This window comes from Lycorma delicatula, chromosome 2 (genome assembly GCF_047948215.1).
Source record: "Lycorma delicatula isolate Av1 chromosome 2, ASM4794821v1, whole genome shotgun sequence".
Taxonomy (NCBI): Eukaryota; Metazoa; Arthropoda; class Insecta; order Hemiptera; family Fulgoridae; genus Lycorma; species Lycorma delicatula.
In genome coordinates, this window is record NC_134456.1 from 206,218,722 (window position 1) to 206,281,260 (window position 62,539).

Below are 62,539 nucleotides of genomic sequence, written 5' to 3' on the forward strand. Positions count from 1 at the left end.
AATGAGGTTACGTTCCCCTTGTTAGGTGATCTAATTTGGTCGACTTATTTGGGTGTAGGTCTAAATTTCTATGTCGCGTAAAACATAATTTTGATTGGTATGAGTGAAAAGAAAAAAGAAAAATCCACATTTTAATAAATGTTTATATATTTTACATAATAAACTGTTTTGTCAAAGTTTAGAAATTGCATTGCAAAAAAGAACAATTTTCAGTATATACTATGAATATTTTATCAGAGAGTAAAAACTTGGGTGCCTTGTTTGTGCCTGATTACAGTAACAACTAAATTATATGTGACAGAGAGGCCAATAAAATGATTTTCTTGAAGCATATAAAATGAATAAAACAAGGTCCTGTTCTGAAAAATATGTGAATTACCATGGTAACATCCAGTACTTGGTAGATACCTCACGGTTAGCTTTCTTTCTTTACCGTAGATAGGAAGCAAGAGTCCTCAGGCAACTCTATTGAGTTATTAACTTAGTAATGAAGTAGCTACACCACTAACTATTACAGGATGCGAGAAAGGCAACTGACACAATTTCCATGGGGTGCTTATCCAAGAAAAGGGGGAGCACATAGGGTAGTATACGTAATCCAGAATCAATCTTAGTTATTTTATTGCATCTCTTCAAACAACAAAGTCCCTTATAAAATAATATTTAGAAAGTTATATCAATGAAAATTTTACTATTTAAAAATGTCTAACTAAAATAGAGTTATGTGCAATAAATACATATTCCAACAGAGATTTTCAAAGAAAGCTGGAAATTACAACGATCATGCTAACAATTTTTTTTTAATAATAATCTTAACTATTTCTATCACCATTAGAGAAATGTGGTAAGACAGGACTAAACTAAAAATGACAAACAAATATATTTCAGTTTAAAATTTATCTTTTATTATGAAATACAATCCTTTTTTTTGATTTTGTCACTTTAGTAACTGAACACACAATCTGTCTAGGTATAAAGCAGAGTGTTTTTATTTGATCATCAGAAAGTTGGCAGGGACTAACAATACCATTACTGAATGATGGAGCTTCAATACCACCTACATTTTTACTTACACCTTCTATACATTTTGGCTGGGGCTGAAAATGTTGGTCACTGAACTCTGCTGCAGTAGTTATATTAGGATGGTTGGGTTGAAATACTGCAATCTGTCCATATGTCTCATTTGATATCTAAATAAAAAAACAGAAAATACTGATATTATTAGAATAAATATAAATTAAAACAAATCAAATTAATTAACCTAATTTAAATAACAAATATTTAGCGCTTTCAAGAAAATAAAAAATGACCAACTATTTATGTTTGTTAGCTGTCAAACATTTAAGTTCATACACAAAAGTCACAACATAAATTTTTATTAAGCAGTAAGATTATTAAAATTGGAACTCAGTAAAAATAATCACAAAACAGGTATAAATTTACAAGTGGCAATGCTTTCAAGACTGATTACTGACTTGAACACAGACACTAGTCTTGCTTAATAGTCATAGTTATAAGGAAAATATGATCTGCAATCATGAAAACTATAAGAATTTATTTGTCCAGTTTAAAATAAACAATAATATAATACACATTTTTATAATTTGGAACCCAGAAGCTAACAGTTTGCTTACAGTATTTACAGTTTGCTTAATAATTTTATTACTATTACCTTCATAATTATTACAGTACTACTTAATTGTAATCAAATTGCAAAGTATTTTATGCATTAGATAATTTAATTACCAAATTAATCAATACCATATTCATGTTGTACTCCTGAATATATAAGTTTCCTTATAATGAAATGGATTTTCTTTAGCATCGTTTCATGAATCTAAAAAATAAATACTTTTTTAAAACCCAATTACGAGAGGTGAATCAAAAAATAAGTTACACCCTTGCCATGTTCTTGAACTAAAAGGGATATATTAATGCATTGCGGTGGCAGCACTGACTGTGGTGTCTTCATGCTCCCACAGCAGCAATTCTGTACAACATTCAGTATGTGTGTTATCTTTTATTATGAAATACAATCCTTTTTTTTTTATTTTGTCACTTTAGTAACTGAACACACAATCTGTCTAGGTATAAAGCAGAGTGTTTTTATTTGATCATCAGAAAGTTGGCAGGGACTAACAATACCATTACTGAATGATGGAGCTTCAATACCACCTACATTTTTACTTACACCTATACATTTTGGCTGGGGCTGAAAATGTTGGTCACTGAACTCTGCTGCAGTAGTTATATTAGGATGGTTGGGTTGAAATACTGCAATCAAAGACTGTGGTGTCTTCATGCTCCCACAGCAGCAATTCTGTACAACATTCAGTATGTGTGTTATCTTTTATTATGAAATACAATCCTTTTTTTTTGATTTTGTCACTTTAGTAACTGAACACACAATCTGTCTAGGTATAAAGCAGAGTGTTTTTATTTGATCATCAGAAGGTTGGCAGGGACTAACAATACCATTACTGAATGATGGAGCTTCAATACCACCTACATTTTTACTTACACCTTCTATACATTTTGGCTGGGGCTGAAAATGTTGGTCACTGAACTCTGCTGCAGTAGTTCTATTAGGATGGTATGCCACATTGTCAATGTGGCATGTCCTCTAGAAGTTTTGTCCTGCATAGAAGTATGTTCAATAATCCAATTTTTGTGGGCAAAAAATTACAATTGTCGAGATATATGGTGAGAATGGAATGTCACATTCCAAGATCACAAAATGGTGCCAAATGTTCAGAAATGGAAGAACAGATGTGAGTGATGAACTGCGTGTGTGCTGGGCATCCTTCACTGCAAATACAGCGGGTAATGCGGAACACGTGAATGAAATTATCTTGAGTAACCGGCGCATTAAAATTAGAGAGATTGCAAATGAACTTAACATCAGTTATGGTAGTGTGTTAGCGATTATTCACAATCAGCTTGGTTACTGTAAGATGTGTGCATGATAGGTGCCACATCTGTTGACCGATAATCACAAACATCAACGTTTTGCGTCTGCTCTTTCTTTTCTTCAACGTTATTCCAGGACTGGTCCACAGTTTTTGAAAAAGAAAACCATCACAGGAGATGAGAACTGGGTGCTTCATAACACTCCTGAGACTAAACAAGCATCACATGAATGGAGAGACAAAAATTCACCACAGCCAAATAAATTGAAAACATCCCCACATGTTTGAAAGATTATGCTGACAGTCTTTTTCGATTCTGAGGGAGTTGTTTACACTGAATTTATGCCTCGAGGAACAACAATCAATGCTGAATCTGACTGTGAGACTTTAAAAAAATTGCTAAGCCATTAAAGATCAAAGACCTGGAAGATTGAGTGATGACGTCATTTTCCTTCACAACAATGCTACTCCTCATGTGACAAAGGAGTTGCTGCAAAAATTTGAGTGGGAAGTATGGCTCATCCACCTTATAGCCCTGACCTAGCACCCTGTGACTACCACCTGTTTGGTCCTCTCATGTGAGACCTGGGAGGGCAGCATTTCGCTAAGGATGATGAACAGAAGACATCCTTAAATGGCTGAAGGAAATTGGACAAAAGTTTTGAGAGTGGAATTGAAAAACTTGTCACGAGATATGAAGTGTTTAGAAAAACTTGTGATTATGTCAAAAAATAGATAAAAATATGTAGTTTTTGGTTCAATAAAAAAAAATTGTCTTATAGCTATATGTTTGTTTCATAGAGGGGGTGTATGTAACTTACTTTCTGATCATCCCTCATATAATAAATGGGGAATGGTATCCTTAGTAATTATAAACATGTTATATAGAGATACAGTGTTATTCTCCTTCTACCTTTGTCTATAAGACATTAATGTGTTCATGTTAACAGAAAATATCTTATAACTGTTGTAGAAGAAATACATTTTTTCAACATCTAACATTGCATATATTTTTATTTTTTAAATTTACAGTGTATATTAAAATAATTAATTTATATTTACCTGAAGCAGCGAAGATGAAGGTTTTATCGAAGCATTAAATTCTTGACTTCCACTAGCACCTATTATTGAAGAGCTCCCTGGAGGATTGGAAAAATTTCCACACTGTGAAAATCTCTCTTCAGTTAATGGTAAAGCTGGATGTTTTCTGCTTCTCTGCGGAGTTCTATGATTAGATATTAATAAATAATTCATTTAAACAATACACATATTTATTCCACAACAAACATCAGTCAATAAATAAAACAAGTGCTAAAATTAAGAATCTATTATTAAAGTTCAGTAAAATAACATCATCAAAATAATTTCTTTAACCTATAAGCAAATAAGATAAGCTAAATAATAAAAATAAACAAGTAGGAATGATGTAGCTGAAGTTTCCTCCACTTGCATAGAGCTTATATGTATAGCTATAATATAAAGGCTGTTAAACAAAATTTGTTGATTGTAGGTTATATCATTCCCAAGGTATAAGCAAAATAAATATCACTGAAGGATGTATGTATAACACAAACATTAATGCGAACATTTTTATTCAAGATTCTGGTACACTAGTAATATACATTAGGTCTTGGTGTCTGAAAATATAGACACAAAATTTCAAGGATGGTCATCTTTCGATTATAGCAATGCATTTCCTCTGATATTCAGCATAAGTATCAACAATACTTTGTGTTATAAGGAAGGAATTGATTGAAGACCACATCCAATTTTATAAAATTAGCCCTTAAACCTTTCATTTTTTTTTTTTATAATAATAATGAGTAAAAAAAAAATAAAAGAAAAAGAAGCAGAGAAGTTTGGCTCAAGATTTACTACATCGATAACGGTTTCAGTTGGGTTAACTCACAGTTCACAAGATTAACATTACTACACTGAAGTAGGGAATTAAAAATCTTGTTGTGTTAACAGTTAAAATATTTAGAATCAATTAAGATTACAACAAATGACAAAACAGTGACTATATAAAATGCTCTAATAATATTTTTTTTTTTTTTTAAGTGAAAAGAAAAGCTTATTAAATCTTTTGTAATTTTGTTAAAAATTCTTGTGCCAATTACAGAAAATATGCTCTTAAGAGCAAAAGAGTGAAAAAGAATAAGGTACGTGAAAATTCTAAAAAAATCTGATATTTAATGAGGATGCAGAATAGAAGACTAGCAGAGCAGGTGATCTAGCCAGAATACCAGGTGTTTTAAAAAGGACTTCACAACTTTAAAATCATATAAAAATTTATTTACATACTTACAGATTCAGTTGGGGTCTCATTTCTTAGCAAAACATCAAGTTTTGACTCATGCAGTTCATTAGTACCAAATTCAGCCACAGCGCTGTGACTAGTGTTGTTAAAAATGGATATATTTACCAGTGGGGAATATGCTCACTGTATGTTCTAGTTTCCTGATTTCCAGTCAGAAACTGCAGTTCAATGTAATTTTCATACAGTACAGTAGGGAGCCTCCTAGAGCCTCTTAACCACCCAGCCATCAAAGACAACTGGATGCTACATCATGACAATGCACTTTGTCATACTGCACTCTCAATTAATGAGTTTTTGGCAAAGAAAAACATTCCTGTAAGTTTCTCAACCACCTTATTCACCTGATTTCAGTTCCTGCGACTTTTTCCTGTTCCTGACTAATAAAACACGTCAAAGGACACTATTTTGGAACACTAGAAAACATTTTAAAAAATGTAACCGACCATCTGAAGGATATGCTGAGTTCCAACACTGCTATGAAGAGTGGGAAAACCGTTAAAAGCGTTGTGTGGCTTCCCACGGTATTTTGAAGGTGAGTCCTTGCATAATTGGATTGTAAATAAACCCAAGTTTTTCTGAACCAGTCTCATTACTTTATTTATAGACCTTGTATAATAATGATAAAATGGAAGAGATGATTAAAAATATTTGCAAGTCAAATAAAGACAAAAACGAATCTTTGAATGTGGAGAATCTTTAAGTTATCGAGCATGTAGTTTCCCATGTTATCAAAAAAGAAAGCATGATAATGTAATTTGAAGATGTAATTATATGTTTTTAAAAGGTTTAAAAAAGATTAGAAGGTTTTAAAAAGACTAAAGGTTAAAAGATTAGTTAAAGAAGATTAGATTTGAAAAAGATTAGGTTTAAAGAAGATTAGAAAAAAAGATTAGTTTAAAAGATTACGTTTAAAAAAGGTTTAGAAAAGATTAGATGCAGTGTAAGAATTAAAAATGATACATAGTTTTGTAATAAGCATACAAAAAGAGATAGTGAAACAGGAAAATGTGTACATAATGCTCTGCTGTTAGTCTTGAACTATTAAACACAGTATGTATGCAATTTATTCATTCATTAAATTATTATTTTTTATTTATTAAACTATTCATTGAAAAATTAAATTATTTTTAGTCAAAAGATGTAGTCAAAAATCTTTTTGAATATTTTAATATATTTTTTGAAATATATTAATTTAAATACATACTATTAAATTTAATTACATTTCAATCAAAACTTCTCAGTTACCATTTTTATAAAACAATAAGTATATAATGAGAATTCTTTTACTACTATTAGTTATGCTTATGCACAACTTGTTTTTTTTATTGAGGACATGTTCAATGTTAACAGATCACTTACATCTTATAGCGAGTGGCCGCAGCTATATGATAATGGGTGTTGTTGCTGGTCTAAAAGCACGAGGTTATCTAGAGGTCGTTCCCCAAAAGTCTTCTTCCTTTCCCTCAGATTTCCTTCGCTCGAACAATTAGTACCGTAGCTCACTCCTGTATTTTGGTGGCAGAGTTGTACAGTTGTGTGATTGTACAGAACTGCAGCTGTTTAAATTAAGATTCACAGCTATAGAGCGCAAAGTGTGATTCTGATGAGTAATGTCTCTGTCACAGAGTAGTTGAGTTGATGCTTTGGGGTATTGGTTAACAACCTGCTCTCATCTATTCTTTTCTAAAAATTTTCTTTTGTAAAATAAAAGAAACACACATCTACTATACATTTAGAAAAGTAATAAATGAGTCTAAATTTCCAGAAAAGCCAAAAATTAAAATCGAGTAAAGAGAAAAGAGAAAAACCCAGAGAAAGAATGAAACTATATTGGAACAGAAGAAAGAAATCTAAAGCTGTGCAACATGATCCTTAAATGATCCAATTGGAAAAAAAAAAAAAGAAACGGATTTGGTAAAAAATATTAATGTTATCAATAACTTTACCATGCAAGTTCGTGGAATTAAATATAACATACAGATTGGTAGTGATAAAGAGTTGTTTTGGATGCTGATCGGTGGACTGAATACAGTCACAGAATATTATAGACAGTTTAACTTTCAATATAATGATATCTAACTAAAACTGAATATGTATGTTATGGTTATGGCGATGAAGTACAGGATTTTAATGGACTGTGGTTCATTAAAATTATTTTAAAAGATCATGTGGAAATTATTTTAAGTGTTCAAAGTAGAAAGAAAAAGATGTGAACTCTAAATTCAAAATTATTTTAAAATGGAATTAAAGTAGAAATTATGTTAAGAGAATTCAAAGTCAAAATTATTTTTTAAGAGAAAATTAAGGTAGTTACTCCAAATCATCACCCTTACTACTCATACATACATAGTTAATAAACACCTTTTTTTTTTGGTTTAGATAAACTAGTTGGACCCAAAAACAGATTTGCAAAAAAACCTGATACCACATTTTTGACATGATCAGCATACTTTCCCCTTTAACACAGCTGTTTTAGCTATATTCTCCCTGAAAGTAATAAATAAAAGTTCTTGGGCTTAAACTTTTGACATGTGTCTTTATTTTTAATAAATTTGGAATTAGTAAATAACAAAAATCTAGTAGTAAAATAGTAAGGTCATTATCCTTCATTAAAGTTTCATAAAAATTAAAATAAGTTTGGCCATAGTTATTTGATCACACATTACAAACATATGAAGACAGTGCTTATCTGATCTGCCTTGTATGAAATGTATATAAATTGACAAAACCAAGTATCTTGGTTTGAAACCAAGTAAAATTTGAAATTAAAAAAAAAAATCATATCAAATTTATATAAATTGTTGGACAAAAAAAAAATATATATATATATATATATATATATATATATATATATATACACAGTGTCCCATGATGAAATGGAGAAACTTTCAGGACATACTCTACTGGCGAAAATAATGAAAAACGTTCATATAAAAATAGGTCTGGAAATAAAAAGCTTTGTAAAGTTACAGAAGAGTTTGCCCAGATTTTGTTCTTCTATTAAAAAGAAGCCCACTATACTTTTTGGGACTCAAATGAAGGAGTAAAGTTGGTGGTTCCTTATGTAATTTGAGCTGGGAAATAGGATAAACATGTCCCAGAACGGTTTCTCCAGTAGTGTTTTTAAGATATCTGTAAAACACAAAATTTAGTGTCTAAAAACAAATTTTTTTAGGTTTGTAGTGCAAGAGCTTTATTAAATGTCTAATAAATGTGGAAGATGTAACAAAACTTGAAGAGAATTTAATTCTCAGCAAATTAGTGTCAAAACAGCTAGTAAAAATTATATAAAAACTTTTAAAAAAATTGATTTTTATTGAAGCACGAAAAATAAACGAAACTTTACTCCTTAATTTGGGTCCCAAACATTACAGTATGCTTTCTTTTTATTAAAAGAGCTGAAATCCAGGCGAAATCTTTTGCTTTCCTACTCAAAAACAAAGCTTTTTTCCAAATTTTTTTTTGTCTGAACTTTTGATTATTTTCACCAGTAGAACATGTCCTGAAAGTTTCTTCATGAGACACTCTGTATATTTAATAATAAAAGTAAACACACAGTATGAGGCAGTTACCTAGTTTTCTTAATATCTGTATCAGCATTTTTGTGCATTCTAATTCTTGCAGCAATCTCCCGCCTTCGCTGTATCAGCTTAATACGTGTCTCTGCAAGTGTTTCCAATTCTGGTGCATAACACGCATGAAGAACACTACCAAAGAAACATCTTTCATCCAGTTGTCGTTTAGCAAACCTAGACATTTAAAATCAATTAAACCAGCAATATTAAAGAAATAATTATAAACCTATTTTAGAAAAGTGGATTTTAAATATACAGTCACCTTAGAGTATAGCTGGAACCAACAGGTGCTTTTCATTACTTCCACAATAAAACAAAAGCGATTTCTTTTTCCTATAATTACAGAGTTTGCAATTTAGGTATCTCAGAATAAAAAATTACAGTCTGTTAAAGTACAACTATGAATGAATAGCTATAATACATAATAATAACTTCATTTTTTGTTAATCTGTTCTAAAATGACATATACCTAACAGAAAATCTCAAATTTAATGAAACTGGCCTGCAACAAGATTATAAAACTGTAGGTAGCTTCATAAAGAGAATCACAAGGAATTTTCTAGACCTTTAATTTATTTATACATAACAACTGAGAGCAAATCTTCTTTGCACTAAATCAAGTTGAATTACTTCGTTTTATATTCATAAACCAACAGTGAAAGAAGTATTTTTCAAAATCAAAAGAAGTCAACTCACTTTTGTCCTAAGAAAATGGAATTTGTACTTTATCTACTTAGTAATAGGGTGATTCTCTTAATTATAATATTTATATATATATATGATTAAATGAAAATAAATTTTGTGTGAAAAACCAAGCATGACATGAATTCAAACCCAAAATTTCCAAGTATTCTCAATTCTAAATAAACATGAATATATGAATGCAGACAAGATAATACAAACGGAATTTTATAATAACATTTCTCATTGACTTAAAACATAATGGAATTCTGAATTTAATATGTCTAAAGTACATTTGTGGTAACACAAACATAAACAAGCTTTGTGCCTGAGGCAAAGAACAAGTGTACAATTTCTTTTTTCATGCAACTGACCTATATAGTACATATGAATATGTTACAACAATTTCTTGTTTAATGAAAACCATCACAAATTAACTTCTATCAATTAGGCAAAACATGTTGGTTATGTTGGGCAAATACATGAGGACAACAATATTTGTTTCTAGAATTAATTAAATAATACCAATAGAAGAGAATAACTTCTTTACCTGAATTTTTCAGTCTCAACATTTTTCCTTTAGCAACTTAACAATTACACCAGTAATTATAAATTAACTCTTAACTTAGCCACTACATCTATAGAAACGACGCTAGAAATTTTATGTCTTTTCTATTACCAGTGTAAATAAGTAGAAACTAAACGTAATTTCACAAAAAACAGCATTGATTCTGAGTGAATTAAAATTTACCAAATTTTTACTAATACACCTTAGTGATTCTTAAAAATATTACTAATTTGGCTAAAATATATGTATTTTATGGATACTTATACACAATTCAATGAATCAAGTAAATTTTAAACTCCAGACTTTGCAGTAAATGCACAATAGATTCAATAAGAAGGGTTTGTAATATGCTGTAACAAAGTATTGACAATAGAAAATATCAGTGAAAATTACTGAGTAATATTTTCTTAATTTAACATGGTTCTATTTGTGTCAAGTTGTTGGTGCAGTCTGTGATTTTTGTTGTAGTAATGAAAATAAGGATTTTTTGCTAGCAACCAATTTGGGTGTAGAGCCTTTTATATCAGCTTGGAAAAATTCATTACATATTCTTTAAAAAAAGGAAAACAGCAATCATAATGGGGCTTTAGGCTAGGCTCAAATTATTAGGTGATAAAAATCTTTCAAAAATGTCTGTTATTTTTTTGCTTGTATTTCTGTGAGGAAGATGAAATGCTAAAAGACAATATGCTAACCAGCCAGCCAGTACGTGAGCCAATCATCAAACCACAGAGCCAAAAATTATCCTCATTCAGGATAACCATAAAAATATGAAACAATAGAAAAAGTTACATGAAGTCATTCATTACAAATGTAGCTTAACTATTTGCATCGCAGTTGAAAAAGTAAACATTTTAAGAACTGTCCTGAGGCTCTTAAAAAAAAATGTATAAGTTACTCTACAACTAAAGATTTGTGTTTCAATTTTTATTGAATGAAAAAACACATTCAAGGTGATGTGAATAAAGTGTTTTTAAATTGATCTAACAAAGTAAAAAAATTAACATTTCAAAAATGTGACATGGCTATGAAACTAAAATAAAAACTATATTATCAAAGGTTTATCAGAATATTACACATTTGTACAATTTTATTCACCCAAATAATGCTTGTATAACTTAATTGTTTCCCAGATTATGGGGTCAGAGTTATTGTAGTATAAAAGTTACATGAAAGCATTATTTTTGCACAAAACACACATAACCAAAAAATGGCCACTCATCTATACAATTTTCCATCCTCACTGCAAAAAATTTGACAAGCTGGAAATTTTGAATAGATCTTGTTTTGAAAAAGGAAGGTATAGGTGAAGTGTTGGAAATAAAGGTGAAGATGTCAAAAAAATTGATAAGATACAGCACTAAAAGCAATATTAAAAAAAGACACAACTGTGTGAAAGTTTTGAGAGCAGCAGTACATGCACCAGGCATATAGATACTAAATTTCATTTTATTAAGGATCTTATCTCTAAAAGATTAATCAAGTTAAAATATGTAAATAGAATATTAACTAAAACTTTGTACAATGTAAATTTCTGATTTTTTTAGAAAAATGTTACAATATGTAACATTTATCTTTTTCAAAATCAAAGTAAAATTAATTTAATGAAATTTAAATTGAGGGAGTGTCAGAATATTGCATATTGTATCATTTTATTTGCATTTATAATTCTCATATTACTTAATTATTTGTAAAGGATATAAAAAACAAAAAAAGAACATTCAATGTTTTAAAAAATTGAAATTCTATGGTCAAGAAGTAATGAAAAGATAAAGCTATTAGAAAAAAGACCATGCAATTTTTTTTGATTTGGAGGGAAAGCTGATGGACACTAAATTAGAAAATGATGAATACTGTAAATATACCATTTGCAAGTAACAAATTAATCTATCGGTCTGGTAACACTTAAAACAATTTTTTTTTACAGTCTACTTTCTCACGTGATCTTTTGTTAATCCACTAATTGAAAAGGACTTTTGTTAATCCACTAATTGAAAAGTATGTTGAAAGACAGATTTTTTTTATGTTGAATGATTAAATAATGGAGAATTAATGAGCAGAAATGACCAATATCCTGAATCAAAAGTTCTGAAGAACAAAAATTCTAGCAGATTTGCATAAAAAGTAGAGAGGGTAATTACTTCAGGAGTTAAAAACGTGAATAACTCAATCAAAAGGAAGGTAGAAGAATTCTTGTTTGGGAATTTTAGCACATAACATTGCTTAAGAAGAAATATAAAAAATGTACAGATCAGATCTGTAATTAACATTACAAGTAACACTTACCTAGCAGCTTGTATCCTTCTATAATGTAAATGGTAAACATCAGTGAATTTATAATCATCTTCCTTTGGATAATTGTCGATAACTGTCAAAGATTTAATAATTCCAAATTTACTGGCCAACCTGTGAAGATCATCTTTAAGCTTTATCTGAGGGACTCCAAACACTAGCAAATGTTGTGATTCATCATTGACTGTATAAACCTAAACATGACTCATCTGTCATCCACCAATATCCATTACAAGAATAACTACTATGATAAGGAAAATAAATTTTATAAAATTATTACAAATGTCTTTATATATAAATCTCAATTCAACTTTGGAGGTGAACACACCTACACCTACACCTAGAGGAAAACACCTATACCACAAATTATGGAATTTTGGCTATTTAGTTAGTAATACTAAGGTAAAATGAAATAACGCACATATCAAAAATAGTCAGAAAACGGACTCAAGCAAGGAGAGCTTTCATACAAAACAGAAGTATTCTAGTGTCTAATATATCTATAGATATAAAGATTAGAAAAATTTGTATGAAATGTAGCACTCCGCCAAATAATTTTATGAATATTTATGATTGTGAAATATGGAGAACAAGAAAGTAGAAAGGGAAGTAATACAGGCATTGAAATGTAATGATGTAAGAGAATTTGAAATTAGAAATTTGATAAAATATAAAATGGATTGTAAAGAGTTGAACTAAACTGATGGGTCATATATTAAAACAAGCGAAAAGTTAATTGGTGATAGACATGAGTGTATAGTTAAAAACTGTAGAGAAAGACAACAAATTAATTAATACAATAAACAGCTGAGGATGTAGTAATTATTCTAACTTTAAAATATTCGGGCAGAACATAAAGGAATGGAGATTAATACCAGACTAGTCAAATGACATGTCTAAAAAAAAAAAACATTCCTCTAAAAGTACTAGAGAATCCAAGAAATGCCAATTAGGTCTTAGATTTCATGAAGAGAAAATCCTGAAATTCATTTCCACGTGGGAGTGAGAGGGCAACGATTGTATATATTAAAATTGGTTGGTATTTACAAGCGACTAATGAGTAAAGGGACCAAACAGCTCCCAGGATAAGGAGCTCTTCCCCTACAAGTGCCAACGGCCTCTTCAGAGACTGGATGAACAACGGGGGTTTGAGACACTAATGCCTTGAAGGCAAGAAATCGCCCCCAAAGGTGGAAGAAACTTCTATAGGAAGTCAACAGCATTAGGATACAAAAGGCAATCAAATAACATTATATTACTTTTTCCTAGACAGGCACCAAGGTGATGTCTTCTTTTGTTAAATATTCCAAAGATAAAATGACTTCCCATTTGGATCTCCAGGGTAAATAGCAGGTGTTATAAAAAAAATAAAGCACTGAGAATAGGTAAATGAAATGTGACATTAATGCCGTCAAGTAAGTTGGAAAACTTGACGAAAGATAAAAATATATAAAATGGATATAGAAGGAATATGTGAGGTTAGATGGGTGGGGAAGAGAAAAGGTGAGAAATTGCGAAGTTACCTTATATTACTCAGGAATTGAAAGAGGAAAAAACAGAGTAGGAATAGCTGTAAAAAATAGTGTGGCAATAAGAGTAGAAAAAGTCATTTATCTGGATGATAGAGTAATGGCTTTAACCATTACTCTAATGGTTAAGGCCATTAACCATTACTCTAATGACAAAAAGAGTATTGACAAAAGATCTAGTAATAGTTTAGGTGTACATGCCAACAATCAGAGTATAAGAATAAATATACTGAAAAGATGTCAATAACACTAAGGAGTTATTATAAAACAAACAGGACTGCTGTAAAATAATTATGGAGGACTGCTGTAAAATAATTATACAGTGGTGGGAAAAGGTGAAGATGGAAAAGCAGTGAGCAAGTTTGGACTGGGAACATGAAATCAAAGAGCAAACAGGCTGGTTGAATTTTGCCAAGAGAAGGATTTGTTTATTATGAATTCATTTTTAACGAATCAACAAAGAAGATATACTTAGACAAGATCAACAGATTGATCTTGCTCTTTCAGATAGATAATTTTTGATTGAAAATAGATACAGGAAGGCAAATGGGCTTCCAGGAGTCGAGGTAGGAACTGATCATATTCTGTTAATAATGGAAATGAAAATAAGATTAAAAAGAATTCAAACTGCAATGAAGGTGAAGAAATAGAATATAGAGGGTCTAGAGGGCATAGAGAGAGTAAAAATAGGTGAAATGATGACAAAGGCAATTACTGAAAGTAAAAGGGAAAATGAACCAGCAGAGGAAATGTGATCAATGATAAAATCATCTATGACGAAAGCTGCAGAGGAAGGAATCGGTTTCTATGATGGGTAACACAAGAAATGATTCAAAAATGGAAGAAAAAGAAAATATAAAAATAATGGAGAATACAATAGAGCATTCTACCAAAGATCGAATAATGAATTAAAGAGAGAAACGCATAAAGGCTGAAGAATGCATATGAGGCTAAAAGAAGAATGTACAGACTTAGAAGATTAAGAAAAGTAAATGAAGTATGACATTATAAGAAGGTAAAACCACCACATGGGATAGAAGAAATCTTTCTTATAAAATGAGATAAAGAAATGATGGGAAGAGTATATAGAGAACGTGTATGTAGTTAGAAGGAAATGTGAAACACGGAAAGCTGAGGTTGAAAAAGAAATTATAGAAGAGAAAAAAAGCTCATCAATTTTGAGATTTGAAATTACGCAAGCTGTTACAGACATGAAAAACAGGAGTAGATGGACTTCCAATAGAACTCTTTAAATGTTTAGAAGGTGAAGGAGTAGATGAAATACTCTCAATGTGCAATACTATTTGTGATACTGAAGTATGGCCAGAAGATTTTGTTAAAACAATAAAGATATTGATACCTAAAAAAGTTGAAACCAGAAAATGTGAAGAACATAAAACTATCAGCTTAATATCACATGGTGAAAAAATAAGGTTGACAGTTATAAATTGAAGGTTGATTACAAAAAATGGAGGACAATGCTGGGAAAGAACAGTTTGGATTTAGAAAAGGAAAAAGAGAAGCTTAAGATTAATCAGAATGATTGGAGAGATATTTTGAACGAGGATGTTTTTGAGCTTGTGTTGTATAGATATGGAAAAGGAATTTGACAGAGTACAGTGGGAAAAGTTATTTGAGATTCTGAAAAAAAGAGCGTTGATTGGAAGGATAGAAGACTGATCAGAGAATTGAATATGAAGCAGAAAGCAGCTGTGAAAATAAATGAGATTACAGAAATTGGTTAGAATTAGGCAGAGGAGTGAAGCAAGGCTGCTGTTTATCACAAACACTATTCATCCTTTATGTTGAAGAAATGTTGAAAGGATATTGGATGGCCAAAAAGGAGTAAGCATAGGTGGAAGAAATATAAATTGTGTTAGATTTGTTGATTGTAGCTAAAGACAATCAGATATTACAAGGAATGATGAAAACATTGGAAGTAGGGGGTGAAGGAATATGGGAAAATAAAAGTTATGAGGTGAAAGAAAGGGAAGATGTGGATGTTGTAACTGCAGAAGGAAAAATTGAACAAGTAAAAAGATAAAGATATCTTGGGACAGTGCTAACTTAACAGTCTGGAGGAAAAATAAGATATAAGATAAAAATTAAAATAGCAAAGGAAGTCTTTTTAGAAAGAAAAATCTACTCTGCAGTAAATGGATCTTAACCCGAGGAAGGCATTTGTAAAATGCTGTTTGGAGTGTACTTTTGTACAGCAGTGAAATAAGGACGCTGGAAAAAACAAAAAAGATAAGATCAAGGTTTTTGAGACACGGGTCTAGAGGAGGATGGACAAGATATAACAGGTGTACAGAGTAACATAGAAATAATAAGAAGAGTAAATGAAGAACGATATTGGCGACTATCAGAAGGAGGAAAGGCATATAATTAGGGGAAAGTAATTATAAATACAGTTCTTAAAGGTTCTGTTGAAGGTAAAAAAGAAGAGGAAGGGATGAAGGATACTGAAGGTTATCATGATACAAAAAGAAAGCATGGGACAGAAACAGATGGAAACAGCTATGATGCCAGGGACCTGCCAACAGGCAGAACACCATATGATGATGAAAAACATTTTAATTATAGATTTAAAATAAAGATATACTACACTAAATGAAACTTATGCAGTTTGTTCCACCCCAAATAAAATTTGGTTAATCAGGTCTTTCTGTTTCAATTTAATGCGCAGTAATAATTTTTCATTGTTTGGACATTTTTTGCATTGTCATAACAGCTAAAGTTTTTTTTGGGGGTGGACAAACTGCATAAGTACCAACCTCTTTTTTAATAAATGATTCTGATACCCATGGCAGTGAACAATAAACTTCATACAAAATAGCAATTAATTCCTGATTACATGTGTGATTTGGCCAAGCATCAGTTAAACTGAAAATCCAAAACTTCCAATGTTATAAATTTGAATTTTACAGTTTAGTAATTTAGTGGAAAACTGCCTTCAATTACTAAAGTGAAGAAGACATAACTTACTGATAATCAATTTTTAATCAAATATGAACCACAGATTTCAACAAACATAGCAATTATATACTTAAGAAAATTGAAATACACAATCAAATAAGAAAAAACACAGAAGTAAAACATGCTTGGCAGTGATAAGAGCTCACTCAATTTTACTCTGAACTAAAAATACTAATTTATTTAGTTGTATCTGGATGAATTAAATAAATAGATACAATCTAGATATCAAGATTATTTAGAGTTCCATTTGTTTTTATTTAAGAATAAATAGAATCACACTCATTCTTATACAAGTATTTTTGTGAAAATAAAATTTTTGGATCCATTAATTAGTATATTTATTTGAATAAATATACTAATTTGCAACTTGTTCTGAACTATAACCATGTAAAGAAGTCTAACATCATGCAGTCCAAACATGGTCTGATGATAATCCAAGATATTTATAAAGAAAAAGTAATTTATACTAGATCATACCATGTTAATAAATTTATATTCATGGCAAAATACTGTAACAAATTTTAAAAATAAACTGAAATTAGAATCTGAAAATCTCAAAAATGTACTTCTTTAAAAGAGGATTCTACAGAATCTATCACTCACTCCTGTCATCCTTAAAATGTACCTTCTTAACCAAATAAAAATGTTTAACAAATAAACATATCAATATTTACTATTATATCTAAAAACTGTATCTGATTACAAATATTTTGAGCAAAATATTCATAACCTTATGAAATACAAATGTAGCCTATGACGTAGTATACACAACTTATACTAATTGTAAGGTGGCCTGTACTCATACTAAAAGAAAAAAAGTGTTAATCAACTAAACTCATTATTATTAACAAACTGAACCACTTAAGAATAATTTAAATAACTCAAATTTTCCTATTCGTAAATTAAATAATAACTTTGATAGGATACTGAGTCGTCGCTGAAGTACCTTCACGGCAGTAAATTTCCTGCCTTGTCTATACGGAGGCCGGTTGAGGCAAATCTGTTGTTGTTCATGATGTGGTAACTTTAAAACTAATTTTTGTGCAGAAGTCATCTTTAACTTATCACTTACAACACATAAAAAAAATATATAACCTATCACATCAACTCACTCGAAGCGAATGTTTAACTTTTAGTTCTACGGATGTTTAGAGGAAACAGCTGCAATTGAACTAATCAGCTGTTAACCAGTCTACAGAAGTGGTTCGCTCAGGCTCTGGAGAATGAGTGTGTAATTAGTGTTTTAGCAAATACATGGTAACCGTATTATTGGTAAAGATATTTTCAATATGTTTATTGTAGGTTTAACCGGTGGTATTGCGACCGGAAAGAGTACTGTTGTAGAAATGTTTAGAGATTATGGAATTCCTGTAATAGATGCTGATGTTATTGCGCGAAAAGGTAAGGTTAATTTTAACCTTGAATAAAAAAGTGATTCTTATGAATCATTTCATAATTTCTGTTTTGTTCCATTAAGACCTGAACAAAATCTCCTTTGTGATCCTTCTGAGTGAAATTAATTGTATTTATTATTTTTTTATTACAGCAATGATTGCGGCGGTTAAGCGATTTTTTATAAATAAAAAATGAATTGAAAAAATGTATTTTGATAATTCAAACACTATTTTGCTGAATTGTTCAGATTTACAAAAACTTCTAAGAAAATACTGTAGCGTGAAATGTAAATTTTATTTTTTAATTCTACATAAGTAGCCTGGAAGTTTGTATATGAGAATATGTTTATGATAATTTGTATTGGGTAAAAAGAGCTAAAACTAACTATAGTGGTATAGCAATTTACATATTTCTTTTTATTCATGACAGCCTGTTGCTCAATACAAATTAATTCTTATTATGATGAGTAGAATTTAAAAGATAGAAATTTCAGAATCTATAAGATAAGAGATGAAAAGAATGTCACATCCATGAATGAAGTTAAACCCAGTCGCTAATGATAAGAAAAGTGTGCTGACCACTATACCAATTGGCCAGCCTAGTGTTGATGTTACTATAATCATATTAATATAAATGAAAAATGGTAATTTTATTAAGAAAAGTTAAATCTATGTAAAATGTTCAAATTAATTTCACAGCTAAACATTTTGGGCTCATTATACCACGTTCCTGTAAAATTGAAGGAAACTTAAACTTAAACTTACTTTGTATACTTTGGTACTTAAAACATAAAAGATGTGATCAGAAGGATCATTATTGGGGGTTACTGAGAATAGTAGACTGTAACTAATGGAAGATGGCATACATTAACCCAATGTAACTTTGATAACGTAAAACATTCAATAGTTTTTAAATAAATTTTTATATTGAAGTTGTAATGAATGATTTATGGTATCTGGTCATAATTTCAATGTATTTTTCCTTCAGTTTTCCTAGTAATCCAAGCGTGATTAAGAAATCGAAGACTGATTTATGTATTTGTGACAAATTTTGTTAAATTTTAATTTGGTTTTTTTACAAACTTTTTAAAGAAAAATACATTATTACTTTAAGTTGCATAGTAGGACTGTGGTTGGAAATGAATTTTCTTTACATTTTGTGGTGTGAGGAGTATGAAAATACCATTCACTTAAATTGGGGTTTCCTTATATATATATGCCTATTTATAAATTTTGTGGCTTGTAAAGCTCCAAAACTACTTGATCAATTTCATTGAAGTTTATATATGTAGTAGTTAGTCTGAAATTATGGGTATGAAAATTTGATCAAGATTGGTTGAGTCATTTTTATGTTACCTCAGTTTAAGGCTGAAAAAGATTTTAGATTGTGTTGACTGTATAGTGGTCTATTTTTAATTTGTACTTATGGAATTGAGTCACTGGAGATTGTGTTGAAATTTGATGCTTTTGTGTAGGGTCTGCTGGTTAATCAAATGTATATAGTGTATTTCTGACTAAAAAATAATGAGAGCATTGGAAATGAAAAGTTGGGTCTTTTTGCGCTTGAGTTTTTTTTTTATTTCTAGTTTTGTGATTTTTTAACACTATAATAAATTGAAACTACTATTTCAGTTTGCTTGAAATTATGCAATTATATATACTTTGTTATTGAAAAGGTTTGTTATACATTATTTATTTTGAACCAGATCACTATGAACAAATTTCACCTGAACCATCTCAGTTTTTATCAAAATCTGTTAAACTAAAATTTAATGTAATGTTTTAAACACTTTGGACAAATTCTTGTATTGGAATTGTTTGTTTTCTTGTGAGGCATGTAATATTATTTATAAAACGCTTTTTCTGTAAATGAATTCAATCCCTGTAAGGCTGCTTGTAGTGTAATTAGTTACAATCAAGAACTTAATCTAATCATTAAAAAAAATCCAGTTCTGAAAATTCTAACAAATTTTTTATTTATTAGTCTGTATATAAAAGCTATAAAAGTTCAGATTTTTATGGAATGTCTTTGTTGCTATTAAAAAATGTTCACTAATATGATCCTTAAATGCTGCCCACTTTGCCTACCCAAATTTCCTCAAATAAAAAAATAAGGAATTTGATACATACCATCCTTCTTAACTAAATTTATTTAGTGCTGTGTGTCACATACTGCAGAGAATGAGGTTTATTTTGAAATTAAAAATTCAAAGAAGATTATATTTTACCTTGAACAAAGCATTACTGTTTTGTCTAGCAGGACTTCATCATGTGAAGAGTTTTCCACGTCTCAATTACAGCAACTTTGTATTTATAATACTCGTTTAAAATAGCTCTATAATTTCAAAACCAACTAGTGTGAATATATATATCAGGCATTTGATTTCTTTGGATGAAAGGACACTTCTGCCAGAATCATTCTGTACATGTTTCTGTTTATAGATGTTTTGACTAAGCAAAATGATGTTATGAATTTAAAGCAGGAAAAAGTAATATATGAATAATTTAGTAGAAAGCATCTATAAAACATTCAGAAAATTGAATAAACAATCTATGTTGTTATGCATTTAACAATTTATAAAAATGTCTTGATCACTGTCATTAATCAGAAACAACTGTTCTTTATAAAATGATTACAGAAAGACTATTTTCTTATACCCTAAACATCAGTAATTAGTGAGTGTATATTTATTGTAACAGTGTTTATGTTGGTTGAAAATATGAAACTTTCATAAAAATTCAGTAGCTATGTGGTGTAAATATTTTTGCCCATTATATGGATCACGATTATCTTTTTTGGAGTTCATTAAAACATGAAGATGAAGTGTTGATATGTCATCTCCCTGCATCTGAGATTAAGCAGCAGTCATTGGAGTGGTGCTTTACATTTACCATAAAAATTTCAAAATGTCATCATCCATTTAAACAAAAAACATGTTATGATACTGTGAGATTCCACAAAAACCAAAGACATTAAAGACCTTACAAAATGGACTGCAAGGCCTACTGCATAACAGCACCTATGCTCACAGTAACAGATTTTTTAATCGAATGTTTCAGTTGAGATTTTGCACCAAATAATTCACTTATTTACAAAGTTGAAAGAGGAACTGAATCAAAATCATTTTATATGATGATGTAATTTAAGGCATAGTGAGATTTGATTAAGAGAGCAGGTAAGAGACTTCTCATTTTGGAAATGAAACTCCTTCCGATGCTAACCAAATGCATAGATAGATATAGTACACAATACAGTTCATGACTGTATTAAAAAAAAAAAAAAATACATTCTAAAGATATTTACAAAAGTCACTCAAGTAATAGAATTCTATAAGAATATTTTCTGTTTATTTAATTGTTGACTTCTAAATACTCCTCACACACAAGAGACAAGCCATGTAACCATAAAAAGATTCAAAAAAATATTTTATTTTTACTTTTCATATCTACATTTTGAAAATACTGTTTCAGAAATCTTACTAATTTGTAAGAAATGAAAGTAATAAAGTAAAACATATCATTATAATATTGTCATTATTAAAGATGTTTACACAAATTGAACACTTTTAATGTAATTAGTTTTATGTTGTAAAATTACATTTTTATTCAGTGAAAGATGTGTGTTCATGCAATTTAGTACTTGCTCAATGTTGCTGATTGTCTTATCCTTATCAGTTTGTGTTGACCTTTGTATCTAAATTTTTATCCTTGATATAATGCGCTATTTATGTTTTGTTTGACATTTCTTCAGGTGTTAAATTATACTATACCAGAGGAAACACCATGCTACAGGTATTTTTGTTTGTAATTAAAGTTGATTGTTTATTCTATTTTAACAGATATTTGCAATGATGTTTTATATTTTCTTCCAGTTGTGGAGCCTGGAAAGAAAGCTTGGTATCAGATAAAAGAAGCTTTTGGTGATTCAGTATTTCATGAGTCAGGAGAATTAAATAGGCAGGTTCTAGGTGATATTATATTTGAAAATGTTGAAAAAAGACGTAAACTGAATGAAATCACACATCCAGAAATATATAAAGAAATGTTTTGGGCAGCTGTAAGGTGTTTTTTTCAAGGTTTGTTTTGGTTTGCATAACTATTCCATTTTACATTGTAAGCTTGATGTAATATATATTTTTTTCTAGTTAATCTATTTAATCACTCAAATTACAAATTTAAATAAACTGAATAGCCTTAATACTTTTTTATCTACATGACAACATTCACTTTTCGGTTCTTGCTTTGTGCTTAAATACTTGAATTTTTCGATTAATATTTGCTTAATAAGTTCTCTTACTGAATTTGAACCAATGTATATGATGCATTATTTCACAACAATAAGGATTACATGAATTTTTTGCTTTACGTTTATTGTCTCCATGTTTACTATGGCTGTTAGCACCTCAGGTAGAAGTGAAATCAGTTAGATTGCTTTATTTCAGTGTTATAAAGGTATACTGTAGAATCTCCAGCAGGGAGATTATAAAGGAATAATATATTACTCCAGTAATATATTTGGTTCAGTGAAAAAGATAACAGGAAACCACTTTACTTCTAATTTTTCAAACAAGTCTGGCATGGGTCAGTTTCATCTCATATCAGATCACCACAATCATTATGGTTATTGGATTTAACATATGTACAAGTTTGTAAAGTATACCTATAATTTATTTTATAAATAAATAATTATAAATAAATAAATTGTATTTATTAAATACAAAAACTCAAAAGGCAGCCTTTGCCTCATTTTTATTCAATTTTGTAAGTGATGGTTGTCAGTATACCATCACATTCTGTACTCAGAAAAATTATTTTGAATCTAAACAAATTTATTCCAAGATATTAGTCCTGGAATACTAGTGATTAAAAGATGAGATTACAAGAAACTGGTAATCTAAAAAGAGTGGAATCAGATTTAATGGGAAGGAAAATGTGGACTGATAATTCTGGAAGCACAACAAAAGACAATGGCTGATGTCAAAGAAGATTAAAAAATGGAGATAAAGGGAAAAATTGGAGAGAGTATTGTGAAGGAGGTCAGGAACCTACATGGGCTGCACTATCACATATACATTAGTAGAGGCAATAATTAAGATTTAGGGAAGCTTTAAAAATAAAGTTTTTGGTAGTGAGATTTGGTTTTGTGTTATGGTAAACAATATTTAGCTTTTTATTCATAAACTGTTGATTTTTTCTGTACTTGATTTGTCCTGAAAGAAATTACTTTGGATTTGATGAATTTTTTCTGTTTATTTAGCTAATTGATGTATGTAAAAATACTCAACTCTAAATAGTAGCGAACACCTTGAAAACATGCTTTTCTGTATAACTTTTATTTTAATATACTTTATTAGATCCAAAAATTATATGAATGAAAACGCAATAGGAATTTGAAAGTATTGACAAAAAAGAAAGTTTAATTTAAAAATAAATACTTGTCTCCATGGACTGGAAGCATAAAAGATTTAGTGTTACTAAAGCTTGATAAAGATTTACTTATGAATAAGGAGACAAAGAACAAGATATAGTAATGGAGAAGATAATATAATGGAAATATATGAGAGAGTAAGATATACACTGCATGTGAGCCTTTTAAAATTAATAATACAAAGAAAGTGGATGGGAAGAACTGTGAGGATCACCGATGGAGTATATGAAAGTTTATGGAAGATGTTGGGTACAGATTAAGAGACTGGTGAATGGTGAAATTTGTTCTATAAAACTTCAACAGTTGTTAACCAATTGAACTACTGATAAATAAAGAAGCAGAATAAGAATGCCTGAAAATTCACTTGACAAGCAGAGATAGCCAATACCAGTTTGGTCTTACGTTTTGCAGTTTGTACTGTTCAGTAAATTTGAAACAACTCATCTAGGGAAGGTTTTGATGGGGCTTCACTCCATAGTTAAAACTGTTAAATAGTTATGTATCTTTGTTGCCATAACTGTAATGGTGACCAGACATGAAACACCAGTCACTACAATGACAACAATTTTCGTCTCGCAGAGATGGACATTGATGAGTCCTACCCTTCTCTCTCTCTCTCTCTCTCTCTCTCTCCCTCTCCCTCCTCCTATCTCATACAGAAAGTTTTTGTTTTATTTAAATGGTGGTGCATTTCAGCAAAAGATTTCACGGACAAGAATTAAGATAAATAAAAATTTTTAAAAACGACTTTTACAGGAAATAGTCTTCTTAGATTTTATCTTCTGGATAATAAATTAAAAGTGATTCCCTCAGAATTAATATATTATTTAGTTTATCTGAGCTATCTGTTTTTTGTTTTTAGGTCACCAGTTTGTCATTATGGATTTACCATTGCTTTTTGAGACAGGACACATGTTAGACTATATATATAAAATAATAGTAGTCACTTGGTATGTTATCTAAACCATTAATTTAATTACTGTATATGTTCTGATAAAAAGTAAATTGAAAATGACTAAGTTTTTATTACAATGCATGTTATTTTACTTTAGTCTTATCTTTTTGAAATACAAAATAGTTTACTATTCAGCCATTATGGTAGTGTACTTGTGTGTCTTGCTTATAAGTTAATGTTTTTATTGTTAGCTCCTTTTCTGTTGAATTTAATGATTGTTATGTGCAATCTGTATTAAATTTGTCCATTGAATAATATTGTTAGAAATTTATTTTGCTTCAGTTTGCATGAGTTTTAATGCAGTTTGTACGTGTGCAAGTTTTTTGTTTAGGTATTCATAACGTCTGATTATGTTTTACTTAGTAATATTTATATATATTCTTTGTATTTGTTTTTGAATACTTTCTATTAATTTACAAAATGCATCAGTTCTGGGCACGGAATTAAAACAACCTGCAGTTGCATAATATTTTATAAAATATATATTTTTTTAAATTACTGAAATAGGTAGGTATTCAACAAAATATAAAATTGTTTGATATAAAGATTCTATTATTCGGGAAGATTTCATTTTTTTCTTATGAAAAAGGTTCTTACAATGAACACTTACACTTTCAGTCCAATTTTTTTTAATGTAAAATGGCATCCTTTTTATACTGGTGGAAGTAATATAAACATCTTTTATTTTCTTTATAGATGCACCATATTGCATTATGTTAAAAAAAATTAAACTTTCCTTCTTTATCATCTCTCATGTTATTGCAGTTGACATGCAACTCATGTTGCATGAACTCAGTCCATGAAATAGTCACTCCGTAGACTGTCTTCTTTATACTTCCTCTAATACTCCATCAAGACTTAATTTACCTCACCCACTCCATTATCAGCTAGCCCCATCCTGTTTTATTTATTGGCCTTTAGTACTTTAAATTTTATTTATTTTTTGGTATATTTTGTTAACATGCAATAAAAACTAAAACACGAATAAGAAAATTCAACTTAGAATAACATTAAAATTAAACAAATAATCAAATGTAATAATGTATTAGTCACTCCTGCAAAACCGACACTCTTATATTATTTAATTTCTAAGTGCTTAATATTAAGTGAAATAACATAAATTTTCTTTCTTTTAGCGAGGAAGATTTGCAGTTACAACGGTTAATGGAGCGCATGAATATGAGTGAATCCCGTGCAAAAAAACGAATAAGTGCTCAAATGTCTTTAAATACAAAATGTGAACAAGCACATTTTGTTATAGAAAACTCTGGAAGTTTAGATGATACAAGAGAACAAGTAGTGAGAGTGGTTTCAATATTGAAGAGTTCTCGACATCAATGGAAATTGCGGCTTATTGCTGGGTTATTTTGTTCAGGGATTGTATCCCTTGTTGTATGGCTTGGTACTAGAAGCTATTTTCATAATAAAATTGCTTCAAATTCTAGATAATAAGTCTATTTCTTTTATCTATTAATGCCATACTATTATTATTATTACTACTATTGAAGACTTAAGTTACCTCCAAAGTAAAATATATTTTTATTTAGCTTTGTTTTTTTTTTTTATTGGGATATTCCATGAATGTTGTTTATAAACATAAGTACATAAAATGAAAATAGTTCTCCATTATATCATTTGTCAAAGTATTGTTTTGTATGGTATCAAGTTATTTTACTACAACATTTAGTATATTATACATCGTACAAACTAATTGTATGCCAATTGATATAAGCGTATATGTAGTTTTTCTTATGGTATAATTAAGGTAGATAAGTTGTAAAGTCTTACTTTATTAAATTTAGTTTAGGTAAAAGTATGACATTACATTTTCTAGGCATTTGTTTTGAAATTAATTTTTATTGTTGCTGTAAAACATAATTTAGTTATATTTTACTTTTTATTTATTTTTTTAATTATAGGAATTTTTATAATTTTTAATATATATTAAATAGTTGATTAAATAAGTTTATTTTTTTAATACAAGGCAATGCTGTGTTTGTATCAGTTTGAACAAAAAAAAGAAACCTTTCAAAAGCATTTCATAGCATTAAGATATTTATCTCATACTATTATGTGCATGGATTGTGATGTTGGAGATTTGATTATGATTGATTGTCATACTGGTAGTACTTTGATTAGTGGTTATTTCATTTTGGGGTGATAATCCCATTACTTTATCCTGTCCTTTCTTTTCCTTCATATTTTTCCTCAAATAGGATGGGATTCTATCAGCCATTATAACTCAATCTATGGTTTGTGACACCTTCAAGTAGTTGATGGATAGACAGTTCTTTATGGGGTTCAATGGTGAGGGAACTATCCAAGGACAGTCTCCTACCTTGGGCTAAACAAAAAGCCAAATAAGTGGTTAAGCTAGCTGGTAAATCCAACTTGCTTACATCCAAACAATTTTTAAGGGAAGAAATATATATATATATATATATATTTTAAATTTTTAATATATTAGTATTTAAAAATACTAATTTAATACTAAATGAAGGATATTGGTAATGGAAAAAAATTATTCAACTCTCCTCTTACTTGCCAATTTTTTCTAACAAATTTACATTTTATGTCTTAAATTTACATTGTGATCTATGTACTACAACATATAAAGACTAAATTTATTCATTTTGTAATTGAAAATTATGTGAATGGTATTTAAAAACTGAGTCCCTTGTATCATTAGAAGTGTATTTTCAACTGCAGTTTTATTCACAGCATTTATTATTTAATCTGGAATTCTGAACCTTGTTTTGGCCTTGATTCTGACTCAATATTTAATAGAGAATAATTATGTAATAATGTTTATTGAGTACATAAATCTGAAATCCCGAATTCATAAACAAATTATTAAAAAAGCACTTTATTAACAGAGGTCTTGTTATATTATAAAACAGCATAATCTATTTTTTGATGAGTGAATTTTCAGTACATTGACTGATTTCAGAATCAACACCCAAGCTTTATAAATTATTTATATATTCCTTTGTATATTGTATATTTATTTTCCTTTTTATATGTGAAATTATGATTTACTGTATAATCACTTCAAAATTAATATATAATTCACTTCTCCAAACAGTCCCGAAATAAGTTTTCTTATATATATATATATATCTTGTAATTTTACAAAATTTCCTTTCATTGGGGATTTTATAACATTGGAAACCAAACAAGGTCTGCTAGGGTAAGATTGGAAGTGTTTGGAGGATGAAATAAATCAATTTTTTAGAGTGAATTTTGCCCTAATATATTCTAGTAGTGGAGTAACCAGAAGTTTCATTTTCCTAAGTTTTGGAATTTTTCTCATCTATTCTTGGAAATGGTAGTTAAAATATTGGAATTTTTAGACAGTTGGATAGCAGTAGGCAAGGTTTGCACCCTAACAACCACAAGATAGTTGCCTCATTTAATTTATTTTTGTAAAAGTTTTACCTTAGTTTACTTAAATGTAGGGTTGATATCTACATTTGAAGTGTCAGCTGTCTCAAAATCATCAAATACACGTGATATTATACTACTTACGGCCACAGATTAATGAGAATTGTTAATAATCTGTTGCAACAAAAAGAAAATTGCTTAACAAGATCATGGCTTTTTACCACTGCCCTGTTAATACTACAATCCATTTGCATACTACAGTGGTGAAGGATTTTTTTTATTAAATATTACTTTTCTGTTTTAGATCATTATTACAATAGTTAATATTTAATAGAATTTTTTTAAAAAATATTACATTTTAAATGTTTACCTACAACTTTGATAAAGATTCCAAGTTAAATTCATCCGTACAATGAAGCTTAACATTTAAACGAGATAGAAACATCATCAGTGCTAAAAAACTGTTTGTAATCTGAAAAAGTCAGCAATGAAAAAATGAATACTGAAGTTAAAAATGAAGTGATACGTTGTTCGATTTAATAGTTTCTTTGATAATTTATCAGTTTACTCTAATGGAAAAAAATTTAGTTGATAATTATGAATCAACAAAAAGTTATTTAATAGATTAGGAAATTTACAATGTTAGTTTTATATTTAAGTAATTTCTTGTGTAATTTAATATTTAGATAAAATATATTTTTAAGAACCAAGTAATAATGGAAATATTATAAAATTATATTAATAGATTTTTTGTTTTGTTTTTTTTTTAACATTCCTCTATAATTTATTGTTTTATTTTAGTTAAGATAGTTAATTTATTTTATTGTAATATCAGTTTTATTAATAATTGATCAATGGTTTGTGTCAAAATAAATTATTTGGATTTGTTTTTTATCATTTATAATTTGTTTTTCTTAAAAGGTAATGTTTTTATAAAAATCTATAACATCTACTAAGAATCATACTTATAGAAGGCATTAAATGAATTTGTAAGTCGCTAATTGTAAATTTTATTTTTATTTTATCCTGCCCTTTTTACTTATTCGGGAGAAACATTTAAATAAAAGGATACTTTCACTTTGAATAGATAAATTTAACTATTGTAATCTGATTTCTGTTATACTTAGCTCTCAACTCTGAAATGATGCAAAAAAAATATAATTGAAAATATGTTATAGTATACAGAATCAAATATAGTGTTTTAATATTGTATATGTAATTTTAGCCAGTAATGTAATGTACTGTGATTAATTAAACTTTATTGATGTTTTGATAAACTTTGAAAATAAAATGGCAGGATTGGCAGAATTTTGTATGACAGTTTAGATAAAGTTGATGATTCTGATACTGAATCGGACTTCAAACTATTTGTTGACCATGATAGTAATAGTGAATGTGAACTGTGAGAAACAGAAACTGTAGAACTGGAAATGCCTTCTGTTTCTAGTGTTCCCATACCTGCTTTGGCTAGTGCACCCGATGCACGTTGAGGTATAAAGTCATCATGCTTCTATTTGGGCAAAGATAAAAAAGTAAATAAGGAAAAGAGGTTTTCCTGTAAAATGCCAGAACTAGGTGGCCCAACACAGTCTCCTTGTTTTACCTGGCAGCGTGAGACATATAATAAAACACGCCACATGTGAGACATGTAAACACACCACTAGAATTGTTGGAAACATTTTTCAATTAACCCTTGATTGACCTAGCAGTTGAATCTACACATATTTTTATTGACTTCATAAAACAAAATTACCTCAGTGATCAAAATATGGTAGAACAATGAAATAAAAGCTTACCAAAGTAAGCCTTTATGCTGCGAAGGTGTAAAATGGACATTAAAGCGTTTTGGAATATTGATGGGACTGGGTAGACATTTTTGGAGAAATTATGTCTTTACAGATTTAGATTTTCGACCCTTTGTGTCAGATTTGATAACATAAGAATCAGAGAGGAAAGAAAAGCTACAGATAATCTTGCAGTTTTTAGAGCTTTCTTGATATCTTTATCTCAAATTGTAATAAATATTTCATTCCTTCAGAAAATGTAACTAGACAAAATGCTGGTCTGTTACAGAGGATGATCCAGATTCAGTAAATCCCAAATAAGCCTGCGAAATATGGGTTAAAGGTTTACATTTTAGCTTTTCTAAGACCTATTGTGTGAAACATCTGGAAATATATGCAGGTGTTCAGCCAATGGACCCTTCAAAGTCAATAATAAAACCAATGACATTTTGCAGCTTACAGATTCTGTAGAAGGCTCTGGACAAAATCTGACTATAATTGGTTTAATTCCTAAAATATTACTAAGATGTTGAAAGATGACAACAATCTCACTTTTGTGGGGAAGAAAAATAAACCTCAAATTCCACCAGAATGTCTAACAAAAAAAAAATCAAATAGCAATATTCTAGCATGTTTGCTTTTCAGGAAGATCTCACATTAGTTTCATTTGTACCTAAATGTAACAAATGAGTGTTACTTTTCACATCAAAGCATGATGATAATGATATTCATCCTGAAAGTGGTGATATGAAAAAGCCAAGTGTAATATAATGTATTAAAAATAACTAAAGGTGGTGTTGACATTGTTGATGCTAAGTATGGTGTATTCACCATACATGGTATATAAAACCAAGCATTTTTAAAAAAAAAAAAGATACGCTCATGGAAATGGTATATGGAGACTGCTTTGAAAAGTAAAGAATTTACTTAATGCATTTCTTTTCTAATCTATGTCAAATTAAATCTTACTGTTATGTTTGTAAATATGCACTTAAAAAACCATTAGAATAGGGGGTGTTCATTTTTTAAATAATTTTTTCAGAATTCTTACATTTAATTACTAAAAAAAGTAGGGTAGTTTTTAGATTTCTTAAAAATACTTAAAACCTTTTCAACATGAAATGATATTGAAATATATGTTTTATTTCTTGGGTCCAAGAGATCCAGCCCGATCATTCCTGAAACGTTTTCCACCTGACCACCCAGTCTTAATGAGAAATAAAAATATATACACTCTTTGAAAGGAAAATATGACATACAGAAAGTTGTAATAAAAAATTGGACTAATGTAATAATAAATAAATACATGAACAAAATTAAAAATATAAACAACAAACAAAAGAAACTCATTACATACTAATATTCAAATGAAGTAATTATCATGAAGCAAAATTTGCAACATTTATGATCTTAAGAAATACATATCAGCATATAAATTAATATTTATATGCTGATATATTAATATCTACACTAAAAAGTATTCAATTAAAAATCAAATAGATGTATTCAGTTTGATTTATGGTAGATAAACAAAACTGAATGTAATTGTAATTATTTTTATGTGGGAAAAATTTGCAGCTTTAACTTCTGACTTAATATACAGGTGATCATAAATTATTTAGCACATTTTAGATTTTAATAAAAAAATTACAAAGCAATGTATTTTTACATTTTATTGTTGAACAGTACATTTCAAACTGGTTTGTTTAGAACATTTATTAACTTTAAAACAAATTCCAAATGGTTTTGTGTCATGTAAAATATCTAGATGATATTCAATTTTGCAACACACCTTACAAAGAAGATCTGGAGTTATTCTATTAATTACACCTTTGATTCTTCTTTTTATTTCATTGATGTTGACAACCTTTGTTGCATACATCCTGTCTTTGACAAACCCCCAAAGAAAGAAATTGAAGTGGACAGGGAATTGGTCCATCATGGCCAATCCAACCTTGAGGAAATTGTTCAGGTAAGTAGTCCCTAACATATAAACCCCAGTGTGTTGTTACACCATCTTGGAAGTAAACAATGGGTTGACAGTGTTCAAATTGTAGTACAGCATATTCCTGTAACATTCTAGATAACTAGTGCTAGTAACCGTTGGCTTGAAGAAGAAGAATGGTCCGATCACTTCATAAGCAGCAACATACACCAAATGTTAATTTTCGAGCTATCACATTGTTGTCAAATGGCACAAGGATTCTTGCTACCTCAAATCCAACAACTATGATGATTAATGTGACCAGAGGTATGGAAGATGGCTTCGTCAGAGAAAATTACTTTTTGTAAAAAAACCCATTAACTTCGTTCATTTTATTAAGAATGGTTACAGTAAAATTTTAACGTGTGGTTTAACATTATCATCAACTGAATTTTGTATGCATGAAGTTTCAGGTATTCTGTAGAATCTTCACAATTGTTGATTGCAGTACATCCAGTTCTAAACTCGCATGACGAATTGATTTACCTGGGCTTCTCTGAAAAGTTTCTTTTATTAGATCCACAACTTCCATGGAGATGGGAAGTCTGTCAGCACCTTTTTTTGTTTATTACATTTCCTGTATCCTTAAACTGCTGATACCATCCTTTAATAGAGTTTTTTATTAAGAGTATCAAGGCCATACTCTAAATGAAAAAGTCTACAAACAGTAATAACAAAAACTCTTTCATTAAAATATAGTACACATTGCTTTCTCCTGCACAGTAATGAATTGCTCAACTGATTATCCCTTACATTGTGTCAGCGTGATGATTCAAGGTGGGATGTTTGAAAAAATCAACATGAACTACATTGCTTTGTTCATTTTTTATTAACTCCTAAAAAGACGCTGAATAATTTATGTTAATCTTGTATATTAAATTCAGCAAAAAAATGATAAAAAACTAATTATTGAAAAAATTTAATTAAAAAAAGATGGAAATTTCGATTATCAATCATCAATAGATATTGAGAAATTATATTAAAAAACCCAAAAACCCGTAATGTAAATAAAACAAAAATAATAATGATTATTAATAACTTTCTTTTTCCTGTTTAGTCTCCGGGAGTTACCGTTCCAGTATTACTTCAGAGAATGAATGAGGGTGATATGTATGAGTGTAAATGAAGTCTAGTCTTGTACAGTCTCAGTTCGACCATTCCTGAGATATATGGTTAATTGTAAACCCAACAACCAATGAACACCAGTATCCATGATCTAGTATTCAAATCCGTATATAAATAACTGCCTTCACTAGGACTTGAACGCTTAATAACTAAAAATTACGTATAAAATACTGGAAAAAGATTACTTCCATCTGTGTGAATAAAATTAAAATAATTGTTAAAAAAACATTGCAGAAATTTTTTAGGCAATCTCACTCAATAATTAACTTAAAAACAATCCAATCTTCCTGCTCAGATGGTCCACTGTATTCCAATAAAATCTTAAGGTAGAAAACACTTGATTTTAAACCAATCAAAGAAATATCTATCTCCTTCCCTTAAATAAAATTTTGTTCTTATGACAGAAACTTTTCCAAAATTTAAAATTCTAAAAGGATATTAAATATTATTGGTTCCCATTATTATTCTGAAATGTTTCTCCATCACTGTTAGTATAGTATCTGACTTCTGTTTATTATAGAAATTTTAAATTTAATAGGAAAATTTGATTAATTTTTGTGGATAAGTAAACATTTATTTGGATACATCTTTCAGTCTCCTGAAACATATTAAGCATATATAAAATTTTTCCACTTGCTTAATTACCTTTAAGCAGTTGCAATGAAATGCTTAAATCAAGTTTTGTAATTGTAAGTCAACAACAAAGAGAGTCAACAAGTATAAATTTGACAATATTTTATTCTCTTAAATCATTTGCCGTTTTCCCTATGATTTCATGATCCCTTCCCAACCATCAATTTGTCCACAAAACTGCAAGACTGATTTTGAATGATATCTGTACAACTCTGATACCAGAGTGGAGAGCTCCAGCTTTACTCCAACTAGCCCCATGTCACCATAATTCTTACCATAAGGCAAGAATAGTAATGCATTCAATAGGGCATCAGGGGGATGCACTTGTAATAAAATTAAACGGCTCTAAAATTTTGGATTCCATTGGTCAGTTATACCCTTAACTTGCCATTGGTTTCCTGGATAAAAGTTATGTACTGTGTATTTCCTCTGGTATTTTAGTATACAATAACAATATATTTTCTAGTAACAGCGGGATCAAAATTAATAATAACTTATATTGTGTTTTCTGGATGATTTGTTTCCAGATGCTTCAGGGGGGTGAATCCTCCACTACAGTATTCCTTCCTGTTTATGGATCCTGAAGAAATTAAAGATCTGGTTTTCAAGAGGGCAATAGAAAATGAATAACTAGATCTAGATATAATGTATGCACTGCGGATAGCCATTAAAGAACCACTTAGCATACTGTTCAAGATGGGTCTCAACCATAGTTTATTTTTCTGTATTGTAATAAATTATGTGGTATTACAATAAAAGTGCTCCAAAATAACAGAAGGAATCATATAAGGTCAGCAGTTATAAGCCAATCAACCTCATATCAGTTCTTCGCAAATAAATTATACTAAAATAACTTAATTGAGGAAAGTTTCAGTAAAAATCTATGAAATATTTTTCAGATTTACTAATTTTGTGAAAGAGATTAAAGACTGTAATTCTAGTGAATTGTCAGAAATGGAAAGCAATATATATATCAAATCTTTTTCACTGGAAGATTCCCAAAGCTTAGCAAATTGTTGTGATGAACTATTTTAACAACTGCTCAGTAATTATTAGAGCAGGGCATATAATTAAGCAGTGCCTTGAAGAGGAATTTCTTACTTGTGTTAATGGGGTTTTTGCTTAGGAACTGAAATGTTATTTGATTTTATGGGGATTTGTTTCTTGAGAAAATAACTACCTAAGCTGCAATATAAATGTTATGTACATTACATCTATATAACCAGCATATATAGTTAAAAGAATAGAGCACACAGCGGTACTGGGCATCTTGGAAGGTTGGCATTATAAGATGGCCAGTGGACAATAACAACTGATGGATCAATAGTTCTACCGGGGAAGGGGGGGGGTTATAGTAGTGCTAGCACAATGGGAGGGATAGTACCTGGTAGCAGGACATTGCAAGTAGGAGTAAGCTAGTCACTGATCCAGCAATCCATCTCCATCCTACACATCAACTGAGCTTACCAAACTTTGATGTGTAATATATGCTTCTAATTGCACATCAAGGTAAAGTGTTTAATTGGAATCTCTACATTAAATAAAAAAAGCCACATTAAACTCGAAAAGTTCATAAGTACCTTGGTATTCTGCTTGATTAATTGTTCTTCAGAAATTTCTTGTCAAGTAGGCAATGGTGAACCCTGCCATAGTAATATATAAGTTCAGAAGAATTTTTCAACTGTGACTGTCTTAGGTTAATACAAACAAAATCTCTGAAAGTATAGTATCCTATGCAATCACATTAGGGACATCTAGGGTAGGTCAAAATGTAGGCCTTATTTAAAAGTTACTGAGTTTGATTATATGAATATCTTCATTTAAAGTACTCTGAAGAAAATAACCATTGTATTAGGAAATGGTCTCCCTAATTTGTTGGTAAAGTTATGAGTTCCCATCCGCATACTGAGAAGAGCCAGGGGGCTAGAGGTATTCATCTTTCATTCGTGATTAGGCAAATATATTATAAATGTTGAAGCCAGTCCAATTTCCATTACATCCCCTAATTCTAAAAAAAGGATGCAGCTCATTAGGAAATCATGGAAGAACATCTATATACTCATATGAATTAAATCAGGATATGAAGTAATGGTGAGCTTCTAAGTTTGTAAGTGTTGCAGTGACCAAGGCAATTTCCAAACATGGAAAATTTTCCACAGTATTTTAAAGAAGTTCAGCCTACCAGATAAAGAATCTAATGTTCGTAGAGAGTTGGTTCTGTAGAACCAACACTTGAAGTTTGATTTTCCTCCTCTAGGGGAGAGGCCAAAGGTCACAACTTATTAGAATAGCAAGATCAAGGTTAAAAAAAAGCCACATCAACAAGGCACTGTGGCATATAGATCAAACCAACCAGACTGTAGTTATTCCTTAATGAGATTGTGTTGTTCATCATTAATTACTCAAAAGCAGCTGTAGACTCACAGGAAAAGTAAATTCAAATTTATATCATTGGTACACAAATAGTACTAATTGTATATAAACACTTGTTATGCAAAGCAACTCGTCAGGTAGCTATAAAATTTATTAAGTATAGTTTCAACACAATTTAATCAGTTTGATGAAAGGAGATTCCCCCTGATTTTTTTTTTTTTTTTTTACCTAATAGGCTAGTATAGTTAATGCAATCCACCGGGTTGGTCTAGTTGTGAATGCGTCTTCCCAAATCAGCTAATTTGGAAGTCAAAAATTCGTTTAAGTCCTAGTAAAGACAGTTACTTTTATATGCATTTGTGTACTAGATCGTGAATACCAGTGTTCTTTGGTGGATGGGTTTCAATTAACCACCCACTTCAGGAATGGTCAAACTGAGACTGTACAATACTACACTTTGTTTACACTCATACATTCATACTTATCATTCTCTGAAGTATTACCTGAATGGTAATTCCCAGAGGTTAAACAGAAAAAGAAAGAAATATATAGTTAATGCAATATTTTAAAATATATGAAGTCTATGCCAGTAGATCATTCAAAGAACTGGAAATCAGAGTAACCACTCTGATTTGCAAGTGAGTCACATTGTTATGGTAATGATGCAATAAGTAATAAATTTTAATCTTGTACAAATTTTAAAAAAATAAGAGAAACCTTGTTTAAAGGAAGTGTAATAAAATTGTGCTAAACACATAAACAAAATATTTTGCAAGATATTAAATAAGTTTTCATACTACTTCCAAACATGCATGTTCTCCATTCTGAAACTAAACTAAACTATTTTAAAAGTTAAAAATATAAAATAAGACTAAAATTCAAATAATACACATTGTTTTAAGCTCTCTGTGTATTTAGCATAATGGGTATAAAATCTTTTCTCTCATTAGATCCAAGGAGATGGCTTTCTGAACTGGTATATTCTGTGAGTTTAAAACCAAGCCTTAAAATCAATCAAGAGATGTACATTACAATTTTTCAGTTTAAGATATTTCCTGCCAATTCATAATATGAGTGCACTATGAAGACTTGTGCATTGAAAACAGCTGGCTATTGTAGGTTGAATGTAATAGATGTACTAAAAACATACACAAACTCAGAGATTTTGAGCTCAGAAAGTTGTACCAAAAATCAAATAAATCTGTGTTCTATTTTCCTATCATCTTGGCTATATTTATATCAGTCACATCAAATGTATTTATTCCTAGTGAATTTGTCATTAATACATTCAAGAATGAACTGAGTACGGGCATCCAGATTTCTTTTTCTTATCTTTTCTATGTGTGGGCATAGAGATTCTAAAAAAGATTGTGTTGGCTCATTTCCTTTTAATTATTTACTTAAAACAGTACACACATTTCTTACTTGAATGTAGAATAGTAAGTAGTATTAAAGAACTGTAGAAAGAAAGTAGTACAGATTAAGAACCTACCGGGTTGGTCTAATGGTGAACTCATAATCACAAATCATCTGATTTTGAAGTTCAGAGTTCTAAGGTTCAAATCCTAGTAAGGCAGTTACTTTTATACAGATTTGAATACTAGATCCTGGATACTGGTATTCTTTGGTGGTTGGGTTTCAGTTAACCACACATCTCAGGAATGGTTGATCTGAGACTGTACAAGACTACACTTCATTTACATTCATACACGTCATCCTCTGATGTAATTGCTTATGGTGATCCTGGAAGCTAAACAGAAAAAAGTAGTACAGATTAAGAAAAAATAGCAACTCAATTGTGGAGGAGTAATGGATTATATGTTTCTACATTATAACACCACCTCCTTCAGGAAGAACTTATTACAAATACAGTATAAATATTTTTATAGCATTCATTAGTCACTCCTAATTTTAAGTTTTTATATGTTGATGTCAGAAAAATGGAATAGTATTTAATAGAGGTTGTAGTAATAAGACAAAGTCATAAACTTTGTTGTAGCTAAAAAGCATTAATTTTCTAATTTTAGGTGACAAAGCATTTCATTACTGAATATTTTCTTAATCCTTACCCATAAAGAGAACTGGATAAAAACAAAAAAATGCAGGTTAGCATGTGCAATGTGGAATTTTGTTGAAAATGATTTTAGGATAATCACATGTAGGTTCAGAATAATAAAAAACTATAAATAAAAAATCAGAAAATATTTGTCATATGTTAATAGCAATATATTCTATACGATTTTTTATGTTTTTAGCAATTTATACACATCTTATTCTAGTGCTGATTAAAAGAGACATAAATTCAGATAACTGTGCAAGCAGGTGATCAACATTCAGGTACAACTTTATAACTTTCCTTAATTTACAGCAATGATGTAGTATGTAAGTTGACATCATGTAATGTGTTACAAAACCAAAATTACTGCAAAGATTATTTAAATTCTGATTTAATGATAGCAAATGGTAGAGCATAATATTACATTGTTTAAATAATATACTAAATTATTTTAATTATACCTAAAGAATTTTTTTAGTTGAGCTAATGTGATTATAAATTTTCACATATAAAATTTTTTCTCATACGTGAACACTTATTATCTCTTTTATAAGTTACTTATTTAAATTATAAAATATTTTTCACATGAATTCATCTCTTCTTTTCTATTTATTATTATAAACATGTTGGCAACATTACGTAAATTAATCATATTTCTGTCAAAAGTTACAGTAGAGCCTACTGGGCTGGTCTAGTGGTTAACTCGGCATCACAAATCAGTTGTTTAAGAACTGATTTTCGAAGTCAAAGGTTCAATTCCTAGTAAAAGTTGTTTGAATACTAGACAGTGGATGTAGTGTATTTTGGTGGTTGGGGTTCAGTTAACTACACAATCTCAGGAATGATTTGCCTGAGTTTGAACAAGACTTCATACTATACATATCATCCTCATCTTATTGGCCTGGGGGGGGGGGGGGGGGGTTGAATATATGGATCATGTTTGACTATATGTTATTTGAGTTTTAAAATTATTTTTGGTTATGAATGTTATTTTATACCTTTGCTTTTTAAGTATTGCATATTTTGTTATATTTTACTAGGTAATTTAATGTTTTAACATTAAATTAAAAACAATATTTATATGGTTTTCAAAAAATTTATTAGTTGCTTCCTTAATTAGGTTATTACTAAAAACCATTAATAAATAAATATTAATAACATAAAACTTACATGATTTGTGATTTTAGTATCACTTGGTTCCTGAACTATAGTTGTATGTAACATCTATTCCAGATCCACTACATGACTGATGTACTTTTTACTTATTTTCTAAATGAGCCTCTTAGTTTTCTTATTAACAAAGTTAAGAGAAAAAAAAGTGAATCTAATCTTTTATTTAGGATTGAAAAACCACAAACTTTGCAACACTCAACCATTTTGCTGTAGGCCTCACATCATAGTTTCAGTTCAATTGTTTTTTTCACTTTTAATTTTCCACAAAGAAGGAAATACTGTATAAACTGATTAAATTGGGAATTAATTTTTCTGACCAGTTCTGTCATCCATTGCATAAAGGCTTTATTAAAATACTTATTTTAATACACAAAGGCTACTAGGAAACCTTTGTAGTACAACTTTATTTTTTATAATTTTTCAAAATAATTTCCACCATCATCCTTCCACCATTTCCTACCCAATCCTTTGAAACCAATCTTCAAAGAAACCCTGCTATGTTTTGTTGGAGATCTGGGCGCACTCATTGTCCCAAGCTAGCAATGACACTCATTGGAGGTCATCACAAATAAAATGCCTCACTTTCAGTCTGTTCTTCACTTGGGCGATCAGTGTGAAGTCACATGGAGCGAGGTCAGAACAGTAGGAAGGGTTCTTTAACAGTTTTATTCCAGTGCTGGCTAAATACTCAGAGCAAACTTTGGAGCAGTGCACTGGAGCGTTATCATGGTGCAGAAACCATGAGTTCACCCTTGATTTTGGGTAGGCATTCCTTGGTATACCATTTCCCTGTAACTGTTTTCTGAGTTTTCAGCATAATTTGCTCTAAACTCCTCTCACATTAAAAAATATAGCCATTCTCTTCTTCACTGATCTGGATTTTTGAACAGCCAGGGTCTTCTCATCCTGGAACATCCACACTTTGTTCAGAGCCGTGGGGATGGGGACATCATAATAGTACTGCCAAATTTTGATACCTGTAACAATTCTGTTCACATAGGGAGGTTTCACATTTTTAGCATTTCATGGCACCAATACAACATGCCATCTGATTGTCAGTCAAATTATGGGGCACCCAAAGAATACAAAGCTTTCTAACTTGAAGGTGATAAAATAAAATAGCACAAACTGCTGGTGCATTAATGCACAAGCATATCTCTATTTGGTGGTAGGTCACATGTCTGTCTGTCTCAAGCATTTTTCATACTGCAGTAATAGTTCCCTCAGTAACAGACCAACAGGATTGACCTGAACTTGGGGCGTCCTCAAGGTGAAAGTTTCCTCTTTCAAACTTTCAATACCAATCAAATATTGTTGTATGATGAGGTCAATCCTTTCCAAGCATAGGAGTCATTCCTCTAAACACTAATGAAAATTTAACCCATGTGCAGAACTGCCCGATATTCATTTTTTGACCATAAAGAAGAATACATCATGACCATGATGCATTCTTTTCACTAACAATTAAAAAGCAGGTGACACTGATTCAGTGCAGGTTGGGGACCTATCTAATATGAAATATGCTCTAACTTGTGACCATCTACAATGATACACTTTGTCGTATTGTAAACATTTACCAGTGCTCTTGTATTTGTATATATATAGTGTAACAAGACCGATATAACATAACAGACCGAGTAATGGATTCCTGCCAACTAAGAAGAAAGTAATAGAAAATATAATAATGGGAGGAATCCAAAAAAGAGCTAAAAGAAACTAGTAAAGGTAACAGGTCCGTTTAACAATCGTCTTTTATAGTATTATCCACTGACACTCTAAACAGATGCTCGTTCCATAAGAAGTTACCGGACCAAGGTTAGGAATGCATTGAAATGAAATGGCCTGATCGATCGTTCTCACGCATCGAGTTGGGTCCGGTCAGACAGGTAAAGAGGCTAGGAATATAAATATTCCGGGAGAGACGAGTTAGAAATCAGTTCAGCGAGAAGAGATTCTGTGATGGAGTTCTGCGATGTCAGTCCGCGAGAGTATTCTGCGAGGAGGTCTGTGAAGGAGCGAATTTTGAGTTCAGCTAAATTTCGAGTTGAATCGTTCGATTCAACTAAGGTAACCTCGCAAGTAGTAGTTCGGTGAGATACTGTAAGACTATAAGTGAAAAAGATAATGTACTAAATTTCATTCATAAACTGTTACGATAGTTTTATTTGTAAACAGCATAGGTATTTGAGTGAAATCAATTGTACTATTATTGTTAATACAAGACTAATGGATAAAAGTGTTAAGCTAGCGATCATACTGTCTTTTGTCAATGGGACTGAACTCTGGTTTCGTTATTTGTCTACCTGCGAATAAATCCTGATGATTACTTTAAATTCTGTTGTGTATGTAATTCCTGTTTATTATTATTATTATTGACATTATTTATAATTATTTGCTTGTTATTGACATTTAATATCATTATTGTTTACTGTTGCCATTATTCTAGTGATTTCTTTTTATTGTCTGTTATTATTATTATTTTGATCATTATTGTGGTTGGCTGTGATTTCCTATACTTTTTTTATGATTATCATACTATTATTATTACTATTGTCCTTATTATTGATTTGTCTAGTTTTACTTATGTTTTTAAACCAATAAATTATAATTATATAAACATTCTCAGTTGTCAATCTTTGAATATCCTTATCGAGCCGCGAACACAACAATATATAAACCTAATATATATATTTTTTTAATAAATTAAAAATCTTGTAAAATTTTACTTTTCTTTTTCTCTAGTTTCATTATATACATTCTTTCCTATGTGATTACGTTAACACAATGTATTCATGCTGAAAAATGTATGTGAATAAAATGGGCTGTACTCTCAGATGTCACTTAGAAACACATGTTTCATTCTTTTTTTGTTTGGAAGTGCCAAATAAGGCTTCTAGGCTTCTTATCCCTCAACTCAGCAAATCTGTGTAAGGGGATGATCGCCAGTGGTAGCTAAAATTAGTGGGGGTGCTGCTCCAGAAAATTTTTTCTGGGCTTTTTCAAGACCATGGTTAAAGTTTTCTATGAAATGAAAGAACCGAAAAGAAACGAATCAAATAAAGTAGCTGGAAGCAGGATAATAATCTAATTCTACACTGTATCACATTCAAGAATACGGCCTTTGTTTTCCGCCATCTTCTAACCGCTACTGAAAAAAACAATTAAACCACTTTTATATTACTTTCACCGAATTACCTAGAAAAGAGAACGAACAAGGAACGTTCTATGCACACGCCAAGTAAAGAAAAAAATACTTTCACCAGCACGCCAGGGTCGGCACTGCGGTAGCGACAGTACTCTCTCTCCCTCGTGAGCAACTTCTTATGTGCGGATGCACTCAACAGCCAAGCACCACGCCGCTGGAACTGTGAAGCACACAATTTCATACAAAGATATTTTTTATCTTTTTCATAAACTGGGGGATGGCTACTGACAATAAGCTTAAGGATTATTTATTGTACAAGTATAAAGAAAGAATTAAAGAAAAACTCATTATATTAAATGTTATTGATAATATCAAGTGGAAAAGGGGGTGTTGCAGTTCCACAGTGCATATACGTGAGCTGCCACCGATGGTCACCCAAGTAAGTTAAAGAAAGAGCTATTTTTTTTTGCCAAAAATGTACAACAAAGAGTTCCATACATAGACTAATTATTGTCACAATTAACAAAGGGTGCAACAGCATTGAAGTCCATCACATGGTGAATTTCTTAATATTTTAGTGATAAGCAACACACATGGCATATGGAATGCAATGGGTCATGATTTTACTATAACATAAATTCTCCTTCCACAAATAAAGCATCCTGGGGTTGATTATTAGACACAGATGTTTTCCTCTTAAATATTTTAACATACAATATACAATACAATAATTACAATCAATATACAATTTAATATTATGGTTCAAATTGATGTACCACCTGTGACAATATTATTTTTCCTGAACATTGACAAATTATTTAAATCTATATTCTCTAATTCTAATTCAGTCACAGTCACAGTCACAGTCATCACAGTCACAGCCACAGTCAGTCACCACAGACACAGTCAAAGTCACCACAATCACAGTCACATTCACCAAAGTCACCCCAGTCACAGTCACTACAGTCACAATCACTACAATCACAGTCACCACAGCCACAGTCACCACTGTCAAAGTCACCACAGTCACTGTCACCACAATCATAGTTACTACAGTCACAGTCACCACTGTCAAAGTCACAGTCACAGTCACCACAGTCACATACACCAGAGTCACAGTCACAGTCACCAGAGTCACCTTTACAGTCACCACAGACACAGTACCCACTATAAAAGTCACAGTCACCATCACCACAGTTACAGTCACCAAAATCACAGACACCACAGTCACAGCCACCACAGTTAAAGTCCCCACAGTCACAGTCACAGTCACAGTCACCACAGTCACATACACCAGAGTCACAGTCACATACACCAGAGTCACAGTCACAGTCACCAGAGTCACAGTCACAGTCACCACAGACACAGTGCCCACTATAAAAGTCACAGTCACCATCACCACAGTTACAGTCACCACAATCACAGACACCACAGTCACAGCCACCACAGTTAAAGTCCCCACAGTCACAGTCAGTCACAGTCACTACAGTCACAGCCACAATCACCACAGTCACAGTCACCCCAGTCACAGTCACCACAGTCACAATTACTACAATCACAGTCACCTCAGTCACAGTCACAGTCACCACAGTCACAGTTACCACTGTCAAAGTCACAGTCACAGTCACCACTGTCAAAGTCACAGTCACAGTCACCACAGTCACATACACCAGAGTCACAGTCACAGTCACCAGAGTCACCTTTACAGTCACCACAGACACAGTACCCACTATAAAAGTCACAGTCACCATCACCACAGTTACAGTCACCAAAATCACAGACACCACAGTCACAGCCACCACAGTTAAAGTCCCCACAGTCACAGTCACAGCCACAATCACCACAGTCACAGTCACCACAGTCACATACACCAGAGTCACAGTCACATACACCAGAGTCACAGTCACAGTCACCAGAGTCACAGTCACAGTCACCACAGACACAGTGCCCACTATAAAAGTCACAGTCACCATCACCACAGTTACAGTCACCACAATCACAGACACCACAGTCACAGCCACCACAGTTAAAGTCCCCACAGTCACAGTCAGTCACAGTCACTACAGTCACAGCCACAATCACCACAGTCACAGTCACCCCAGTCACAGTCACCACAGTCACAATTACTACAATCACAGTCACCTCAGTCACAGTCACAGTCACCACAGTCACAGTTACCACTGTCAAAGTCACAGTCGCAGTCACCACAGTCACAGTCACAGTTACAGTTACAGTCACATTCCCAGTCACCGCAGTCACAGTCATAGTCACCACAGTAACAGTCACCAAAGCACAGTCCCTACCATCACAGTCAGCACACTCAAAGTCACCACAGTTACAGTCACCACAGTCAGAGTCACCACAGTCACAAACTCCAAAGTCAGTCACCACAGTCACAATCACAGTCTAATTGTAAACTTGTCACATTTTATAATACACACCAATGAATGTTCAGAATCAATATGTGAATAAAAGTTCATTAAATTGGCGGTACTATTCTGTAACAGAAATACATAAAAGTAAAAAAAAGACAGGTCGTTTCAACAATAGTTATGACCAGGGGAGACAATTTTGATACCTTTAAAATATACAGCTAATTTTTAAAATATGGATAAGAATGAAGATATAAAATGCACAAAAGCATTTCTTTGACAAAGTGTTCTTACAATTTTTGTTTTTTCTGCAAAATAATTATAATAAAATTAACTGTGTTAATAATTACATTGAAATTAATTTAATAATAATTTTTTTAAGGCTTCCACATCTGCCCTTTTAGCCATCCCTACCTTCTTGAAGATATGTATCTATCTAACAAGAATGTAAATAAAATCTATTCTAAAATATGAAAGAAGTACATAGAGCAGTATTGCACTTCAGAGTATCCAGTTTTCCTGTCTGGGAATATTCCACAGCTGAGGGGAATGAACATTAATAAAAATAGAACAAATAATTATATTGACAAATATATAAAATTTCAATGAAACTCTTATGTACATAAAGCTAACCATTAAATTTAACTTACCATCTTATTATTTTATTTGTTTCATAATTAATAAAATATAAATATAAAACAGAAGGATTAAAAAATTGATAAAACAGAAAACATCCCTATCATTCAATGTAACCATTCAATTAAGATAAATAATTATCTATTAATGTCACAGTCACCTAGAATTTCCACAATCTTCTTCTTAAAGGTAAAAATAAAATGTCTACTTTTCATGAACATCATGATAATCAAAGTATTTACTAAGTTGTTCAGTGCATCTTGCCAACAATGCTGGTCCACTTTTTAACAGGTATTTAAATAAGACATGCCTTTTATTTCTAATATAAAGCACAAATTCGGACAAATCAACCTCATTGTGTAAGTAGATTGTTCTTATACAAAGCATATCACGAAGTTCTCCCAGAACTTTCATAACCAATTCTCCTCATGAAAATAATGATGGAAAATGTTCATGTAAACATATGTCCTAAAATGCTTCATTTGCGTGTTACAGCTAGTGAAAGATTTCGCTCGGATTTCAGCTACCCCAGTGAAATTGTTGTACTGAAGTTTTTAGGACATTAATTAAGGGGAAGAGTAGTGATTTCTTATGGTTTTTAACCTGAAATTTTAGATAAAATAGGTCCCAGAACCATATCTACAGTATTCTTTGAGAAATGTAATAGGAAAACTAATAAATTGGAGTAAAAAGACCCTGTTTTTTTATATTTGACATACAATGCCTTTGTTAAATGGGTAATAAAGACATAAAACTTTTAAACAAAACTTGTAAAAAATTTTATTCTACACAAAACGTGTAAGTGAAATGATAAGTTTAATGTGTAAGTTTCAGATTTCATGCCCCCTACTAAACATAAAGTATGTTGAATACTGCGAACTGTGCTGTCGTTAGTGAAGGTTTTCTGTGAATTTTAGTTTAAACATGATCAGTTTGCCATTGAAGTAATGCCGTACTTATTTACAACAGAGGAATATGCTAATATGGTAGCTGTAACTCATAAACTAAGCATTTTAAGACAAATGTTTATATGAACTTTTCCATTATTTTCACGAGGAGAATAGGTTATGAAAGTCCCAGGAGAACTTCGTAATACCCTCTGTATATAAATATAATTTCATGGAGAGTTCTTCTTCTCTAAGAAACATATGTACATTAATAAACATATTTAATTGAAGAGGATCTGAACTGTTTTGTCATGTACAGCTTACATATTATTAGCTACTTGTAATTAAAATATGAGCTGATTTATTCTTAGAATAACTCAGAAATATCTTAGAATTTTGAGCTTCTATCTTACTTGACTGGAGATAATATACTCATTGCGTGCTGATCATTTAGTTGAAATTAATCATTATAATGCAAGTTAAATGATGACAGCAAGTCATTAATGAAAACTAGATAAGATCATCATAGTCATTCAAGTAACTGAATCACTCACTTTATCAAAGTTTGCCGCTAAAAAATCCAAAAATATATGTTTTCAATAAATCAAATAATCAGGAAGCTAAAAACATCATTGTTACTGAGTAACCAGTAAGAAAATAGTTAAAAAAGCGTAATACAAAACAATAAATGCTTATAACTTATAATCTTCAAAGGCATATATGTATCCTCCTATGTTGAGGACCTCTGTCTCCCTTAACTCAAGATTTTACATGGTTCTAATTTCTATAATTTTTTTTTTAATTCAAGCTTAGAAATTTAACTACAATCCCATCCAATTTACTTTGCTGTCTCAAGATCTGTAACAAAATACTGTCAATGACACAGTACAGCCCAAGAGCTTAAATCCCTATCTTTCTTCAATAATATTTGTTAATTCAACATTTTTGAAACAACTGGATAATTACTCACGAACTTCATCTTATTTGATGAGATTCACAATTGTAATTCTTTGATAAGAGCTGTAGTTTGTAAACTGTAATTTATTATTATTAATCTTTACTAACTTGCACAATTACAATTATTTATGTCTTATACAAAACTATACTGCTAAAATGTTTTATGCAAAGTATATCAGAGATCCACTGAGTTAGAAGTATTATAAGAAATAAATAGAAGTGATAAATGGGAAATTTTTAAGATAAGAGTAACACATCACAAACCCTAGATATAGAGTTTTTAAACATACAACTGTTATTACCATCCTTTCTTTATCTAAGTATTACATCATTTTGTTTTCTAACTATTATAATGATTATATAAATATATTACTATATCAATTTTTCTTAACGTGATCAAATTAATTGGCAAATATGAAAAAGTGCAGACAATTAATTAATTTAACTAAATGTTAAATTCTTTTGAATAAAAGTGTTTTTACTTTTGTCAAGAAAAAGTGCTAATAATAAAATAAAATACCTGATAGGTTCATCAAAAAACAAAACAGGAGGATTATTCATTAGTTCAACATCTATTGATAAACGCTTCTTCTCTCCTCCAGATAAGTATTTCACCTGAGTATTCTTTGCTCCTTCCAGACCTAAAATGCCAGCAACTTCATCTACCTGAAACAATAAAAGCACTCTGTAATTTAAATTAAATATACAGATAAATATTAAAAAAAAAAAAAAAATTCAATCAATAAAAAAAAATTAAACAATTCATCAATGTGTCATTTTAATATTTAATATTTTTAATGTTACACATTTTCTCATGGTGTTGCATGAATAAAATTTAAAAAAAATATTTTTAAATGTTCAGAGCTTATAAACATAACATTTTAAATACACACTAACAACTTATCTGTCCAAAGATGATAATGAAAGTTTTAATGCTTTAAATCAAAGAAAAAGCACACAGTAAAAAAATAAAAAAATAACAATGACAGTATACCACTTGTTTTAAAAAAATAAATAAAATACTATTCAACAGTAATATTAATTTATGTATAATAAATATTAATCTATATATATATATATATAAGTTAATTTATAGCTACAAATTAGAATATTCAGATGCTATATATTTATTCTCTATGGATGCTTGGACTTAAAATAAGAAGTTAAAAAAATGGGCTTCTAAAATGTAGACTTAATAATGAATCCTCAAAACAGCATGGATAGAGTGTGCAGATATAAAATTTTAGGTGGTTGAATCCCAACCACCAAAGAACACCAGACTCCACGATCTAGTATTCAAATACGTATAAAAGTAACTGCCTTTACTAGGATTTGAACTTTGGAACTCTATACTTTGAAATCAGTTGATTTGCCAAGACGCGTTCACCACTAAACCAACCCGGTGGGTAGTAACAATATACTACCTGATTTGGTGAATGCATCTTCACAAATCAGCTGATTTCGAAGTCGAGAGTTCCAATGTTCAAATCCTAGTAAAGGGAGTTAGTTACCTTTATACAGATTTGAATACCAGATTGTGGATACCAGTGTTCTTTTGTGGTTGGGTTTCAATTAACCACACATCTCAGAAATGGTTGACTTAAGGCTGTACAAGAATACACTTCATTTACATTCATATCATCCTCATTCATCTTCTGAAGTAATACCTAATGGTGGTTCCAGAGGCTAAACAGAAAAAAGAGAGGGAGTGTACACAAGAATCTAAATTTTATCAATGCAATTAAGAAAAAAATTGAATATATTTTTAAATTATCATACACACACAACAATATAATATGTAATTATACATATAATAATGATGTAATATACATATAATATATTTTAAAATATATTCAAAGTTATATACACACACACAGTAGAATATATATTATTTCAAAGTATACTTTGAATGTATTTTAAAATAATCTTTACTTCATTTAATAATTTACTTCATTCATTTAGTAACAGAAGTATTCGAAGGAGAAGAATGTCATGTTCTGTGAATTTGAAAGAATGGCTCCATTGATCAACCATATAATTGTTAGAGGTGCAGGTAGTAAATTTGTTAAAGGGTGATAGCCAAACTTTGATAGAAAATGTTACATAAAGAAGGAGAAGAAGTAGATTACCTCTTATGAAAAAGTTCTTTTCCTTTTTGTATAACAATAAATTGGTAATTAAAATCTTAAAATTTCTTAAATTAAACAAACCTTTTTATTTTATGAAGGAGTTCTTTAATGTAACTCAACTGCAATGTAGTGAATCTATTCCCGCTAACATTAAAAAATCATAGGCTTCCATTGGTGCTGTTAGGAGAATTAGCATTTACAGCCAAATACCAGAAACATTTATACAACTCTTTTTAAAAATGATTCATTTTTACTTCCTTGTATGAAGTAAAGGAAGTATTGTGATCGAGAAAAACTTCGGTTTTCAGATTTCAACGGAAATATCCATTTTGACCATTCCTGAATCCATTTTGAATAGCTTCGGCATGACATCTGTACATATGTATCTTGCAAAACTCAAAAATTATTAGCTGTAGGATGCTGAAATTTTGGATTTAGGACTGTTGTAATATCTAGTTGTGCACCTCCCCTTTTGATTGCAATGAACTGAACCAAAAGTGTCCAAAAAAAGACCAAAATCAGAAAAATTTAGATTGTGGACTTTTTCTTAACTGTAGTAATAAGCCCTTATTGAAAGCTTTTCAATGATGTATTATAAGTGGTACTTATTTTCATTGGTTCCAGAGTTATAGCCAAATAAAATTTTAACCTCCTTTTTTAATTTAAATGTATTGATTTATTAATAATTATTAACCTCTGATTGTAAAAAAAATTGACAGTAAATTCAATAAATAAATTCAATAATAAATGAAAAAATAAATATATAATTAAAAAATATCAGAAGTTATTAATTAAAATTGAATGTACTTCTCATTAAAAAAAAAAAAAATGTATATATGTAATTTAATAGGCATACAAGGAAGTCATGTGGTGTACACATCAGATTTGTTTAGACAGCTTTTAGAGGTACACAATAGCTTTGAGACCTCCTAGAATCGTACATTTACTTATAACTAATAAGTAAATTTCTCTTATAAAGTTTAACCATCACATCATCATATTTATCACGGAATAAACCTAATCTAATTTTTTACAGTTTTTTGCGCTACTAAGTTTTTTACAGTTCTTTTGTAAAAGTTTTTCATTATTCAGTATTTTCTTACAAAAAAAAATGTAAAATGTTTTATCCAATGTGAATAGAACCTTGAATGTGTAGTCAGGTATATTTAATATTTCAGTGATTATATTTTAAAATAGAGAACATGATACAAGAAATGCATAAACTAATTAAGCTAGTAACTAATTAAGCTATTTCTACTGCTGTCAGTTAATAAATTAAAATATTAACTAAATCTATAATACATAAGGTTAAAATCAGTAAAACCACTCTAGCTCGCTGTGATTTACCAGTTTTACTTGGAGAGTTTGAAGCATGCTGCTATGTTTAATGTTTCTTTTACTGTAAGAAGTTGAAGCATTGATAGTTTTTGTCTTATGTAACATGATTGCTTTCTAAATTCTTGCAGAGACCTAAGCCTACCATTAACTAGTATTTTACCTTTAACTCTTGAGCCACTTCCTCTATAAAATAAGAAAGAGAAAATGTAATGAACATAAATAGGACTTACGGTTTTCATATTATTTATAATGTATTTATCCTCTTGTCACCTACCATAAAATGTCATGACACATTGAATTTGTGTTTGATCAAAAATGATAATTCTGGTTTTTAACAAACTGAGATGTGAAAATTAATCTCATTAGATATCTATGAAGTAGCAATGGATTTATTTGAATTAACTCCTGAATAATATGTAAATAGTTTAGTTTATCACAACTAATTAATTGTTGAAAAAATGGCATAGCCATTTCTAGAAAGAAGAAGCTTTTTCTTTTTTGTCTTTAGTCATTTGACTGGTTTGATTCAGCTCTCCAAGATTCCCTATCTAGTGCTAGTCATTTCATTTCAGTATACCCTCTACATCCTACATCCCTAACAATTTGTTTTACATATTCCAAACGTGGCCTGCCTACACAATTCTTTCCTTCTACCTGTCCTTCCAATATTAAAGCAACTATTCCAGGATGCCTTAGTATGTGGCCTATAATTCTGTCTCTTCTTTTAACTATATTTTTCCAAATGCTTCTTTCTTCATCTATTTGCCGCAATACCTCTTCATTTGTCACTTTATCCACCCATCTGATTTTTAACATTCTCCTATAGCACCGCATTTCAGAAGCTTCTAATCTTTTCTTCTCAGATACTCTGATTGTCCAAGTTTCACTTCCATATAAAGCGACACTCCAAACATATACTTTCAAAAATCTTTTCCTGACATTTAAATTCATTTTTTGATGTAAACAAATTATATTTCTTACTGAAGGCTCGTTTCGCTTGTGCTATTCGGCATTTTATATAGCTCCTGCTTCGTCCATCTTTAGTAATTCTACTTCCCAAGCAACAAAATTCTTCTACCTCCGTAATCTTTTCTCCTCCTATTTTCACATTCAGTGGTCCATCTTTGTTATTTCTACTACATTTCATTACTTTTGTTTTGTTCTTGTTTATTTTCATGCGCATGAAAAGAAGAAGCATATGAATATTAAGCATATGAATTAACAATAAATAATAACTTTTTCTGAGCGCAGCAGTCAATTGGATGTTACTTGAATTTGTGTTTGATCAAAAATGATAATTCTGGTTTTTAACAAACTGAGAAGTGAAAATCATTCTCATTAGAGGTAGCAATGAATTTATTTGAATTAACTCCTGAATAATATGTAAATAGTTTAGTTTATCACAACTAATTAATTGTTGAACAATTTGGATTTTGTAGGTAAACTCCAAGAACTACATGAAGGATAAGGTAATGGACAAATTGGAGTGATTTATTTATATAAATTAATGGTAAATGAGTGTCTTCTTATTGAACAAGATGGACTTCAGTATCATCTGCAATATATAGTAGTTGTTATATATATTCATTGTTATCAGCCGTATGAATAGTTTTCAATGGACCAGTCCACTTCAAATCACTTACTGAACTTTTACCTTGTAATGGATTAGTTTCTAATCCATGACAGAACTAGTCCTTGCCTTATATTTTAAAATACAGAAACAGTCTCTGAACTTACATTACACTTTCACTCTTAATTAAAACCTTATTACAAAATACATGGTATTGAATAATTCAGTTTGCCATTTTATTCTATAAATCCAGAATGTATAAAAACAGAATGGTAATAAAAACTAACTTCAATTCTTTTTTAAATAATCAAGATTGTCAACATCAAAATAGAATATTTTTTATATCTTACTCAAAATAATGTGTGGTGTTTTTGTATATGGGGAGTGTTCTGAGACATATTCGCCAAACTAGGTACTGGTTCAGAACCAAAATGAGCAAAAAAGTTTATATTGACATAAATTCTATTTTGCTTTGTTTTTCTTCTGGACGCCATTTTGTGATTTTTAACAAAAAAAACTATTGGCCAGGAATGGGTAAATTTACTTTAATTAAATTAGGAAAATCTAAGACTAGTGTCTTATTCTACAAAAAAAATTGTTTAAATGTCACCTTCAAAATTTAAAAATGGCGGCTACATTCATTTTTTAATCTTAAATATATTTGTAATTATTTGTCTGATCAAATTTTTACTTATTATAAACTTTATTAATCATTTTATTTTGAATAAATGACACCACATTTGTAAAAATCCGTTGACAAACAATCTAGTTATTGCAGAAAATTAACCTTTTTCTTTTTCCTGTTTAGCCTCCGGTAACTACCGTTTAGATAATTCTTCAGAGGATGATATGTATGAGTGTAAATGAAGTGTAGTCTTGTACATTCTCAGTTCGACCATTCCTGAGATGTGTGGTTAATTGAAACCCAACCACCAAAGAACACCGGTATCCACGATCTAGTATTCAAATCAGTGTAAAAATAACTGGCTTCACTACGACTTGAACGCTGTAACTCTCGACTTCCAAATCAGCTGATTTGGGAAGACGCGTTAACCACTAGACCAACCTAGTGGGTTGCAGAAAATTAACCTGGCAGTACGCTTGCGCACTGTAAAGCAAGTTAATAATTTTTTGCCTGTTTTTATTTCCTTCACTAAATGTAATAAAAATTATTAATAATAATAATAAATTAATAAAAATAATTAAAATGATAATTTTTATCATTATTATAATAAGACACTAGACTTAGATTGCCAAATTTAATTAAACTATGTTTACCTTCCTGAAAAATAATTTTTTTATTGAAAATCAGAAAATGGCATCCAGAAGGAAACAAAGCAAAATGGGACTTATGAAAATGGTCGATATGAAATTTCTTGCTCATTTGGTGTCCTGAATCAGTACCTGAAGTTTGGCAAATACATCCCGGAATACTCTGTATAACAATAAATCTCACATAATACATAATTAAATTGGAAATGAATGATTTGTATTGAAAGCTATTACATAAAACAGTTCTATAATGATCTGTTTTTAACAAGATTTTGTACTGGTAATGTCAGATTAATATAAGTTCATTTCCCCAAACAGCTAGTTTAACAATTGATAGTATCAAGCAGTAAATGATACTTAAAGAAAGGTTGAAGAAAGTGTAAAAAAATCCACCCTTGAATAAAAGTAAATTAAATTATTTTGGCAGTATTACTTTTATTTAAATTGTGACTCGCAAATTTATTTCTCATTGTTTTATTTAAACTCCATTTAAAAAAATATAAAATAAAGTTTTACCATAAGCAACAACCTTAAAATGTAAAATAAATAGTTAACTTACTTAAAACCTGATAAAACATTGAGCTAAGACGTTTTTCCAGCACCAGATGGACCTAAAATACCAGACAAGTGTCCAGGACGGAATCTACCACTAATCCCATTCAATAAAGCCTTTTGATCAGCTGTAAAATACAAATGAAGGAAATTGTTAGATATAAATAAATAAGACTTTTATTGTGATCAGTACATAATATGAGTAATATATTAAATAGATCACATCAACAATAAGTAGGTATATTTCTTCATTGTTAATAAAAGTGAAGTGCCTCAGTATTTGCCTGTATGGATCAAGAAAAATGATGGTAAAACCTTGATCATTGCAGCATTACAAATACGATTAATTATATATATATATATATATATATATATACAAGAGAGTTTCAAGAAAAAATAATTTCCCCATGATCTTCTCTTAAAATTATTCTTACTTAACTTTCTCTTTATATTATTTTGACTTTGAATTCTCTTAAAATCATTTTTATTTTGAATTCTGTTAATATAATTTCCACTGGACTTTCTCTTTAAATAATTTTGACTTTGCTTTTAATGGATCTCAGACCATTAAAGCCTTATCCTTTACCTTAAATATAATTATATTAATATATCTGTAATATTCTCTGTTATTAATATCAATTACAGCCAATCAATTACAGCCACTATCTCAGAGCTGACAAAGATGAAGAAAACGTCTTTCGTCGCAGTTAGTGAATCCAACAATGTGATACACACGAAAGTTCCTGCTCCCAAAGTCGTACCGGCACGAGTAGCGACTATCACAGCTGGCAGTAAGCCACCTAATAAGCTCCCCGGAAAGGGAACCCACATAACTACCACCTCTGGGATGTTAACTGCAGCATCCCATTCAAATAAATCTCCTCCACCATCACCTCATTTACTGGAGGATATGGTTGAAGAACCACCCGACCCTAGGGCATCGGAGTTCTTTAAAATAAAAAATACAAAAAAGAAAAACCGAATCACGTACAACTAATTTTTATATAATTTCCGAAATTTATTTTTTTATTTATTTTTTACACTTATGAACATTATTCAGTGGAATGTTAGAGGTATTCGGTCCCGCATTGAAGATATTAGAGTACTAGCGCACACACATGATCCACTAATCATGTGTTTCCAAGAAACTCACCTTCTGCAACATGACCGAATTACACTTAGAGGATACTTCTGCCAGAGATACGACTGCCTAGTAGACAGTAGTAGGGAGAGTGGTGGAGTAGCGATTTTCATGAAGAATGGGGTGTCAGCTACAAGAATTCAATTAACCACTGTCATCCCTGCTATTGCAGTAAAGGTCTCTATTCCCTTCAAATTGCATATCTGCAATCTGTATCTCTCACCGAACACTGAGTTCAGTGCTTTAGATGTCTCAAATCTCCTAACATAAATACCATCTCCATCGTTAATAGTAGGAGACTTCAATGCCCATCATATTTCCTGGGGCTCAACCTTCTGCTCCACTCGAGGAAATATGATAAACAGATTGAGACAAGATTTTGACCTTTGCCTACTGAATAATGGATCACACACATTTATGTCCTTATCAACTGGTACTGTATCTAACCTTGATCTTTCCATATGCTCACCGAATGTACTCCCTCATTTTAATTGGTCGGTTTGTGATGACTTTCACGGCAGTGATCATAGACCAATTATTATTAGTTTCGGTGTAGACTGCGAGATTAAAAGAATGCCACGGAGATGGATTGTTGAAAAGGCAGATTGGAACGGATACCATAAAGCATTCCAATCTCAGTATGACGATGGAGCGAACATCCTCGACCAATATTCTTCTTTTACGTCCATGATACTTGAGAATGCCAACAGATATATCCCACAAACATCGGGTAATCCTAGACGTCCTTTCGTTCCATGGTGGAACGATGATTGAAAGAATTGAAAACAAAATGTTCCAAAATTCTAGATATGATGCGAGTCCTTACTAACACCAACTGGGGAGCCGATAGATCATGTATGATACGTTTTTACTATTCCTTTGTTCGCTCCCGTTTAGATTATGGTTGTGTCGCCTACTCTTCAGCTCGTCAAACCGTGCTAAAAATGCTGGATAGTGTACATCATGCTTTCCTTCGGCTTGCCACAGGCGCGTTTAGATCAAGTCCTGTCGCAAGCTTACTTGTAGACTGTGGTGAACCATCACTTTGGGATAGACGAGACCAGCTTTTATTATCGTATTTTGCTCGTCTCAGAGGACAACCAAATCACCCGGCTCTTGAGTCAGTCTTTAAAAATCCTAATCTAGGAAAGTATGAGGATCATCCACGTCGTACTGCACCTGTAGGTGTCCGTACCTGGCGTCTGCTGCAGCATATAAATGTTGACAAACCGTCATTCTTTCCTATGTACCCTTGCTCATATCCTCCATGGAGAATAAACCTCATAAATTTTAATTTTGACCTGACTACATATAATAAACAATCAACACCATCTATCGTCTTTCAGCAGATGTTTCAGTGTGTTCTCTCCAAGACGAAACCAGACGCGGTTGTATACACTGATGGATCGAAACAAAACGATACAGTTGGGTGTGCTTTTGTTGTCAATGAGAGAACTTATATGTTTGGTCTCCGCGGTATTACGAGTGTGTTTACCGCTGAACTATACGCTATAAATAAGGCTCTAAACATCATTAACCCTAAATATAGAAAAATTCTTATTCGCAGTGACTTGGATCTAAACGCGCCTGTGCGCGTTTAGATCCAAGCCGAAGGAAAGCATGATGTACACTATCCAGCATTTTAAGCACGGTTTGACGAGCTGAAGAGTAGGCCACACAACTGTAATCTAAACGGGAGCGAACAAAGGAATAGTAAAAACGTATCATACATGATCTATCGGCTCCCCAGTTGGTGTTAGTAAGGACTCGCATCATATCTAGAATTTTGGAACATTTTGTTTTCAATTCTTTTAAATGTTTGACCCAAGTAAGACGGCTATCAAAAAATAAACCTAAAAATTTGACGTAAGTAGAGATAGTAATAGTCTCACCGTTCAGAAAAATTTGCGGAATAGAAGGGTTTCGTAGCCGAGAAAAAATTACACATTTTGTTTTTTCGGATGAAAATGTGAAACCAGTAATCCTGGACCAAGCTTCAAGGTGAGATATAGTGTTCTGCAGTAGTCTCTCTGCTGTAGGTGCCGAAAGGCTTGCAATGTAGATAGCAAAGTCGTCAGCAAATAGAGAGCATGAGACAGGAGCCTGAACACATTTGGTAATATCATTTATGGCTACAGAAAATAAGGTGGCACTTAATACACTACCTTGGGGCACTCCATTCTCCAAGATGACACTATCTGAGAGCGAATCATCCACACGAACACGAGCTATTCGGTGATTTAAGAATCCCCGGATATAAGCAAGCATATTGCCCTTGATTCCCCATTTTTTGAGAGTGTTAAGAATACCACGTCGCCAGGCTGTGTCATACGCCTTTTTTATATCGAAGAAGATAGCGACGAGGTGCTGCCGATTTAGGAAAGCGTTTTGTATGGCTGTTTCCAGTGACACTAAATGGTCAATAGAAGATCGTCCTTGTCGAAAACCACACTGTTCTGCAGATAGAAAGCCATGTTTCTCCAAGTACCATGTAAGTCTGCGGTTTACCATTCTCTCCATTATTTTACACAAGACGCTTGTTAATGAAATAGGGCGGTAGCTTGAGGGGTTCGTTTGGTCTTTACCAGGTTTTAGTACTGGTATAATAAATGCTTCAGACCAGCCGGGTGGGAAAACTTGTTCGGAAAATAAACTGTTGAAAATATTCAAAAGTTGTTGTAGTGCCGAATTAGGAAGGTGTGAAAGCATGGAAAGGCGAATGTTGTCCGGTCCAGGGGAAGTGTCCCGTGAATTTTTAAGTGCATGTAACAATTCTTTAAATACGAATGGAGTGTTTAATTCACCAACCGAATCACCAATGTTTAACGATAATACTTCTATTTGTATCTTGTACCGTTGAAAATCGTTATTATATGATGAGGTGAGAGACACCGAGCGGAAAGATTTTGCTAGACTATTTGCCACTTCCGAGGATGATGAAAGGAGTTCTCCTTCATCAATAAGACCGAGAATAGATTGTTTCGGTGATCCGAAAATTGCACGAATTTTCTTCCATACAGTAGACGTGGGAGTAGTGCGTGAGATAGTGCTCACGTATTTCGTCCATGAATTCCTCTTAGCGTCCAAGAATACTCGACGGCACACCGCTCTAGCCCTGCGGTATAAATTTAGATGTTCTGTTGTAGGCCTACGATTAAATTTACGTAGTGCCTGCCGTCGATTCCTAATAGCATTTTTGCAATCATCGTTCCACCATGGAACGAAAGGACGTCTAGGTTTACCCGATGTTTGTGGGATATATCTGTTGGCATTCTCAAGTATCATGGACGTAAAAGAAGAATATTGGTCGAGGATGTTCGCTCCATCGTCATACTGAGATTGGAATGCTTTATGGTATCCGTTCCAATCTGCCTTTTCAACAATCCATCTCCGTGGCCTTCTTTTAATCTCGCAGTCTACACCGAAACTAATAATAATTGGTCTATGATCACTGCCGTGAAAGTCATCACAAACCGGCCAATTAAAATGAGGGAGTACATTCGGTGAGCATATGGAAAGATCAAGGTTAGATACAGTACCAGTTGATAAGGACATAAATGTGTGTGATCCATTATTCAGTAGGCAAAGGTCAAATCTTGTCTCAATCTGTTTATCATATTTCCTCGAGTGGAGCAGAAGGTTGAGCCCCAGGAAATATGATGGGCATTGAAGTCTCCTACTATTAACGATGGAGATGGTATTTGCGTGAGGAGATTTGTGACATCTAAAGCACTGAACTCAGTGTTCGGTGAGAGATACAGATTGCAGATATGCAATTTGAAGGGAATAGAGACCTTTACTGCAATAGCAGGGATGACAGTGGTTAATTGAATTCTTGTAGCTGACACCCCATTCTTCATGAAAATCGCTACTCCACCACTCTCCCTACTACTGTGTACTAGGCAGTCGTATCTCTGGCAGAAGTATCCTCTAAGTGTAATTCGGTCATGTTGCAGAAGGTGAGTTTCTTGGAAACACATGATTAGTGGATCATGTGTGTGCGCTAGTACTCTAATATCTTCAATGGGGGACCGAATACTTCTAACATTCCACTGAATAATGTTCATAAGTGTAAAAAATAAATAAAAAAATAAATTTCGGAAATTATATAAAAATTAGTTGTACGTGATTCGGTTTTTCAATTTTGTATTTTTTATTTTAAAGAACTCCGATGCCCTAGGGTCGGGTGGTTCTTCAACCATATCCTCCAGTAAATGAGGTGATGGTGGAGGAGATTTATTTGAATGGGATGCTGCAGTTAACATCCCAGAGGTGGTAGTTATGTGGGTTCCCTTTCCGGGGAGCTTATTAGGTGGCTTACTGCCAGCTGTGATAGTCGCTACTCGTGCCGGTACGACTTTGGGAGCAGGAACTTTCGTGTGTATCACATTATTGGATTCACTAACTGCGACGAAAGACGTTTTCTTCATCTTTGTCAGCTCTGAGATAGTGGCTGTAAGTGAAGCTACTTGATCAGAAAGCATCTGAACAATTTTTTTAAGCTCATTGCAGGATCCACACTGCTGATTATTGACATTTGTAGGAATTTGTTTAGATGTAGCGGTGGCAAAAGATACATCTGGTTTAACCAGGTTCCGTGAATTATTTAACTTTTTGTATTCTCTTCGTGCGGCCGGGAAAGATAACTTTTGCTCCGTACAGATTTTGAGAATTGCCTTTTCTTCTTTAAAGATTGGGCAATCTCGGGAGCGGGCTGTATGTGGACCACTGCAGTTTGCGCATTTTTCACTTTCTTCGCAGTTAGTGTCATTGTGACCTTCTTTAGCACATCGAGCACAGATCTCAGTTTTTGTACAAGATGTTGTAGTGTGACCAAAACCTTGGCATCTGAAACATCGCCGTGGGTTGGGTATGAATGGTCGTACCCGAACCGAGAGGTAACCCACTTTAATCTTTTCTGGTGGAACAGGGAGATTAAATGTTATTATAAGAGACGGTGTCGGTTCTTCTGTTCCGTTCTGCCGTTTCATAATACGTTTCACTTCAACAACATCTTGATGGCAAAGCTCGTCAACTATTTCATTGATATGTATATCTAAGAGGTCTCGACAAAAAATTACACCCCTGCTCGTATTTAAAGTTTTGTGGCTTTCAGCACTTATATTTATACCACCTATATTACGCAGACGTAAGATTGATCGACTCTGTTCGTCGTTGAATGTTTCAACCAGAATCGATCCGTCGCGTAATTTCCTGATGTTCTTCGGGGAGCCACTTGCACCTGTTACAGTTTTATTTATAAGGAAAGGTGAAACCTTTTTGAGGGAGCCACCTTCCTGACTATTTCGGAGAACAATGAATCGAATATTTTTAAGGTTCAGGTCTAAAGATTTGTAGTTCTCTTCCATAGGACTTTTATCCTCGTCAGACAAAGCTGACCGAGGTCTCTTCGCAAGACTTAATTTGGTGGTTTTTTCAGATGGACCACCAACCATCTTGGGATTTAATATAGGATCAGAAATTTTGGTCCCACGAGTACCGGCGAAAAATGGACCACTCCAGCAGAGCGCACGCGTACTGGAGCTATAGCTAAGTACAACTGGGTTCGCCCTGGTGCCCAGAGGACATCGTTCAAGACTCACTACGTAGAGCCATTCACCCATCGGCACGATTTGTTCCCACCTTGGGTTACGGTTGCATTTCGTAAGATGTCGCAACACCACCGAGTGTTAATGTAAGAAATATCAGTGTAGGATGTTGTTGTGTAATTGTGTGAGTGTGTGTGTTGTAATTTATGTAGTGTTCTTGGTGTAGTATATGTGTATAATGTAAAGTGTTCTGCAGCTCACTGTATAGTGGGAAGAATAGCTGCAGAGGCTAGGCCCGTGGGGACGCCAACCCCCAAAGTCTTAAAGAATAAGACTCCCCGTCGGGGAGTATTTAGAGATGACGATGTGTACTTCACATATGAAGACTTTGTTAAAGACTATCCTACAGTGGTAATCTATATTCACTTGCAACCACTGAACATCGATTGTTCAGAAAGCAACATCTAGATCAAACTAGATTTTACTTCTACTGTTTTAACACCCTATGCAACACTGTTCCAGTTGCTTCTGTAGTTGTCCCAGAGATTAATTTTACATATGACATTACCAGGAATTGGATTAATATGCTTAAAGTTGTTTTGATTTTAATAGTATTTTTAACATTAAAATAAATTGGATACACCAAAGTGCACAAAGAAAACACCTTTTTCAGACATTGAGAAAGTAAAAACAGCAAATAACAAATCATGAATGAAAGCAGTTTGTAAGGTTTGTAAACATAGAAAGAGTACTTTTACAAAAATTCCAGAAGCTTGTTGAATAAACCAGAGTTGAATAAACCAGTAATGAAAAAATTTCTGAGAACCAAAATTGTAACACATGGTATAGACTTCTGGGCTGCAGATTTAGTGATTGTGGATAAATATTCTTCTGATAATGGTTGATGAAATATAATGGTTTCTGAAATGGTTAAATGATCATTTCTTTAATATGCCTAGTCAGAACCTTTAACAGAAAAGAGTTGCTAAAGTTTCAGTGTAATTATCAAAAGAGCTTCTGAATTTGCTCATAAAGTTCTTAATCTTTTACATACAAATAAAGCTGGAGAATATAAAAATGAGGAAGTATCTGCGTTACTGAAAGATTATAACATTAAACTGTATCTTACAGAGAGCAAAAAGAAAAGCACAATAATAGAAAGATTTAACACCACTTTAAATAACAAGATTAAGATACAATTTGAAATTAAAAAAACATTCCTAAGGGTAGATATTTTACTGGGATTATTAAGAGAAAATAACAATAATTTTCACAGAACAAAAATTATGAAATAATAGAAGTCAACACAAATAATGAACATGAACCAAGAAAAATATTTAATTCTTCAGAAAATAAGTTTAAAAGACTAAAATTTAAAATCAAAGATTGTGTTAAAATTACTATTAAGAAAAGGTCTTTAGAAAGTAAATTTTTAAATAACTGAAGTAGAGAAGTATTTATGATTACAGAGATTAAAAATACATTTCCAATTACTTATCCAATAGAATATTTAAATGGAGAAAAAATTGAAGAACATTTTTATGAACAAGAGTTGCAAAAATCAAAATTTTAATTAAAATTGAGTAATAATAAAATATGAACGATCATATTACAAGTGAACAGATCCAGTGACCTTTTTGATCATATGGGGACTTTTTAATTTCATTTAATGCCCTTCGATATAAGTTCACCCTTATATAGGACAGGAGCAGAGGGAAGAGAGTAACAGAGAAATTAAAAGAGTTAGCCGAATTCATTGAGAATCATGAAAAGGAAAAACTGTACTGATGCTGTTGCTGATTCAGTCATTTTAAATAAATGTAAATACACATTTTGCAGATCGTTTATG

At 31.4% G+C, this 62,539-nt stretch overlaps 3 protein-coding genes across 8 annotated transcripts; 1 reads left to right on the forward strand and 2 right to left on the reverse strand.

Moving 5' to 3' along the window:
- Nucleotides 1-888: 888 nt before the first annotated feature.
- LOC142319611 (uncharacterized) lies at nucleotides 889-28,542 on the reverse strand. Of its 4 annotated transcripts, none has more exons than XM_075357091.1 (6): nucleotides 28,389-28,528; nucleotides 21,846-22,128; nucleotides 12,340-12,539; nucleotides 8,802-8,978; nucleotides 3,972-4,134; nucleotides 889-1,190 (listed from the first exon to the last, which is right to left on the reverse strand). In XM_075357091.1, the coding sequence occupies exons 2-6, from the start codon at nucleotides 21,873-21,875 to the stop codon at nucleotides 897-899; spliced, it is 864 nt and encodes a 287-aa protein (XP_075213206.1). In that variant the 5' UTR covers nucleotides 21,876-22,128; nucleotides 28,389-28,528; the 3' UTR covers nucleotides 889-896. The 4 variants fall into 4 exon arrangements, with proteins under 4 accessions (XP_075213206.1, XP_075213205.1, XP_075213207.1 ...); XM_075357090.1 differs by having other exon boundaries at nucleotides 28,385-28,522; XM_075357092.1 differs by lacking the exon at nucleotides 21,846-22,128 and having other exon boundaries at nucleotides 12,340-12,459; nucleotides 28,385-28,542.
- Nucleotides 18,120-29,015, forward strand: Dpck (Dephospho-CoA kinase). The gene is made up of 4 exons (XM_075357093.1): nucleotides 18,120-18,254; nucleotides 22,120-22,323; nucleotides 24,538-24,625; nucleotides 25,767-29,015. The coding sequence occupies exons 1-4, from the start codon at nucleotides 18,143-18,145 to the stop codon at nucleotides 26,077-26,079; spliced, it is 717 nt and encodes a 238-aa protein (XP_075213208.1). The 5' UTR covers nucleotides 18,120-18,142; the 3' UTR covers nucleotides 26,080-29,015.
- On the reverse strand, nucleotides 27,367-53,174 carry LOC142319614 (ATP-binding cassette sub-family G member 4-like). Of its 3 annotated transcripts, none has more exons than XR_012755218.1 (5): nucleotides 52,964-53,174; nucleotides 47,660-47,805; nucleotides 42,338-42,507; nucleotides 37,406-37,663; nucleotides 27,367-27,455 (listed from the first exon to the last, which is right to left on the reverse strand). XR_012755218.1 is itself a non-coding variant. In XM_075357095.1 (5 exons), the coding sequence occupies exons 1-3, from the start codon at nucleotides 50,709-50,711 to the stop codon at nucleotides 42,480-42,482; spliced, it is 270 nt and encodes an 89-aa protein (XP_075213210.1). In that variant the 5' UTR covers nucleotides 50,712-50,785; the 3' UTR covers nucleotides 27,367-27,455; nucleotides 37,406-37,663; nucleotides 42,338-42,479. The 3 variants fall into 3 exon arrangements, 2 of the variants coding, with proteins under 2 accessions (XP_075213210.1, XP_075213209.1); XM_075357095.1 differs by lacking the exon at nucleotides 52,964-53,174 and adding an exon at nucleotides 50,616-50,785; XM_075357094.1 differs by lacking the exons at nucleotides 42,338-42,507; nucleotides 52,964-53,174 and adding an exon at nucleotides 50,616-50,785.
- Between the last annotated feature and the right edge of the window lie 9,365 nt (nucleotides 53,175-62,539).

Bases quoted from the DNA above. Each gene is read 5' to 3' on its own strand.
- LOC142319611 (XM_075357089.1), bottom strand. From the start codon at position 17,907: ATGACTTCTGCACAAAAATTAGTTTTAAAGTTACCACATCATGAACAA. The intron at 12,540-17,799 runs GTACTTCAGCGA...AGTCATGTTTAG, and splicing joins GGAAATTTACTGCCGTGAAG to GTTTATACAGTCAATGATGA. The intron at 4,135-8,801 runs GTAACTGCCTCA...ATCTAATCATAG, and splicing joins ACAGATATTAAGAAAACTAG to AACTCCGCAGAGAAGCAGAA.
- LOC142319614 (XM_075357094.1), bottom strand. From the start codon at position 50,711: ATGTTACATAAGACAAAAACTATCAATGCTTCAACTTCTTACAGTAAA. The intron at 47,806-50,615 runs GTAAATCACAGC...TTATTGTTTCAG, and splicing joins AAACTCTCCAAGTAAAACTG to GTAGATGAAGTTGCTGGCAT. The intron at 37,664-47,659 runs GTATTTTATTTT...TTTTCTGTTTAG, and splicing joins TTTTTTGATGAACCTATCAG to CTTCCAGGATCACCATAAGC.
- Dpck (XM_075357093.1), top strand. From the start codon at position 18,143: ATGTTTATTGTAGGTTTAACCGGTGGTATTGCGACCGGAAAGAGTACT. The intron at 18,255-22,119 runs GTAAGGTTAATT...ATTTTCTTCCAG, and splicing joins TGATGTTATTGCGCGAAAAG to TTGTGGAGCCTGGAAAGAAA. The intron at 24,626-25,766 runs GTATGTTATCTA...TCTTTCTTTTAG, and splicing joins AAAATAATAGTAGTCACTTG to CGAGGAAGATTTGCAGTTAC.